Here is a 72,089-nt window from a genome sequence, read left to right as displayed (position 1 = left end):
AGGTGCTTAGAATCTAAGAAGAAGGTGCTTAGAATCTAAGAAGACAATCTCTCTCTCTCTTTCTCTCTCTCTCTCTCTCTCTCTCTCTCTCTCTCTCTCTCTCTCTCTCTCTCATGTGACTTATGAAGAGTAGCAGCCTACAAAACTGAACTACCTGGTATTCAAGATCATCAGATGCAAAATACAAGGGAGGTTGATGGCTGTACTCCCTTCCAGGAAGGCCCCCACATCTTAAGATATCACAAAGAACCTACATGAATTATCCATTATCAATGAACATAAATACTTCCCTTTCAGTCAAAAATTTATAAAGAACCGCGTCACATGTCCTACTACCAGAATATAGAGCAATGAATTCTGGCAAAACAAGGGTAATTCATTTATCCCACTTGTGGTTTGATAAACAATTACTCTCTTATTGATAAAACATCACTACCGTTTGTAACATATGAGATCCAACAGAAACGGAGACCTGAATATCCCTGCTCCAATCAACAGGATCGCTGACAATGAAAGCTGATTTGACTCTTTCAGAGTAGATATCCTCTTTAGAATATGTTCTCTCATTATCCAGTGTCATTTTAGTTACCCATTTCTTGTACGGTCCTAGGGGATCTATGTTGTCGAAGAATAAGGCATACTGATCTATTGAAATAACCTTTCTGCCATCAACCACTGAGTAGCATTATCATAAGCAACAAGATGCATACCATAAAATGTGTTAATAAGCACAAAAACAAATGCAGTGATTAGACTTAGATTTTAAACAAATCCAGTGATACACTTATACCCTAGAGCACACAAATAAGTCAATGTTCTCTCCGAAACGAAAAAGTATGGAACCATCAAATCCAGACGAAGAGGCTGACTCCTTACTTGAAACCATACTCAGACATCACAGCAGCTGGTTCACCTTTCCCCACAGCAACAATGAGATCATTTTCATATCTATGGAGATAAGAGAACAGATCAACACATTAACATTTCAGGAAGATAAATTCCTAGTAATTAAAAAAAGGATGGGCTTCTATGAGTCAGCCGACTCATACTGTGCAAATGCGGGTCCCCCACTTGAACCTATCTTAAAAATGAATTTTTAACTCAAAATTTTAGGGATTCCTAATCTATGTTAAGATGACCATGGATATTAAAATAAAATGAAATTGTAAATATTTAAAATGTCATTTTTAATAAAAAGAAATTCTACACCATCTAAATGCATTTTAGCCCCTTGGCTTTTTTACAACATCCATCTTAGAAGATGGATGTTGGTGAGTCAACCAGCTCTTGCATCCGCTGACCCAGGAATAACTTTCCTTAAAAAAAGGAGATATAGCAGTATAACTATGACAATTTCCTTGTCATTGAAGATATTTTTGGATTGTGCAAAATTAAAGTACACCATACATCAAGGGTGTGTGGTAGATGGTAGCCAAACTGCCATTCATCATTCAGTCCAATGATAAACAGTAGAGATTAACTATTACAGCGTAAATCTCCTAGTCAGCCCCATTAGGAAGCAGGGGCCTATTTGGTGCACCATGTAACACACACCAGTGTTGCATGACATACTTTACCTATGACCAAAAGCGCTCAACGGAGGTACCTATTCACAAGCTGTTTGAAAGGTGAATGGCCCTGTACGACCTGCATTGGCAATCTGATCAACAAATGTAGCTTATTGACCGCCACGAAAGAAATCTAATTAGAGTGGTATAGAAGAGCATACATTTACATCATGTAAAAAAATTAATTAATTAATTAAATGATATTGAACCAATAAACAAAAATAAATAACAATCTAAACCCTTTGCACACTCCTCTCCCTGTTTCTCACCCCAGCACAAGAAAAAAAAAAAAAAAAAAGGCCCAGAAAAGAAAAGTTTAAAGAGATAGAAGTTCCATTAATAACAAACGGATCATGTGCTTTGACTGACACAAGACTTGGCTGCAAAAAGACAACCTTTTGAAAGTTCAATGGCACCAATTTTAACACTGCAATACCAATTATCTTGAGCATTGTTGATGTAATCATCGATAAATGAGATTATCCATTGCCAATAAATGGATAAAATACATTGACAAATCTATAAGGTACCAAAAGAACATCAAAAACTCTTCATGAATTGAAAGAAATAAGTGATATATATGTTCTCAGAAGAATGTAGTCTGACAGAGGTCAAGAGATCCTTTGTCCATTTAGCGGCAAACAAATAAACCTTAAACAGAACATCAAGCATTCCAAAGACAAAATTGCATAATGTTGGGAATTCATGAAATTCTTAGCTCATTTAAAACTTCTTAACCAACAATCGATTTTATATTAGCATGAAATAGTGGATTAGTTTAAAATGATGAAAACCAAACCCAAGACACAAACATGTATGGCACAGCACACAACTCAGTGGGAACACATTAGCATTGCCCAATTAGTACCACATTCCAATCATAAAAATAATGCAAAAAGTTGACCATTTCCAGTAAAAAAGAATATGTCAAACAATTGTCAAAAGAGTAAAAATATATATTGATAAAAAAAACTTCAAAACTCAACTATTCAAGTAACAACAGACAAATAGAGGCAAATAAAGGGAATGAACATTGGTGGACACACAAATAAACAATCATGGCCTACCTGTAGAGGTTGAATATTCACTTCTAACATTTTACTCAACTCAATGGCACGTTTGGATTCTGGAACACCACCTCCTGTAAATATCAAATGAGCGTTGAGTTTTTTATGTTACACAACAGTCCATAACCACTTGCAAAATTTTCCTTTAACATGAGACTTGGAGGCTTGGGAATCTCAAGAAACAACAAATAATATAAAAGGCGATTTTAAAAGTTGTTGAAGAGAAGAATATGAAAAAAACTCAAAACTAAAATGAAAATGAAACATTATAAATGAAAATTCCTATAAACCAACTTTCTTGTTATCAAAGTAAGCGGCCCTGTCGCCGCAAAGAAATTGAAATCAACATAAAAATAAAATAAAATCCTAAACTTTATGGAACTAAAACCCCCTTTTATGATAAAACACTTGAATCATTCATTTAATGGAACGCATTAAAAAGTTTTCACTCATCATGAAAACGTTTTGAACTTACATAGGCATAAGGTGGCAGTTGTCTACATATCATTGTTTGATCAAACAATGTTGATCTGTCGACATGGATTTTAACGTCTAACAAGAGGAATAAATTATGTCCAAGTTTTAATAAACCACTGTAGGTGCTTTAGTTTGGAAAGCTGGAAACAAGGACTATCTAAAATCAACCTACAAAGCATGAGGAGTTGTCCAAGCATCAACACAAGAATTATGAGTGTGTCTATCATGCAAATAAATGAAGGAATCGAACGCACGAAAAAAACCTCACCATTTGTTAGGAAGATAAAAGGAAACTTCAATTTACCTGCACAAATGGAAACGTTAAACAAGTGAGACAAGTATAGCTTGATGGGCAGTGGGCAGATATTGCTCTTGAATCTATAAAATTATTTATCAATAAAAAGTGTAGAAAATAGGGGAAAAGTAAATTAACGAAAGTTTTTCGGCAGTTTTTTATTTTCCTTTTTCATATAATTAACTTTTTTAATGCTGAGATATAAAAGAGCATGACAAGTACATTGCATTAGAAAACCATGAAATTCATTTTATCATCGTTGTTGAATTAGAGCTTTTGTTTACCACAATCAGTGTAAAGCCTTTTGAGAGCCTGAGGAGAATTTCCTATGGGCTCGTTTCCGCGAAGAATTACCCCATCAATATCAAAAGCTATTCCAAATGAAGGCCTGAGAAAACAGGAAATTATCAGTATAATGATAATCAAATAGAAAAAAAAAAAACAAATTTTGTCCAGTTGCGACGCAATTTGAAGCATTTTGCAGTAAATGAATTATTCAAATTGAAAAAAAAAAAAGGACAATGTGCAGTGAATTATTCTGACCATCGAGAACCTGAGTGGAGCTGGGAGAAAGAGCGAGAATGTTTATAGGGCGCCTTGGCCCTGATGGACCTGTATACGTGGCGGAGTACCATTGGTCTTGGAATCAAGTGGCCATGGAAGTGAAACAGAGAGGTTCAGCCTGGTTCAGGAACCGCTGGGTTTTGAAGGAGAGAGAAGGCGAAAAGGATTGAAATCACATTTTCCATTGACAACACCGCACGGATGAATGTCAATAGTTTAGAGACCATTTGGATACGCAAATAGTCATATCAAAGAAATAGCCTTGAACCTTGATATAATCCTTACTACATGAAAGGGAAATTTATCAAAATTATTTAACATTTTGCCCATATTCAATACAATTTAAGAACTCGTGTTTTTTCATGAGTGCTTTGAATTTTTTTTAAAATATGGGTAAATTATTAATAGCTTATGTTAGGGTACTCTTAACATTTCATTAATTATCCAACTTAACATTTTTGACACTCATTACCTCTTGTTTCATAATACAAATCCCTTGTTTTATAATACAAATTCTTTTAGTAAAGGCTGTTGGTGCATTGAGTCCAAGGGTTCTCTGCCGGTCTAGAGAATGAGTTCTGGTATGTTGGTCAAGGTTCCCATTCTTTCTATACTTTTGGTCATTATTAAGGATAAAATATATCTTTTTATAAAAAATTAATAGCATGGTATAAATGATTAAAAATTAATTACGATGCATTTGGGTGATGTCATATTGTGGATGATATCATTCCATTAGATCAATGTTTTTCTTTCTATCAAAATTTATACTTTAATTTTAAGTAATTAAGTAAAAAGATTGTCTACAAAGACCATTTATGTCTTGTGCATGGATGTCACAATCATTTGTGTCCCTTAAATTTCAAAATAAATGGCTATGAAAGTGTCAATAGACACAAAGTTCCAAACAAAAAAATTTGAACTTCATGACTCATCCCAAGCCAACTAATTTGATATTTAATGAGTAAGCCATTTGATTTGATATTTAATGAGTAAGAATAATTGTGACCTCCATGTAGAAAAGATAAATCATCTTTTTGTAGTCAACCTTTACGTAAAATACCTCTCGACAAAAAGTTGGTATATTGTGAGGTAAATGTAATAAGTGTTAAAAATGTTTAATACATTAAAGATATAGTCTATAAGGCAGTTTGGTTACGTGGAAATCTATTACGTGACAATAGATTACAAATAAATATGACATTTATACTATTTGGTACATTTTAATAGTAAGAAAATGGAAATACATTAACCAAGATTTCTCCAAAAATCACGAAATCTATTACGTGTGTGAGAGGTAAAAAATCTATTGACGGATTAATCTTTGGAAATCTTTCGCGTACGTCTCTCTACTCTATTCCCTCTTAAAACTGCTTTAACCCCACTTAAAAAATATTTGCCTTTCTCAAGATATGTTGTACCTTATAATTATTAAGGTAAATAGAAAGTGAAAGTAGGGGATATGAAACGTTTCACCTTATAATTATTAAGGTAAATAGAAAGTGAAAGTAAGGGATGTGAAAAGGGGAATCTAAATTGATTTGGACTATTGTACAATGACTATGTTCTATTGCAATCATAATAAAAAAAATTTATATCTCTCTATCCCCAATTTAAAAATTTAACTTTCACTTACTTCCCAATTTTTGTTTTTAAATGGGTAAGTGAAAGTAAGGGGAAGTCTAAATTGATTTGAACAGTTGTAGAACTTGATGAGGACGATTTTCTACTGCAATCATAATAAAAAAATTTCTACCTCCGTTCATCCCTAATTTGGGCTGTAACCCTCCATCAGCTTTCGTATAAAAACATAAATAATAAAAATAATAATGGGTAATCGATGAGAAATTACACAACACAATCATAATAAAATATTTCATACAATATAATCCTCATAAGAGATTAGTAAAAGCTGAATTGAAATAAGATACCTCTTTAGTCTCCTCTAATGCTTCAAAATTTTATATTATAATTACCAAACCTTCTAGTTTACTAATCAAACTTCTTCTTATTTTTTAACTTGTACTATAAAGATTTTGATTTTGGTATCATAAATTTATTGCTTATTTGAAATTATATATAGATAGACATTTGAAATACTTCTATAATAAAATTAAGGTTTATCACAATAAAATCATGTTATTCCAATCATATTATTCCAATGACTTATCATGTTGAAACCAAAGTCTAATCATGTTAGCTGAACATAGCTATACTTTTCATATTTGGATTGTAATGCATTTATCATATTTCTTCCAGATATAATCAAATAGTAGCAATGTATTTCTCAAGATGCATCTAAATACTACCCAAACAATGACAATCTATTTGGAGGTAATTTATTACGCAGTAATGTATTACGCCCGTAATATATTTCCCAACATAAAATTGTAGTCTTAAGCGGTTCACAATCATATGAAAGAAGATATTCAATTATATGGGAATAGAGGAAAAAATATATTTTTCTAGGCCGTCTTAGAGTTTAGATGAGCAATTTTAAAAAGTTAATCGCTGAAACATATTTATAGTTAAAAAATATTTTCAATAGAATATGGTTTCATAGAATATTGAATTTATCATCATAATTAAATAAATTTATTAAATATTGAAGATTTTTTTAGAACCACAAAAGAAATAAATAATTCATATATATTATTTGTGACAAAATAAGATTACATGCAAACTAAAAAAAATTAAATGAAGGAATTTATTTTTAAAATTGAATATTATATTAAATAATTATAAATTTGATACATTATTTTAAAATATTTAATTAAAACATATCCATTTGGAAAAAATTAAAAAAATAAAAATAAAAATGAAGAAGAAATTATTATATTTTTTTAAATATATTTTTTTAGAAAAAATAATGTATTTACCATTATATTATAATTTTAATTATGTTATCTGCAAAAAAATATATGAAAGAAATAAGTTATTTGAATTATATTATTTTCAGATTCTATATAATAAATTATAATTATTTGTACTCTAAGGCAACAATCTTTTTGGCAAGAAATAATCTATTTACTAATATATTATAATTTATATTATATTAATTACAAAAATACTTTAAAAATGAACCTTATAATATAAATATGTGCAATGTATGTAATTTATACACCGAGAGGGCAATTATGCAATAAAAAAATACACATAGTACAAAAATAGCAACGGTGTTTCTAAATGTATACCCTTCAATTTATCTTTATGTCTATCAATGTTTTCTCTTGGACTTACCAATTGTGGGAACCTTATCTCTCTCATTCTATTTATCTCTCTCTATATCATTCTCTCAACAATTTTGGAAATCTTATCTCTCTTTCTATTTATCTCTATCTATATCATGTTTTTATAATCTCCACACACTAATTTTAGGAACCTTATGCCTTTCTTTTTATTTATCTATTTTAATAACCAATTTTAGGTAGATAATGGTTTTTTGTGTTGGGAAGAGGGAGCGAGAATGGACTTAAGAACATTGTGGGAAGAGGGAGAGAGAATGGATTTAAAAATATTAGGTTGTGGAAAGAGGGGGAGAGAATGGATTTAAGAACATTAGATTGTGGGAAGAGGGAGAGAGAATAGATTTAAAAACATTAGGTTGTGGGAAAAATGAGAGAGAATATGATATCGGTCGAGAAGAAGGGAAAGAGAGATTAGATTTTAAGAACTTTAGATGGTGGGAAGATGGAGAGAAAGGGCAATTATGAAATAAAAAATGATACATGGCATAAAAATAACGAGGGTAGAAGAACGAGAGAGATAATAGATTTAAAAACCTCAAAAGGTGAGAAGAGGGAGAGAGAGAATAGATATGTCGGTTGGGAAGAAGGAGAGAGAGAGATTGGATTTTAAGAACGGGAAGAGAGAGAGGGTAATTATGGAATAAAAAAAGATACATGATGCAAAAATAGCGAGGGTGCTTCTCTCGCTTAATATAGAGTAGATATAGTAAACCTTATAATAGCTCGGTAACTACAATGAATAGTAATATAGGTGAAATGAGAGCCATTAGATATTCATCATGTAGTTCAAAATGTATGTCATTATATAAATTTTAATATTTTTTTTCTAGAAATCGGATCATAATAAAAATTTAGAAGTATGTACTAAAAATTACGACGCACATTAAAAAATATATAAAAAATATTTCATTAAATATAAAATGACTGACATACCCTTAAAATTTGACGGGGTAATTTGGTCATTTTAAATGATTGAAAGTATTTTTTTATATTTTTATATGGTGTGCAATAGTGTTAGGTATATGCATTCAAAAATTTGTCTTAATTACAGCTATAATAAATAGTAATATAGGTAGAATCTCTGCCATCAGATCTGCATCATGTGGTTCAAGATGTATATCACTATATGAATTTCAATATTTTTTCTAGAAATCAAATCATAATGAAAATTTAGATGTGTGTATTAAAAATAGGGCGCACAATTAAAAAATATAAAAAATATTTTCTAAAATGTAAAATGATCGAAATATCCCTGAAAATTATAGGGGTAATTTGATCATTTTAAATTATTGAAAATAAAATTTTTATATTTTTATATGGTGCGCAATAGTGTTAGTCATCTTAATCAGATTTATAGAAAAAATTACATTTAAAATAGTGATATGTATTTTGAACCACTCGATGAAGAGTTGATGGGTGGGATTCCACCTATATTACTATTTATTATAGCTGTCCAGCTATTGTTAGCATATATATATATATATATATATATATATATATATATATATATATATATATATATATATATATATATATATATATATATATATATATATATATATATATATATATATATATATATATATATATATATATATATATATATATATAATGTGTTGCAAGATGCATTATTTATGAGACTCAAAATCTTTTTTTTTTATATATTAAATCAGCTTAATATAGAGATGATCAATTACAAGGCTTTTCAACATTAAAACCCCTTTCAAAATTAGATTTTTTTTTTTTTCACTTATTAAGGTTCCTCCTTTCTCGACCAAATCGGAGTTAATCCCGACAACGACTCTATAACTGTTCTAAAGTCAAAAGATTCTACAGTCTTGCATAAAGGACTCCACTGAATAAAACTCAATCAAGAGTAATTTTAGCACTCAAGTTTGAGGATGTAATCTCTTCAACCCAGGGACTAAATTCAAAAAAGAATTTCTCAAATCACTTTGTATTTGTTTGTTTTTTTTTAATAATGTTCAGGTTGATCAAAGTATGTTTAATTTTTAAAATATCTAAATTTTCAACAAAAGAAAAAAAATTGGGAAAAGAGAAAAAACTCCGAGAGTACTCTTTTGCCTTCGGGAGCATGATAAGGACGACTGGCAGCCGTCCAATGGCATTTTAGGAAACGTTTTCCGAGTTCCAGGATAAAGAACAAGCGCGAAACAATAAACGGCCATATTTGGCCCCTCCTTCACCCGCCATTTTAAACGCTATCAGAGATCCATCTCTTTCTCTCTCTAATCAGAGATCCTTCTCTCTCTCTCTAACGTATCTGAGAAGCCTCTCTGTCTTACGCTCCCACAGGATGGCCCTCAGTCTCACAGGGCGCCTCTGTTTTGTTCGTCCAAAGGAAAACCTCGTTTCTCTTTCTACTCCCATATTAAACCCACGATTCTCTCGCTCCCTCCCTCTTCTCTCTTGTTCCAATCATAATGTTCGAGGTTTACGACCTGCTTGGCCAAAATCTAGGGTTTCTGCAATCTCTGCTTCTACTGGTAAGGAACTTTAAGACTGCGTTCTTTTCATCTTCTATCTCCAGGCTTTATCATCTCATTACTGGTTTGGGAGCATTTTGATCCATATTTGTTTGTCAATTCAGTGGAAAGTTTTTCTGATGAATTTCAACTATAGCAAATTTCACATTTGAGGAAAAACTGCAGAAAATGTCGTAAATTTGGTCTAAATTTTGTGAAGTACCAAACAATCTGTTACTGTTAAACGAATAAATGAGAAATTTAGTAAAATTTTTCTTTTGATGAGAATTTTTATTAAACAATGTGATTTTATTTGCTATTTTTACTTCATCATGCGATAATAGGAGTGTTGAAGCTCAGTTTCCCACAACTGATGGGCGACTTTGCACGGTGTTACCTTGGGGATTGTTGATCACTTTTATATGTTTAGAGAATTGATGATACATGTGAATGTGCTATCCTTTTCTGCACTGTATTAATATTCTGGAAATCAGGGATATGTTAGGCTCATCATCTCGTTATTTATTGTTGCTTATACGGCTTAGTTAGTTTATAAGCAACTTTGAATTGGTCATTTGTTACACTATGGAAGCATGGCCATCCAAATGATGTGTTAATTTGATATTTAAAGTGAACAATCAATTACTGGCTATTGTGCTACTATGTCACTTTTTGTTGTATTGCTTTTGTATAGACGCTCTATCCCAATCTTGTTTAACCATGCTTTGTATCCACTGTCTTGACTTCTTTGGATTTGTCTTGTGCATATAGTGACATATATGTTCATGCTTTCCCTGGGAGAATTGTACACCATATGCGCATTGTCAATTGTAGATAAGGATTTAATGATTTGTGATAAATTCAGCTTCAGTAACAATTTCTTTATCTTCTATTGCACATTTCTTGATAATGTTCCAAACCTCAAACAAATCCCTGAAATTGCTAGTTTTATGATTGCATTGCACAAAGTTTTGCTAGTTTTATCAAATATTATATTAATGTTTTTGGGGCCAAATTGTGCACTGTTTTGTGCTTATGCTGTAGAGGGCTCATCTTCTACTGGGTCTGAAGATATTGCAACCTTGTTAGAAGGGGTGGAAGTTTATGATTTGAATGGAAATGCAGTTCCCATAACTAATTTGTGGAAAGAAAGAAAGGCCGTAATTGCTTTTGCCCGCCATTTTGGGTAATTTCATTTGATCTTCATTTTCCTTTTCTTTTTAAATTTTATTGTCTAAAATGTATGATATTGTTTTATCACTGATGACAGTTTTTTACTGCAGATGTGTTCTTTGTCGTAGACGTGCTGCTTTTCTTGCTTCCAAAAAGGTACTCATTCTTTTGCTTGAAAGAACTTGAAAGTTCATATACTCCAGTGCTGTTAGGTTGGTTTTTTTTTTTTTTTTTATGTTTTTTTTGTGCAGTTCAATGGGAAAGGGTCCCCTACCCTGGGTAGGAATGTAACTCAAGATGTCACCCTGCCACCTTGACCACCTAGCCTTGAGCCCAGTCCTGGTGCTGCTAGGTTGTTTGGAGCTGTTTACTTTCAAATTGTATTTGTGTTGCCTCTACGAGCATTATATGAGGGTTCGTCACTGTAGTGACATGGTAGAGTTTCTACTCCTCATGGTTCTTGTTGATTTTGGAGGGAGTAATGCTTGCCTGTGGAGAGATCAGTGGATCACGCAATCTCAATTTGTTTGTTTTGAAGTTCCCATATTTACTCATTAGAGCCTATATTTTTCTTGTCCGGTTAATTTTATTTTTTAGATATAAGCAACATTACTAGTCATTTGTTTATAATTTATTCTGCTTCTTTCTAATTATACTTGGAAGTTTGTGGTTTTCCTTTGCAGGAGATAATGGATGCTTCAAATGTGGCTCTTGTTCTGATAGGACCTGGGAGTGTTGATCAGGTAAGCAATGTCTAGTGATCTGTTGTAAGCCATTTCTGAAACATCTGGATTTTGAGTGCGTTGGTAAAAAAACATGCTATAAACTTCAACATCATTAACAATGGGTTATAACATCTGAATGCGAATTATGGCTGGTCACCATGGGATCTTCTTATGAAGTCTTTGTACCTTGACTTTTGTAGTGCCACTGTATTGTAATCCTCTAGTAGTAGAATTCATATTAGGAATGAATATCTATTTTCTTATTGAATTTGAGTTCGTTTAGGTCCTATTGTAGTTATACACCAAACAGCACAAGTTTCTGTGATCAGTATTCATTGCAAACCAACACAAAATTCTGGAGTTGTTCTCTGTGAGAAGACTGAACAGCATATCAATAATTTGCCATTATATCATTCAAACGGCATATCTTGCTGTGGGCCAAATTGGCTGCTTCCAATCTTTCACTTGAGTTATAATCACAATAAAATTCCTATTATCCTCTTGGTGTCTTAAGTTCCTCAGGGAATTGGGATTCCAAATATCAAAGGAAGTACTATGAATTGGAATAACACTGGTTCTGAACAAATTATGGTACCAAAGCTGAGAAGACGAAAATTTTTGATATATCAAAGGATCTACCATTGCAAGGGTTTTCTTTCCTTGGTCTTTACGTTCTGACAGTTATAGTTTGTAGTTCCTATTGTACATCCATCAAATGGATTTATTTTTTAGGTTACTTGGACTTTCTAGTGGCCTGTTTGAAGTCATTTTTGAGAAAAGATGAATCACAATTTATTCTTAGATGTCGACGAATAATTAAACTTGCAGTAAATGATTTGGCCTTTTTGCTAAAATCTTCTTCATTTTGCATATGTTTTGCATATTTTCATTTCTTCCATAAGGGATATGTAAGGGTTCAGTTCCTAAATAATCTGCTGAGACTGAAAACAACCTAACAATTATGTGAAAAGAGTCAGTAGTGATGCTTCTGAGAAAGCACCAATGTCTTTTGTCAACATAGCAGGCTTGCAAAATGTCATATTCTCAAAACTAGTCACAGTCGTGTCGATCTTGGTTAATATAGAAACTGGGTTTAAGTCTGAATTGGCTGCTGCTGAAATAGGAAAATGGTTTTGAGTAGCACATCAGTAGGGATTTCTTATAGAATTTTTGATGTTATTTATTTTGCATATGACCTTGTTTGTCGAGATCATAGTATTATTTTCAGTTCATGCAAGTCATTTGTTCTTTCCTACATCTTGGAGGTCTGCTAATTGCATAATCCACTGAGATCATGAAGTTCTTTGGCATTTGCAGCACGTGACTTCAATCTATATCTTTAGTGCAATGGTTTACAGTTTCATTGCTTTTGGCATTTCCTGAAGGTAGAATACACTATGCATCATGACTACTTTTATTTTCTTTGGTCCAGGCAAATGCGTTTGTTTTGCAAACACAGTTTAAAGGAGGTATGGTTTACAGGTCACAAATTCCACCAAGTTTCGTGTAAGCTGTAGTCACAATTGTTCTTGACATGCTTTTCAAGGTTGCTAAATCATTAACATGAAGAAAATGTGAGGTTGCCCTTCATCCAAAATGTTTCTAGTGAATAGGTGGTTGAAAAAGCTCCAAAACTTGATTCATGCAGGCAAATTATATAATCTTATCTATGAGGAGCTGTTTTTTATGTTTCCACATGATATCTAATTAACTGTGGAACATGTACCTTAAATCTCGACCATCGCACCTTTTCTGTATCTGCTCATTCCACAATATCATTCAAACGATCCTTGCAGCACTGAAGATGTGGTTTGCTTTCTCCATTGTCATGGATTCATAAACAAATCATTACTTGTCATTGTTATCCAGATGCTCCACAACTGCAATCAGCTGTTGTATACCCTCAACTGATATAGAAAGTTCTCCTGTTGTGCATTCATTGACAGCAGTTCCATGTAACATGTTTTTTTCTTTTTATAAATCATCTATGTTAGAAATAAAGGTAATGGAATTGCGTAAAAGAGTCAACGTAAATTATCCCCCAACACGAGAGGTTCTCTCCCCCTCCGGCAAGGGACTTGGTCTTTGTGTTGCCACTTCACAAGATGTCACTGTAAGAAATTCTAAGTGACCTGAGCATCTAGCTCCTCGAATTCTCTTACTTCACTGATATGCTATTCGCTGTCATGCCTACCTGATTAAAACAGATGAGTCACCTTCTGCCTCGTGGCCCAGAAATTAGAATAACAATTAGCACCTTAAGTCTTTTCAAGTGGGCCTTCTTTTTGCTGCTCTTTATTTGTGAAATGTTCTGTTAATAACTAATAGTTTCATCATTTCCCACATCAGCTCTAATTGATTAATGGAGTTTACTTGGCTCTTGTTCTTGGGGGTATAACCTCCTTTCTGATGAATTATTTATTTATGTGTTCAGTTTAAGATTGTCTTGTAATTTTTAATTTCCCCATTGTTAGATGGATTATATTGATTAAATAACATTCCTTTGGAGGTAAATCAAGACATTATTTATCTTTACTTTCTGAATTTCCTTTGTTAATACTAGCGATTTCGTCTTCAAGGACCTTGAGAAAACTTCTTGTTTTTGGGTAGTCCTTGATAGCTTATGGCATTTTTTTTCTCCTTCATCCTCAGATATGCTTGATTTGTTTGGACTGCTTTGTTGTCCTATTTGTTTATATCACTACGATATCTTTGTTTCATGCAGAGGTTTATGCTGATCCCACACATTCATCATTCAAGGCATTAAAATTTGTTTCTGGCGTATTAACCACATTCACTCCAGCGGTATAAAAAGTTTTAGTGAATGCTGAAATGGATCCTGCCCCCTTGGTGGCATTTCTAGAAAGTGTTCATCACAGATATTTTCCAGTGAAAGCGTTCATTTGTGATGACTGGTATTCCTTTTGATATTGTAGGCAGGAAAAAGTATAATTCAGTCATATCTTGAAGGTTTCAGGCAAGACTGGGGGCTTTCATTTGAAAAGGACACTGTGGCCAGAGGTGGTTGGTATGTGGCAGTTTTCCCTTGCACTAGTGCTCATACTCAGTCAACCTCTAAATAGTTTTACATGAAGAGTTCGAACTAGATATTGAAGCGGTATCTATGCAGTTTTATTAAATTTGAAAATTTTGAAATTCTTGAGAATTACACATATAGATTAACTTGAATATTATATGACTGGTAAAACTAAATTATGTAATTTTATCTAAGTTATTGTTGAAAGCAACCTAAAAGTAGGAAAGTGCTTATGAATATTAATAGTTCTTGATTTTGGGGTTTATTTATCTCTGAGTTTTGTATGTCAAATTCTTAGGTTTAGAAACCGTATTTTTTCTATGTTTCAGACATATTTTTACTAGGTTTCCTTAGATTTTTTTTTTTTTGGCTGGTATATATTCCTTAATGGTTGTGTCACTATTTTGAATTTAGATTAAGTGACAGCCAGATTACCAGCTATCAGCAGAATTATATTTTAAACATCACTATTGTCATTTCAGTATGAATAAATTAACCGTGCTTGTGTTGTTTCAGGCAGCAAGGAGGAATAGTAGTTGCTGGTCCTGGTAAAAGCAAAATTACATACATGCACAAGGTTAGACTTAAAAAGTAATTGGTGACAGTCAATGTGAATATTTGCACTTTGCAACCTGCAATCCATAGCCATAGGATAAGCCTCTGCTTTATATGCATCTAAGATAACATTAATTATTATTTCAAAAAGCCTAGGCAGTGCCTCAAGTGGGTGCCACAGTTGATGAAAATTTGAAATGAACAGAAAGGAATAGAAAAACTAATGTATTGGATGAGAAAAAAACAAATCCAGAAGCTAACAAGCCTAGCTTCAAGGGTTCCCTTGGATTCAACTCGAATTCTTAATTAACACAGTTATGAATAATAATCAACTCTGAATCAAAACCCTAATACAACCCTTCTTTATAGACTTATTTGGATGCACTTAATCCTAATTGTACTGTCAATAGAACTAATTAAATCTAAACTTGAAATGACAATTTTACACCTATACCAAAACAAGAAAGACTACTCTATCCCTCTAAACAGATATTACAACTTCTGACAGGCACAACTTTGTACTCCAATGTCAGAACCACTATTACTATCTATTTCCAGAAAATATTGTTCGAGCTCTATGATGCCAAAATCCGTGTACCAGCAAACTTGGCCAGAAAACACATCTAAAGCCCTAAAGGCTACCCCTAATGTTTACTGCCCAAAACTTGCCTACATCAATCTTCTTTGGTTAGAGGGAACTCATCCTTGAGTTATGTTTATCCTTAAACTTTCTCCTTTTGCTTCTTCAACAATTTGCTTCAGATCTTCCTCGAAAATCCACGAATAGTTGCCACATCTTTTCATGAATCCTGAACCTTCTGACCAAAAATAGTTGGGCCAAGGCTCGGATGATGATGATGATAGGATTGTCATCAGCAAGGATCCTTAGCAAATACCTCAAGCTTCTATTCATAACCTTTGACTGCCTATTAATTTGTGGATGGGAGGCACTACAATAGTGAAGTTTGGTGCCTCATTTCTTTCATAGGCTATCCAGAAGTGACTTACGAACCTTGTGTTGCGATTAGATATAATAGTCTTTGGAACCCCATGAAGCCAAACCACTTCTCTGAAAAACAAATCAGTTGCATGCGTGGCATCAAGGTTGTTCTTGAGAGAAATAAAATGCACCATCTTTGAGGAGCGACCAAGCATGACAAATGTAGAATCCAGGCTCTAGCAGTACAAGAAAGTTCCCCAACAAAAAAAATATCCTAAATTTAATCCAAGAGCTAGTGGGTATTGGAGAATGGGCCATTGGCTGAATGACAGACCCTACACCTTTCTATGAGTTGACTAACATCTCAATTGAGCCGAGGCCAATGATATCTTTCATCTACTAATGCACCTGTCTTCGTCTTACCCAAAATGCCCACCAAGGCCTCCATTGTGCAACTCGGCAATAATCTTGATCCATAGAGAACCTTCAGGAATTCATAATAAAGTAATAAACTTCCTTTAAAAAAGAAAACCATCCTGCAGCACAAAGTTAGAAGGAGCCTTGCTGCCCTATGCACGCTATCAAGAATTCTACAAAACTATGGGTGAGTAGCATATAAGTGTGGAAGGGTTTGAAATCCTCACATATATATAGGCTGTCACCTTACATAAACCACATCCAATGATAATTTTGGATATACAAGCAAGATAAACTCACCCATAGTTTTGTAGGATATATAAGTGTGGAAGGATTTCACACATTATATATATGTATAACATGTATATATAGGCTGTCATCTTACATAAACCACATCAATGATAATTTTGTCAAAAAAACTTATATATATATATATATATATATATGGGAGTGGATTCAGTACGCTCACTAGCTGACCGCTACAGTAAACGCCAATGGTCCATATTGTATCTGGGCCGATTTGACGGTCAAGACATCTTTTTGTATTTGAATTGTAATATTTTTTTTATAAATCCAAATCACTTGAAATTTTAGGTGTATGTTCTTCTCATCAAGGCACACCTAATAAAAATATCAAAAAATAAATTGACCAAAATACCCCCAAAACTTTACAGGGGCATTTTGGTCAAATTTTTCATGTAAAATATTATTTTTATATTTTTCAAAGATTCATCTATTGTTTATTTACACACGCTCCAAATTTTAGATCATTCTGATTTGTAGAAAAAAAAATTAAAATTTAAACACTACCGGACATTTAGGATCGTCAGATCGGCCCACATTCAATCTGGGCCATTGGTGTTTACTGTAGCAGTACGCCATAGGTCTGACAGGATCTTTTCCCTATATATATATATATATATATATAATGTAAGTATATAATGCGACCATTTACCTTTGGTATAAGGTGGTCACAATTAATCTTGACCATTGGATGTGAAATTAAGTGGCTGCATTTATTTCATTGACCAAGCTCAAAGTTCAAAAGAAATTTTTTCGAACTTTGTGACACATCCAAGCTATCAAATTTCGCATCGTATGGTTATAAGTAATTGTTACTTCCTTGTACCAAAGGTAAATAGTCTCATTATATACAATCCCATATATGTACATATACAAACATCCATATATGAGCGTATGTGTATGTCTTATATACATACATCTATGTGCATATATGTATGTTTTGGGGCACCTCAAGCTGAGGCACCCGCCTAGGCAGCTATTTTGCTCCAGGAGGCAGGTGTCACCTTGGCTGCCTTTGCGCCCTCTTGCGCTTTCTAAACATTGATATTTGAGTGTTTTCCTTTTCTTCTTCTCCTTTTTATTTTTTTATAATATATAAGCATGATCGCTGTATCCAAATCCTAATAATGCAATGCAATAGCTCCATGACACCAAGATTTGGGGCGTGATTATTAGTGTGGCTGAATCTGTTGTTATGCGAACTACAAATACAAAATGTATGTATTGGCCATGGTTGCCTTTGTTGAGGACATTATCCCGAGCAATCTTGAAGATCTGACGGGCATTTAATTGTTTGTGTTGTATATATCATAATAAACATTGAATTTGAAATGTTTGAAATTTGAATACTCTTAATCCTTATTGCCTTGACAGTTTGGTGGTTGCTTAAGGATTTTTGAAGAAAGATTGTCCTCCTTAACAATCTAAAGATTGAAATGTTCCAACCAATGCTTGCAAAGGGAATTCCTCATTTTTTAAAATTATTAAATTAAAAATGCTTCAGGCTGGGAATTGCCTGTTCAATAACGTTAAGTTACTACTATTTCAACATAAAAAAGGATGCCTCACTTCTTCTGCCTTGAAGATGTCACAAATAAATTCCACAATAAAATTAGTATTTTAAAAAATAAATGCTTGGACAAAGCTGAGTTTGTTTTTGGAAATTTTTTTATTTTAAACAGGATTGAGAATATCTTAGGGTATGATTATATGGCAGTTTCACACTATTTCCGCGTGGTTCATATTAGAACCTGTGACAGTCAATGATATGCAACCAAGCTTTTGCTTGAATGCTGCAGAATCTTGGCATAAAATAAATTCTTCTTTATTCCTGTCCATTAGCTCGAGATTCAAGAGTGTTGATAGATGCAGCATTAATATATGAACAATTGAATATTATCTAGTGGAAACATAGTCATTAGTAGCATGATAAGTTGCAATAAAAATTATCATCAGGACTTACGAAGAAAGTATATTTTATTATACCCATTTGTTGTCATTATCATGGTGATTATGAGTTCTTTGCTGAACATTTTGATCTTTTGCAAGACCTCCATTTTGTTGATATTATTCTTGTGCCCAAGGGTGCATTCATGAGGTCCGTTCCAAATTTTCTATTTCACTGGGTTGATGCTTGATAGCAAAGTGGGAGTTCATAAGATTTATTTAGAAGTGTTTCTTTAGTTTTTTGAAGGCTTGTCGACATTTGGCACGTCAATAAATTGCAGTTCCATTCAGAGCTTATCCTTAATGCTCTTTTGTGTCTTGCGTATATAGGACTTGATTTGTATAAGTTTAAGATGTGGTGATTTGAATCCTTCACTTGTATAATGTGAAATCTATCTAAATTTCACCATTTCTTAAGTGGACTGTGATTCAGTTCTTTTTTTCTGTTATCTCATGCTCTACTTATTTGAACAGGATAAAGAAGCTGGAGATGACCCACCTATTGAAGATATTCTAAAAGCATGCTGCATGCCACAGTTTGCACAATAATGTATCTGTTTCAATTAGGCATGGCGACGTACTGCTTTAAAGAATATTCTTATAGTTTATCCCACTTAAATTTATCTAATTTCACCATTTAGTGTCTATTTTAATGGTTTTCTTATCATTAAATTTGGAAACTTTCTTACATTGTGGCTTGTATCTTTTTATTTTTTACAATCAAATTTCCTCCGAAACACAATCTTAAATGTAATTGGAAAGTCATTTCAGGGTGTTTCCACGCTTGATTAAGTTATAGTTGAACAGATTCATGATAGTAATTATTGTAATGTATTCAGCAGGATAAACAAAGTTTCAGAGCTCCTGGCTTCAAGTAACAAAAGCTGCCTATCAATAGTACTACCCCTCATTACATGCTTTTATTCATCTTTCATTTATCTGTTATTTTTTTCTTCTCTCTCTGAAACTTGCAAACTAGATAACCATGTTAGCCACGTTGCTGTTATAGCTAGAAGTTCATGATAGATATGTGAGACTGGCTTGGATTTGGTTAGCCTGATGTGCTTAACCAACAGTGTTTCTGATTTTCTGGTGCTTGTTAATCCAGGAATTTTTGAGAACTTACATTAATTATAAAAAGAAGCCATATTATTCACCCATAAATCTCTCCAAGGAATAGTAACTAAGGTACCTCCAAGCATATGAAGAATGAAATACGTTTACATGCGAGTGTAAACTACAATGCTGCTGATACACATACCTTTATTAGAAATATGTGAACAGTACGGTCACCCTTCTGCATAGCTTTTACTCTGGTCCCATAAACTTCCATCTTCCCATTTTTCCTTCTGTTCTCTGTCTGATCAACTCTCCAGGTTCCTTGGCTCTTATCTCATCTTAGCTATCTTTAGTTTTCTGCTTGTTACTTGTACATTCCAGCTAAATAGGTCCTGCATGTACAATGTGGAATCTGATACTTGTTAGCCACTTGCTTATTTTGCTTGGTTTTATTGCTAAAATGCAGCTGATGTTGTGAATTCTTTCTTAGGGTTTGTTTTGTTGACTTTTGGATGGATTGAAATGCAAGCTAGCTGCTCAGTGAAAGAGAGTTGTTATTTATGGAACAGAAATTGATGTAGATATGATGCAGTAAGTTCCTTGGCCAAATTGTTGGAGCACTTGATTGCATTGTTTATGTGCCTTTGATATTGCATCTCTCTGTATATACTCCTAATATTTTGTATAGAATCCCGACTTTTATATGTAAAGAATGATCTTGTTATTGTTAAGTGCTTAGAGTTTTGCATGATAAATGAGAAAACTATAAGCTTTTGGTCTATTAAGTAGTGTTCCTTTTAGCGAGATAAATGAACTCTGATGATGTCAGAGTCCAAGCACTGTGCTCATCCCCTTTTAAAAAAATAACCATACCAAAATGATATGAACTTATGAAATATACCATACAAAAATAAGCCATATCACCAAAATTCACTCAAAGATTACTGCATCGAAATGATAGCAGATTCATATTATAAGGATCCTGGTACACATAGTGGTGGATAACAATGTAGACATGTTCGCACATTTCAGCTCAAGCCCCAATTATCATACCGAACTACAGATGTAATACTTCGTCAATAAAGAACTGTCTATATAGAGTCAAAGGCTAAAAGTGCATCAATGCAAGTCATACCTTTCTAAGTTGCTTTCTTATTTTTTTATTTTTTTGATGGGGTAGTTTAGGAGTGAGATTCAACTTGGGATTCAGTGTTGAAGTCTTCAATACCTTAACCAAACATGCCCAAGGCTGAATTCTCTTCTAAGGGTTTGAACGTCAATTGGCTTATGATGTGAGAAGTCTCGGTCTCAAGTTTCTATATGGGTTTCAATTTTGAGTGGTTCATCATGGAAACATCAGATATTAAGAGAGTTACATGAGACCCCAACTGTGGGGCATTATGGTTCCCTCAAAACATACAACTGAGTTGCCAGGTCTTTCTATTAGAAGAGGATCGAGCATGATATAAACCAGTGTTTAAAAAAATGGATTGGCGGAGTGGATCGTCTGCCCCCAATCTCAGTCCAAATCGGCTGGATTGCCGATCTGGATCATTCTCGAATCGTCTAGATCGGCGATCAATTTTTTTTAATAAATAAAATAAAACAATAATTAAAATAGAGGTTTATGGGGTAGGGATTTAGGCGGGGACCTCAGAAAAATTAGATAATCTTAAAGAAAGAAGGAAAAAAAATAAATGAAAAGGCGAGTTTTAGGGGTAACAGGGCCGAGACCTATGCCATTGCGGAACCATTTGGTCGCGATCGATTTGGCATTTGAATCGGTGACCCCAATCGGAAATCACTTTAAAAGACTGTATTAAACTATTTGTTGTTGAGTGTGAATTTTGCCAAAGCACAGAGGGGGAGTCGTAGGCTACCCAGTATAGTTGCAGCTCCTTACTGTACCCGTACCCTATGAAAATATGGCTTATATTTTAATGGACTTCATAAAAGGGCTATCCAACTCTCATGGAAAGTCCGTCATATTAGTGATGATCGGGCGGTCAAGTAAGTATTCTTGCTTTTGTCCTCTGGCACCTATTTACTGCTATTGTGATAACCAATTTTTTTTTTTTTTTTTATACTGTATTTAAGCTAGATGGAATCCCAAGCTCTATGGTGAGTGATCGTGATGCTATTTTCACTAGTAATTTTCGACACGATTTGTTTACGTGTAGATTACCTAATTAAAAATGGGTTCTGCATGCCATCCCCAAACTGATGGCAAACTGGGCAGCAAATGTTTGGATACCTACTTACAGTGTTCGCAACAAGCCATCCAAAAAATGGTTATGCTGGCTTCCATTAGCCGAATGGTGGTACAATACCACCCACCACCTTTCCACCAAAATGACACCATATGAAGTTGTTCATTTATCATGTCTTACATCTCTGGGATTGTTAAGTGTTCGAGCTATAGATTCAAGACTGCAAAGCTGAGATCATATCATACAAATTAGGACATTGCATGAACTAGGCAGATCAAATGCGCAATGAGTGAGAGTTCCATGTGGGTCATATGGTTTTTTTATGGTATAACTTAAGCTTCTGTGGTGGTCATGGACCCAAGAAACTTGCGCCTAAATTTTATGGGTCAAATAAGATATCGAACACACTGGACATGTTGCTCACAAGTTAGAGCTACTAAAATCATCTGGTTCAGCTTGTATTTCATGATCTTTCTCGAAGAAAGTAGTGGGACGAGGATCACAACGCAAACTGAGCTTCCTCCACAATCTGAAGAGGGGTTATCAGAGTTGGAACCTGTCGCCATCCTAGAATTTTGCATTGTAAATGATTTTAGAAAAATAAAAGTAGAAGGTACGATCAATTATGAGTTGTGATTTCTATATTTCCTTTTATTACATAATTGATAGTTATATAAAGGGATGGTCGGTGATGGGTAGAGCAGAGAAGGAATATATATTGAATTTCTTAAGGAGGTAACGTCCTTGAATTGGCACATTTATCTTAACGCGAGAGCCCCATCCAAGTGGTTGTCTATTAATTGAATTCTTAATTTCTAGCTCTTGTTTTACTATTTAATAATTATTTTATTTTCTTTTATCATTGTATTCTTTTCTTGGGTTCATTCAATATCATAGTGGCTTACAAGTTTGGAGAGGGAAAAAACTAACAAGCGGAAACGGAGGGAGAAAACAAAGAAAGGGAATGACGAGAGGAAGAGAGAAGAGAGGGATTTAGACACTGTTGTGATCTCAACAAATTCATGGGGAAATTTTTGGAGAAATAGAAAGGAAAAAGGACGCGGTGTGTGGAAGGGGTAGATGAAGTTTGTAGAGAAAATTAGATGCTATTTTAGATGAGTTATATATTGGTCAGTTTTTCAAAAGATGGACCGATGGGATCTGGATAGGCTCGATCCATGATCAAGACCCCAAAAAAAAAGAAGAATAATACGTAATAATATATAATAGGTAAGATTTACATCACTTTTGTTGTAAGGCTGACTGGTTAGGTTGAACATCCCATGTTTGAGCCCTCCTGCTAGCATTACCCATGATTTTAAACTCTTCCTGAAATGTCAAAGGAGCCAACCAAGTAGGTCATTTGGAATTTTGTTATGTAATAAATACCGTATAAGTTATCTAGATGTAAAACAGCTGAAAGACAAAGGTCCATGATTGCCGATGGCCTTTCAATATGAGGAACTGGGTCGGTGATAAAAGTCGTGATTGGGTTAAAAGCCCTAGATCGAAAGCTGGTCGTTCATGCATTTGGAAGAGTATTGATTATTGTAGGCCCATTTTTTTTTGGCATTGAAAGGCAGTGGGATGGGAAAATGGCAGCTCTTTCTGGTTTGATAAATGGCTGGGAGATACTGCCTTAAGGATCTCTTTCCCAAAAGTGTTTTCTAAAGTCTATGAACGGTTGGCTCATGTTGAAAATGTAGTGTCAGGGATGGGTTCAATGCTGTTTTTCGGAGTAATGTGGACCGTTATACACAAGAATCAATACGAAATCCAAAGAGGGGGTATTGGTGGTCTTGTTAGAGACCATAGGGACTCTATCATTCTTTCCTTTCAGGACCTCTTTCTCGAGATTTTCAATGCTTAAAGTCGTTAGTTTAGAAAAGCTAACATGGAGGCTGATTGTTTAGCCAAAAGTTGTGCTCGCCAACACTCGTTGGTTGTCCCCATTCTCTTTATAATATCTTTGTATTTCTTCCTTGTTGAAGTAATAAAATAAACCATGTTACTCTTCAAAAAAGAAAAAGAAAAAAAAGAATATGAAGAACAAGGTTGGTCTTGTTGATTTTCTATCCGAATCGGGTAAAAAAACAATGACTTTGGGTAAGGAATAATAAGATAATTCCCTTTTAAAAATATGCACAGGGTTCGAGAGAGCTAGATAGATGTGGCTATGAGTGAAAATGGCTGAGGGAAAACTATTTGGAGTACCCAAGGACTTTCGATCACTTGGAGAAAGGAATTCCAAACTCAGTCCCAGCTCACTCAAATGCAGAGGAATCCCTATTCTTGGAACCGGTGTTTGCAAATTCACTGATTTGGATTGGAATCTTCTGATCCAAATCAAGAATCGTCATGACCGTTTTGAATCCTGTAATATATCGGGATCTTGTCGTGTTTTTTTTTTAACCTGTCCGACCAGTCCATACCAGTTTTGTAACAGAATCGATCAATTCTGTCAAAGAAACAATTTAATTAAAATTTTAATCTATTTTTAATTTTTGAATTTTTTATTTGAATTTTTTTTTGCACCGGATAAGTCAACCGTAAAACATATTGAATTCGGTAGTGGGGGACGTACCAAACCCCGTAAAGAATTCGGTAGTCGGGGACGTACCGAGGAGTAATGTAAATGAACAAGGAATAATGTCATTAAAAAATATGGAAATGAGCAAATTGATTTCAAGATTAGGAACATACCGTAAAACATATTGTATTAATGTAGAAAAAGGAGTAATGTCACTAAAAATAATTGATAAATACTTCATTATATTATTGTAGAAAAAGATGTACTATTGTTAAAATGGTTCATAAATTGATAGTAAATTTGGAGGAAAACTCCATTCTAGGAGGAATGTAAGAAGGCCTCCTTAAAATTAAAAAAATACTCAAATATTTATTATTAAAATGCAAAATTAACCATATTCTTAATCTAGGTGAAATTCATTCCAAATTTTTTGAGGGACAAAAACTTATTATTGAAATCTCTCTATCTCTATATCTCTCGTTCATTGGTCTCTCTACTAACGACCTATTCCATTAAATTTGTTATATATAGCTTTCTTTCAAAAATCAAAATTTTTAAGTTAATACAAAGATAAAAAATAAATTGAGTTAGAGAGATTCATTTATTGTCACGAGTTGCATTTTAAATTTTATTTTGGCTACCAAATAAATTTAATAGACAACAAATACTCAAGATATAAAACAAGTTTACCGGATATAAATATTTATGATACAATAATGAAAAACTACTTGCAATTGCCAATATTTTTTTTAGAAACCTAAAAAATTAGATCTTTGATAAATTATAATGATGTTTTGAGGCAGAGACCGACCGATCCAACTAATTCTCCGATTTAGATTGGGGATCCACATGGACTTTGGAGTGTGTGATCCAGGTCACGGATATATTTTTTGTTAACGTAACTCAGAAGTCGGAACTGATCGTTTTGAACGTACCATTCCAGGACTGGAAACCTTTACTTGCTCCTCTGCGTCTCGTCTTCCTTTTCGTTTCTCTTACCTTTACCTTTGTCAAGGCAGGCAGCGTGTCACAACTCACAAGCCTCCTGCTTTGCATGCGCAAAGTACGTCATTTACCTTTCTCAACAGTGCCAACTGACAGTCTGAATTGACGACACCGATGTTTTTATTAACATTTCAGTTAGTTTTGGGCCAAACCCTAGCAGCATTAGCAAAACACGCAAGCTATGTCCAAACTGCCAAAACTAGCGCTAACGTTATTTTTATATGGCACGATTTCGGGCTCTTCTCTTCTTCAGTGCTCAACCATTTGAAACTCCTCTAAATTAGTAGAGTTGGGCTCGGCCGACAGTGTCCGAATTTGAACATGATTGGGTTTTGGAACTAAGTTGACGTCGATTTGGATGACAGAGGCAGCTTTTTGGAACTAAGTTGACGTCGATTTGGATGACAGAGGCAGCTTTTAAGGTTATGGATGGCGTGCACGGCATGGTTGGTCATGTCGATGCAGCTTTTGGTGCTCGGCATTTGTCTTTTCAGGCCTCTCTCTGTTTCTCTCATCTCACTTCCATTATGCGTCTGAGCAGTGCAGGAAAGAACGGACTGGGAACGGAATGTACCCCTGCCAAGCTAAACGGGTTATTTACTTTTTTTTTAAAAAGCATAAAAATTAAAAAATATGTTTAAAGTATAATTAACGAAAATACGTAAGTAGTGAAAAATGGATTTTGTAAAATTACTTTATTTTTAGAGGTATTTTAGAAATAATTAAAAAGTGTAAAAAAAAGTATTTAGGGCTAAAATGATTTTTAATTTTTTCCAAAACAATAGAAAATATTTAGAAACTTATTACAAACAAATTTCTGTTTTTCTAGATTTTTCATAGGTTTTTTAATTCCCTTTTAATTTTCTGGCTTGACCACCCTGAGCGGCCACTTCAAGGTAACCTAGCATCTGGGTCGACCCTGCCGGTGTTAGTAGTTGACCCTGCCGGTTTTACTAACACCGTGTATGAGAGAAATACAACAAGAGAGAGAAGGAAAAAAAAAAAAGAATAAGAAAAAATCGAAGAAAAGATACCAGAAGATGTGCTCCAGTGGGTAGGACAAAAGATGGGTTGGTGTAACCAATGTTTGCAAAATTGCCCGATCTAACTATTAATTGCTCGGTTAGATTGGAACCGGTCAGTGTCTAGCGGTTAGGGTGATCAACCGGTATATAAAAAAAACATTAAAAAAAATGTATATAAATTCTAAAAAATAATTAATTTGATTTGTAATACATTTTTAAATATTCTTTACATTATGGTAAAAATTTAAAATTGTTTTGGTCATTAATACTCGATTTTTATATTTTCCCATATTTTTTAGAAATTTTTTAAAATAGCCATTGAAAAATATAAAATGGGTTAAAATCCATTTTTTTCATTAATTTTCAACTTCAATTGAATGTATTTTGTTTTAATCATTCTTTATAGGGAAAAGTTTATATAAGGTTGCAACCTTAAAATGTATAACTACATATGCACCTAAAAAATTCATCGGAAAAGGTTGTTTTAATATTGAAAAACCCTCCAATTGATCATCTTGACATCTAGATGTATAAATATAAATATAAAAATAAAAATAAAAATAAAAAATGTTTTGAGTCTCAGAAATAGTGCATCTAACAACATCATAACTCTATAAGGTTGCAAGTCTAGACTATCTATTTTCATGATTTTTATATGTTTATAGATCTATTTGATTTTAACCATTTTTAGAGTTTAAAATTTTATAATTAGATATGAAAATAGATTTTCAGATAATCCTACATATTTTTAACACAAAAAATACATGTTATGATAAAGTTTGGAGGTGCACCTTAATTAGATTGTTTAAAGTTGCGACCTTACAGAAACCACACCCTTCTTTATATGCTTTTCATATTGTACTATATATATATATATATTATGGGTGCGGTTTGTATAGAGCCTAGGCTTGAACAATCAAATTAAAGCCAACTTTCAAATAGTTTTGAGAAATGTGATTTCAATACTGAAAATTTTTGTGATAGCCTTAAAATATATTTTTATCTTTATTTATAAAGTTTAAAGCTTAAAAATAGTGTAGATTAATAGATCTATGAAAACTTGAAAATCTTGAAAATTGATGGTCCAAAAATGCATTACAAAATACACTATTTTCAAAACTTCAAATCCATTTTTTTCTCACGTCTATCCATCTTGATGTTGAGATGATCAATTTGAGGACATTTGGGCATCGAAACAACCTCTTCTAATAAAAATTTTGAGGTTGGCTCAAATTCGATTGTTTAGAACGTTTGCTCTATATAAAATTTTCTCTATAAATATATATATATAGGAAGCCCATGCGCTAGCGTCAACTCTGTATAAACTTTTATATATATATATATATATAAATATAGAGCGAGGGAGGAAGCCCATGGGGTATAGAGAGAGAGAGCGAGAGAGGAAGCCCGTGGGGTAATGAAATTGGAATGTGAATTCTTGTAAGAGGGTGTTTGTGGGGAGCATGGGGTTTAACGTGTCCTACAAGTGACAAAAATTAGTGCATGCGTTAGTGGGGCCAACAAAGGGTTCATCTGTGCCAGCCTATCAGTAGACATCAGCGACAAAGTTGCTGATTTGACAGCTAACGCGGATCATCAGGGACTTACCACGTGGCATGTGTAACGCGCGCTCAACTCCGTTGGGTTGGGCCCACCTGCTCACGTTTATTGGTTTGAGCTACAGCATTTACCTATCCAACACATTGTCCATGGTCCACTTCCACCACCACCTCCACCTTCGCCTTTTCTTTCAACTCTCGCTCCTCCCTCCCTAAACCATCTCCCTCTTCCCCCCTCTCTCTCTATCTCTATCTCTATCTCTCAAATAGGGCTCAAATAGGGTCGTAGGTGGATTTGGATGGATCTTGTCCGGGACTTAAATTGTATTTGGACGAGTTGCATCTTTAATCTACCTTTTAGGTATTGAGTTTGATTGGATCCATTGTCCCCTCATGACTATAAGTTTTTTTTGTTTTTTTTAATTTTTTTTTACCATATTATATATATATATATATTTATATTATTATGGATAATGATCTTACGAGATTTTTTTATATCTATGTGTGTAGAACTTCAAAAGATCACCATTAAATTTAACAGAAATTTTAAAAAAATTTATCACGTGGGTGTAAGATTTTTTTAGATCGGTGCCAAATTTAATGATATTCTTTTGAGATCCTATATGCATGAATATGGAAGCGTCTCACAAAGGCATGTTTTTTTTTTTTATACCAATAATATTATAAATATTGACACAATTATAACAATATTTGATCCCACACCTAAAACCAAAACCAAAACCAAAACCCATTGGGTCCTAAAATCCAGTTGGGTCCATTGCCACCCAACTCTTCCTAGCGTCAGCCTCTTCCGATTCACTCTCTTTCTCTCTCCATACATCTTTTTGTCCCTACCCTCTCTCTCCATATATCATTCTCAATACCACCACATCACATCCCGCAATTTCTCCTAAGGGTGGCAACTGGCCATGCCAGCCTTAGCCTTGGGCTGGCCCTTGTCCCGATGGGCCCGGTTTTTTAGCCTTGTTAAGGCCGAGTGGAACCAAAAAGACAAATGAAAAAATAGAGGGCCCGGCCAGCGCTATCCCTAACCCAACCCTCGGGCCATAATTTGTTGCTCAGGTGCTACTTTTTTAGAGCACGTCGGCCCATTCCCAGCCCAACTCCCAATTCTCTCTCTCTCTCTCTCTCTCTCTCTCTCTCCTCTGCCGTGTGCTGTATCTATCTCTACTCCCTTTTGGCCAAGCATCCATCTGCTTCTAATCCCACTCGAAGGCATTTTGGTTATTTTAGAAGATCGTCGGCTGCGCCGCTTGTTCCCGCTGGGGGAACACGAAGCGCAGCATGGGTTTCTTAAAAGTTAAAACTAATAAATATTGCATAATTAAATACCATGGAAGCTTTTTGTCCCTAATTTTGTAGATAGAAACAAAATGAAACGGATGTTTATGCGATGTCATCATCGGTCTTGTAACTGCGGGACCACCAGGGTATTTTTCTGAGACAGAATTTTGCATGCCCGGCTGTTCCCTTCCTGGCTCCACTCACAGCCAGCCTATTTTCCACTTATTAAAAGAAAGATTTCGAGGAATTTTTTTTCATTTATTGTAAAAATATGGTCATATATTCTATCAATTCATATTTATTTCTAGCTCTTCAAAATCCCTAGACAGTTTTAATTTGAAAACATCCATAATGTTAAAAGAAAATATATATTGTCTATATAATTAGTATGGAATGTGTATTTTATAATCAATATGTATGAGAAAGGTACGTGTAATACCCTGAATTTTATGGTAAGTGTGGACGTGGTATGAGTGTCTATGATTCTTTTTATGCTTATCATCGGTTATTTGTCTATATAATGCATGTTTGAATATTCATATATTGATGGTCACATAGAGTTCTTTTTAAAGAAATATGTGAACAATAAGTCTGCCTTTTTATTTGTTACTCTAGTGCCAATGAATTATGAATATTTTCTTGCCTGTAGCCATTGGTCCTTGATTCCTACAGGATTTATAAAGATATTTTATGTATATGGATTATTCTTTTGGAGACTTACCAAGAGAATTTCCATTAGTCTTAACCCATAAATTAGTCACATTAGGGATGAAAATATCAATTTTATTTTCTTTTTAGTCTTTATGTATTTTTGTCTCCGACGAAGATTTATTAAGAGAGAGGTATCTTGTACTTTTTGGGACTGTAACAGTGAAAGCATCAATTCTTGCCCATAAATTAGTCACATCAGTGATGAAAACTGTTTTTTCTAATTTTTCTTTTTTGATACGTTTGCTTTGTGTTTTGTTGCTCTTTGTGGTTGATTGGCTCTCAATTTTCACATTTTCATTGAGCCATCTGGTTAGGCTTTTTCTTGGCACATTTCCATTCTATGTAAAGAAGAGGATGTATCCGAGCTTTATCCAAATTAATTGGGTTCAGCTAAAATTTTGTTGATATCTTTTCAAAAAACAAGAAATCACTAAAGCCCAATAAAAGGCACCAAGTTTTTTCTAATGTTATAAAAGAGATCACAATTTTTCATTACAAAGATTGAAGGACTCAATTTTCTGAGGACTTATGCTCCCGAAATGGGTCGGATTTAGTTATTTTGAATATTGATGGGGTTATTTGATTCCACAAAATGGGTTCCTCTTCATTGTCCAATGGAAATGACCGTGTCGTATTTTTCCTTTTTCATTGTTTACTTACTTTAAGGTATATAGGGTTTCGAATTCCAATAACTTTAACCTCAAGAGACGACCGACAACGTGTAAAAGAAGAATTCACAACAATTTATTTGATAGGCCATTCTCTCTGCCTATGTCTCTATTTTTGCCATCACACCCACCCATATTTTAAGCCATAAAATAGAGAAAAGAAAGTGGCATCAACATCTTGATAAATATAAATATATTATTATTATTATTATTATTTTTAATTAATTGAGATCAACTACATGAATCTGCCATTTTAGATAAGCAAACAACAATAAACTTTACCAAAACTTATCGTGAATCCTGTACCTTATTTGATATATATATATATATATATATATAAACACACACGCACACATCTCGATATTGCGATGATCAATTAGAGAGTTTTTCAACATTAAAATAAATTTTTTCGATGGATTTTTGAGGTGCATATGTAATTCTACATTTTAAAGTTGCAACCTTATATAAACATGTTCGTATATATATATGGGAAAGCTTTCTATGTTCCCTATACACCATAACATAGAAGTTCTATCCTGCCCCTTATCCAACTGTCTATTTTTTAATGGAGGGCTAAGATTGCCCCAATCATAATACCACGTCTCTACACTATTTTATTTTTAACTTTTTTTGTATAAACTATTTTGACACCAAATTTTGGATATTTATTCCTCTATTAAACTCGCACTAACGAAAAATATAAAAAGAATATTTTCAATAAAATAAAATAACCAAAATACCCTTGAAAATTTTAAGGGGTATTTTGGTCATTATATTTTATCGAAAAAATATTGTTAATACTTTTCATACGTGCGCCCCAATGAGAAGATGGCATATACCAAATTTTATATTCAAGAAATTTCTATTGAAAAAACTAAAAATAAAATACTTTGAGATGTCGGATCTAAGATTAAACAGTGAGTAGCTCTCTTGATAAATAATGGATGGCTGGATAGTAGCGAGAGGATAGAACTTCTATGTTGTAGGAGAAACATAGAAAGCTTTCCCTATATATATAGTCAGTTAGGTAGTTTAGGGATTAAATTTGAGATGCAGTGCTATTAACGTCGACTGCTAAGAACTCAATTGTTTAAAAGTTAAAAAAAAGACTCCTTTTTCTATAGTACTAGAACATCCTTTATACAATGGCTTAGCCCCCTTCTTTCTTAATTTCAAGGATGATTAACACATGGGACTAGATACTATACTTCGTTCGACTAGAGTCTCCATGCGCACTATTATCCAACTTCTATTGTCTATATTTTTGTGGATCGTATTGATTGTTTCTGCTGAAAAAAGTTGGGCGGTTACAAAAGTGGGGATTGTATAATATATGATCATGCATCTTTGAAATAGTGTCACAATCACCTTTGTTTGATGTGAAATTTGTGTTGTAAATTGGTTGGGTAAAATATGGGTAAAAATTAATATAAATCTAGTAAAGTGAAGCCATAAACTTTCTTGTTTTTTTGGCATGCAAGAGCGCTATCCCCTTTGGATACTGTATTTAGTGTGCATTAGAAGGGCAGCTTGTCCTCGGGATAGAGGAAAATAAAGAAATCTCTTTTGATATTCTGAAGCTCTATGCACCCAAGCTTGGAAACCACACACTAAACACTAGAGTCTTGTCACATCCCAAGAATTTACAATACTGATATTCCTGAGATGTGACAGTCAAAACAAAGCAACTTTAGATATCTACCATGCATTGAATCAAAATCAAAACTCCTTTTTATTTATTATTATTATTTTTTTGAAATTTTAGGATTATTACATTAAACTCTGTTCATAACTAATATTAACATAAAGGTCTAAACATATATACATCTCTTGACAGGACAATTTACAATGGTGAATTCTTACAAAGTAACACAAGAAAATTTAAGCACAACTATAATATCTTCCAAAGTTGATCCTGACGAGCACTCAAAATGAAACCGCAGTTATTCTGAAAAAATGTTTACCAAGTTTGATGAGTTTGGCTACTCAGTAAGTGATCATCATAATCCTAAAAATAATCATGGTTGAAAGATATCAATATTTTTAAAAAGGAGATTTTATTAACAGAAATGTATTAACAGTCTCAATTTCAAAAATACATAATTAAGTATAATTCGAATAATTGAAATGCGTAGAACATTTTAACGGCAGTGCGTAATTCAAAAGATTTCACAAAATACCCTACTGACGTCCCAAGTAGGTCACCTATATACCCCATCAGCGTCCTGATGGGTCCACTTAATCCCTATCGACGTCCCAGATAGGTCCACTTAATCCCTGCAGGTCCACTTATATCTTACTGACGTACTGGATGAGTCCACTTAATTCCTACCGGCGTACCGGATAGGTCAACTTATACCTCACCGGCGAACCGGATGAGTCCACTTGCATACTTAAAGTATTTCTAGATCTCTTTAAACATTCGAAAGCAGCAATATCATGTACTCAACATATCACTGCAATTATTAATATGAATTTCACTGAAACCATTAATAACAGTCACTTTCAATAACATTTCAAAAATGGCCAGTCAAATATTTTGGGCTCAAATTCAGAAAGGTAGCCGTTCGTAAAGATCTTCTAGCATAATTGCCAATCTAGAATGTATAGAAAAACTCTTATAGAAATCCAAGAATACGAAATTATCACAATTTATGGGATGTCAATTCGCAAATAAACATTTCACAGACAATACTATAATCAAATGCAAAAATATCAGTTTTCAAATAATAAGGCAGTCATTTGCACATGAATTTTGCAATGTTTAAATATTAAAAAACAGTAGAAAGAAATCTTACAATTTTACTAAAAGCAGAAATATCACATTTATTTCTAATAATTTACAGTATCTAAAATTCTCTAACAATAGATAAGAAAAATAAATTTATTTCTAAGAATTTACAGCATTTAAAATTTCTAACATAGATAAAATATAACAATTTTATTAAAAAGATTACTTTTCGAGACAATGAGGTCACTTACAGTTGCTCATCAGATTTGATTCATAGGAACCATATATAGGTCTGGACCTTAAAAACGGTCTAAGAGATTCCAGGTTTAGAGTCCCTAAGCTGTACTTTGTGCGGTTACTGCTCTCGCCTTTTCATTTTTTTTGGAGGAACTAACCCTTGTCGGATGGTCAAGCCCATTGAAATTACCGACTACATGGCAAAAGTAAAAATTATATAAGCGCAGGAAGACCTCATTACTAGGCTATTAAAAGGAATGGTCGGAGAAGGACTACTCCAAGAGAAACATCAAAGTGTGCTTTCCTGTTATCCTCAGAACTCATACGTATATAAGAGATATAAGGGAGAACTCTTTTTTTTTTTTTCTAATGATTTACAATATTTAAAATTCATAACAGTAACTAAAATTTCACAATTTTACTAAAAGTTTATTTTTTTTTCAAAATAATGAGGTCGCTTGCGCAAAAATTTATCACGCCTAAAATTCATGATAATAAGCAGAAGTAATTATTTAATTTCATTTTTAAAAAGTACGGATTATTTTTCATGATAATGAAGTCACTTACTGAAAATATTTGAGAGGGAGCTTCCGATAAAAATTCAGCTAGAGAGAGGCGCTCACTGTGTTTGTAAGAGGGAGAGCGAGAGTGGAGTTATGTAAGGCGACGCCTTACCCTTTACCCTACTTAAATCTTTTAAAACTCCTCTACCTCATGTATGAGGTGTAGCATAAATGTCCGCCTTTAACACATGAAAACCACGTCCACTAAGGGACGTGGCAATGCAACAAAGCTTAAACCAAATGGTAAAAGCTTTTGAAAGTAGTGATGGTCCCTAAGAACCATTATGCTCATATAGATCATCACTTATTAAAAGTTTCTTTTTCTTTTTCTTTTTTAAATAAATTTTAGGATTATTACAAGTCTTATGATGTTTTAAAAAGAGAATGAGAAAAAAAAGGGTAGAGAGAGAGAGAGAGATATGAATCCACTGTTACGCTCCCTGGATTTTCACATAGAAAAATGTGTTAAAGAAAGAATTGCAAAAGGCTTGTTCAAGTGTCTATCTCGTATGGCAAGGATGTTGTGTTAAGAAAGAGTTGGTCTATCTCGTATGGGAAGGATGTTGTGTTAATAAAGAGTTGCAAAAGGGTTGTTAAAGTATCTATCTCGTATGGGAAAGATGTTCCTTGTAAGGAGGCTGCACATAGGCTCCACATGAACCATGCGTGAGCTCGACCCGTTCACGGGCGAGGGGTGCCTCCCGTGCTAATGCGAGCATGCGAAGTACAAAATGTACCATCAAAGCGCTTTTGCACCCAAGCCCTCGCGCACACCCTTCTAGTGCTCCACACATGCATCATCATTCTCTCATTTGTATTCAAAGTATAAGAGATGAAAATGCGTACATTTAAATACATCTCAATTAGTTCTCTCCTCTTCAATGTGGGACAACAAACCTATAGCTTTCTCTCTCTACAAAATACAGTTTAAGATTGTGAAATACACACAAGTATTTTTCAAAACCAAAAACACTAACAATTTAACAACTAAGGGTATGCTTCAAAGTTCAAGAACAAAGTTTTTTGAATTTTGAGCGTGATCGAGGACACGTCTCTAGCGATCAAATTTTACATCCGACAATAAAAGTGATTGTGATCTTTTTATACAAATAGGAAATAAAGAACACATCTCATTTGTATAAACATGTTTAGATATTGGGTTTGAGTAACCCATTCTATGCTCCCTATGGGTAACAAATATTTTCCATTTAACATTAGGGCACACAGTAGTATTATAGAATAAGCACATGTCATTTTCTATCAATATTAACAATGATTATTAGGACAAACCTTATCAAAAGCGCAAATTAATGAGTAGTTTTATGTAATCTTTCTCTTTGGTCACCGCTAACTTCTCATTGTGGTGCATAAAATATTTGAAAGAAAAATGTAATATGATCCACAATGTCATTATAATTACATGACCAAGCAAAGGAAGGAGTCATAATTATGCATAATTTTTTCATGGGCAGGCTTTCTATGCTCTTTCTACAACATAGAAGTTCTATCCTTCATTTTATCCAACCGTCCATTCTGAATGGAGGGTTAAGATTGCTCCAATCACAATGTCATCTCTCGACACTATTTTATTTTTAATTTTTTTCTATAAACTATTTTGACACCAAATTTTGGACATATATTCCTCTATTAAACTTGCACTAGCAAAAAATATAAAAAAATTATTTTCAATAAAATAAAATGACCAAATACATCTGAAAGTTTCCAGAGGTATTTTGGTCATTATATTTTATCGAAAAATTATTTTAAATATTTTATAGGTGCATCCCAATGAGAAGATGACATGTACCAAATTTCATATTCATACAATTTATATAAAAAAACTAAAAATAAAATACTTTTAAACGTCGGATCTAAGATTAAACAGTGAGTGGCCCTGGACAGCTGGATAGTACGGAAAGATAGAACTTCTATACTGTAGGAGAAGCATAAAAACCTTTTCCCTTACTCATATTCACATTTAAGATCCATATAACCTTTGAAAAGCTATTGTCATAGCTGCTATTTGTTGTCCAATCAATGGATGGGACGGGGTATAGAGACAAGGGACCCACCTAAAGGTCATGCACTCTCCATCGCCCTGCATCCATTCACACTTATGACTACGGATTTTTTGGTCATATAGATTATAGTATATATGATCATATTAGTCCCAATAAAAAAATCAACAAAGAAATAAATAAAATCGATAAATAACTTACTCAGATCTGTCTTTAATCACACGAGGGACTTAAAGTTCTGTACCAAAACCTATAAACCAAAGCATCCGGTGATAGGCTACATTGAGAGTCATCTTTGGTGAATCATATTAACCTTGGATGTCTCTTTTTCATCCTTTTCTCTCTCTTTACTTGAGGGGTTAACCTCTTTTCATAGAGAACCATTTGGTTTGTAACTCTCACATTTATGGTCTATAAGAGTTGAGATTCAAGTATAACTCATCTTAATTTCCTTAATTGCAGTTAAGTTGGATCAACAAGTTGTCATAAAACCGTTAATCTTATATAATGAGCTAAACATGTTATTAATGACTCACAAGGATGTATCCAAGGATTTGTACAATTTGATAAAAGATATTTAGAAATTAAATAATTTTGTACATTTATAATATAGAAAAACAATTTTTACAAAGAATCCAAACACATTAGTATATTTTCATTCTAGTGCAACGTTCTATAAAAGCTCCAAAATGGATTATAGTATATGGCATTGCCTAACATAAACCACATGGGATTTTGCATATACTAAATAATATTACTTTTGTAACATTATTAAAAAATAAATTCTTGAGAGAAAAGGGCCTGATAGGCCACATTTCCAACTGATCCTTAAGGAAAATTATGGTGGAAGGTGGCAATGGACCTGGACCCAACCCGATATTTGCCAAGTAGACCCGACCCGGGTCTGGGTCCATGTAGACCCAACCCTAGTAGTTATGATATTTAAATAATATTTAATATACAATATTTATATGAATAAACCTATATATTTAGAGTCATAATATTTAAACAATACATATTTATATTTAACATATTTATGATATGTATTTAAAGATATAAATATTTTGAATTTTGTGTCAGGACCGGGTTCGGGTCTACATTATAATTTTAAGTCTGGGTCTGGGTTTGGGTCTGGCCAGACCTGACCCTTTGGCAACCCCAAATTTCCGACCCCAAAAAAAGGCATCCCAAGAAACCCCAATCTTTTTTGGCGGTATTAAACAATAATTATCATTGTCTTTCTCCTAAACAAACACCCCACGTGCTTTGTTAATGTATTTTTGGAGGAAAACAACCTTGCTCGCTAATTATGTTAGAAAAAGGAGAAGATATCTTAAGCCAAAAGATACTCTATTCTCTAGGAGTAAATTGTTCATTTATTGCCTTAGGTAAAACCCCACCTAAGATTAGTTTAAGGACCCCAAATTTTGGGAATATAACCTCTTTAAACATAGATCAGCCTCAATAAAAAAACATTTTCCTAATTGCACCCTTTAAGCACTTGAAAGTACTTGAAAAAAATAATGTCTCAAGATTGAATAGAAACCATCTAATTTTTAGAAGGTGAGATCCAAGAGTTAGAAAACCTTTTTTTTTTTTGTTAAATAATAATAGTCATCTAGTGGTATAAGGTGGTTACCAAAATTTCAGATTGAAAGAAATCTTCCCAAGTAGGCCATTTGACTGAGAGAGTAGAAGAAAATTATGCTCCCCAAGGAACATAGTATACGTGCTATTATCTTGAAACGCATTGAGATTCTCTCAATCTCTCTAAAAGCATTACTCTCTCTCTATTATGGTTCTGGTAGTGTATTTTTCCAGCCAAAAATGGCTTAATAATATAAAAAATTAGAGGATTTCATTTTTAGAAGGGTAGAAAATTCCTATAAAAGACTGGGTTTTAGGTATCATCATTTTTGACAAAGAATAATCCTATTCAATCATAGATTGAGCTAATTATTTGAACTTCCATTCCTATGTAAAGCCTCTAGCTCTAATCATGGCTTTATGAAACCTTTATTCACCTCCATGCACCCGTGTAGAAACCCCACGGTTTGAAAAAAAAAGAAGCACAAATCCTTTGAAAATCCCTTCGTATCAAACCCAATTCCAAACGAACAAATGTCAAGGGCACGTTTCATGAAATATTTTCACGTGTAAAATATTTCTCATGCAGTTAAATATGTGAATATTTTCGCACCTATTAAGTGTCAATTGGTGTGAAAATGTATAGTGCGACTATCTAATTGGTGTGAAAATATTTTCACATTTAACCGCATGAAAGAATTTTTTCAGGTGAAAATATTTTTCGATAAATGCTTTCACATGAAAAAACATGTCAAAGCACCATTCAATCATCTCTTTTTTACATATGAAATCTCAAAAAACTAAGATTTGGAATCAATGTCTCCCTATGCCAATACGAAGGTACAAGCTATTAACGACATATTCTGAATTAAGGAATTGGGCTTGGGCTTGGGCTTAGGCTTGGGCTTGAGCGCTTGATTTCAAACTATTTTTTGAACAAACCAAAGCCCAAACACTTGTAGCAAGAAGAAAACTTCCGACCTCCACCTTTTGTCCACAGGTAAAACTTCAAGCAAAAACAACCCGATCTTTCACCGTAGATAAGTTGTCCCTTATCAAGAATCAGGCTTGGGCTTGAATGGTTAGCAGCTAACGTATAACATTGATCTATCTTAAGTTCGATTCTTACTTCAGAACTACCTAAAAAAAGAAGAAGAGAAAAATAAGTAAGTTTTCACTTCTCAATGATGCATGTTCCCATGCCATAGATAAAATTTGATGACTTTTAACATGGTTTGAGTGAGCCTAAGGGTAACTTCAGAAATGTTCTATAAACGACCTTCGGCACTTTTGTCAATACTTTCTCCTAATCCTCACTTTCTGACCTAGAGCGAATGATCTCTCCTATATGTATACCAAATGATTTCTGATTGATAAATTTGGGAAAGGGGCCGAGGTTGTGGAGGGAGCACACCTTATATTTCAGTTGCACGTTGTGACTTTCATTTTCATTGAGGTATTAAAAAATCACTGATTAATTAAAAAACGGGGTATGGGACTTGTTGGTTCCAATAAAAAATAATAAATAAATAAAATCAATAAACAACTTATTAGGATATGTCTTTAAATCATACGAGGGATAATGTTCCATACTAAAACTATAAACCAAGCCATCCGGTGACAGGCTATCTTAAGAATCCTCTTTGGTGAATCTCATTCACCCTTTTTCTATCGTTTTTTTTTTTATATTTACTTGAGGGGTTAATATCTTTTTATAAAGAATCATTCAATTTTTAACTCTCACATTCATGGTCTATAAAAGTTGAGATCCAAGTATAACTTCTGTCTTAATTCCTTTAAGTGCAGCTAATTAAGATTAACAAGTCGTCACTAAACTATCAATTATATGTAATGAGTTAAACATGTCATTAGTGCACTAACGATTCACATAATAGGATGCCATCCAAGCATTTTTATAGTTTGATAAAAAATATATTTAGATTTTAAATAATTTTGTACAACTATGTTACATAAAAACAGTGCTTACAAGGATTCCAAATATATCACTGGGTTTTCCCTCAAGTGTAACATCCTATAAAAACTCTAAAGTGGATCTTAGTATATGGCATTGCTTCACGTCAACCACACGAGATTTTACATATACTATACACTATAGCGTTTGTACCATTATTGAAAAATAAATTCTCAAAAAAAAAAGGGTAAAAACCACGTTTCCAGCATGACTGTCATTTTCATTTGAATTACCCAAAAATAAATAAATATAATTTTATTTAAAAAAAAACTAAAAAATTTGAACTCCGCTAACCGGCGTGCAATCTTTGACCGCAGTTAGCAGAGTTTCGCAAGCTTTTACATTGATTCGTCAGTTTCCTTGGATAAAATTGGATTTAAATGTTTTGAGAACCAAAGCTGAATGATGGCAAGTCAACAGGATCCCAGTATTCCCGAAAAGGTGACCTTTAGGCTACGACTCAGATTTTTTTTTACTTCATGATTTTTTTTTTTTTTGCATATCTTCTCTAAAGGTTTTCTAAAAAAGAAAAAAAAACTTTATATAAGGTTACAAGTACAACCATATGCCGTTGAAATAATGTGTATCTTATAAAAAAATCAGAGTATTCCCACATTCCCTCAAATTGATTATCTCAACCTCTAGATGCGTGGATATGTAAAAAAAAAAAAAAAAAAAATTTTCAAATATTAAAAAATAATGTATCTTGTAACAAATTATCCATAGCATTTATTTTTGAGATTTTTGAATGTTTATAAATTTGTTTGATTTTTATTGTTTTTAAAATTTTAACTTTTATAATCGAAGACAAAAATAAATTTTCAAGCTATCATAAAGTTTCCAACATCAAACCTACATCACCAAGCAAATTTTAGAAATGCACCTTATTGCTAATGTAGAAAGAGGGTACCTTATTCAAACCTCACTTTTCTAAAAAATGCCCAAGTTACCCATATCTACGATTGAGAAGCCGAGGATCTAAACAATCAAATTAAAGCTCACCATCAAATAGTATCGTGAAATATAGTTTCAATATTGAAAATCTTTGTGATAGCCTTAAAATATATTTTCATCTTTAATTATAAAATTTAGAGCTTAAAAATAGTGTAGATCGAGCAGTTATAAAAAAACTTAAAAATCTTGAAAATTGATAGTCAAAAAATGGGTAACAAAATGCATTATTTGCAAATCATGAAATCCATTTTTTTCACATGTCCATACATTTTGATATTGAGATGATCAATTTATGGATATTTGGGAATCAAAACAACCATGTCCATACATTATGATATTGAGATGATCAATTTATGGATATTTGAGAATCAAAACAACCATATCCAGTTAAATTTTTGAGGTGGGTTTTAATTTGATTGGGTCTGTACAAACTCTTTCCTTTTGGAATTGGATCCATCCAAGCGTACCACTACCGTTGAAGGTGGGAAAAATAATCCATATCGCTTTAAGTATTCTTAAAGATACTTTTTGATGAGCAATTGAGTTAAATAAGGATTTGAAAAAGTAAATCGTCTAATGTAATTAAGATCTATTGACCCCTTAAAGGACCATTTAAAACTAAATGAGGGAAAGTTATTGCATCTCGTAGGTACCTTTTATAAATTTTTACCTTTATTTTATTGCAAGAACAGGGACTTCATTGAAGGCCGTGGGTCGCTTGGTCGTTCAACAAATGATTTTAAGGCATTTCAGTCCGTTATTTAATTTTCCCATTTAATGAATGCATGGAATTGCGTGCTTTTTTTATTTTTTATTTTATTTTATTTTCAAGTGCAACAACGGCGTTCATGGTTTTACCCCATAAATAAATGTAACGTCACAGCTTTTAATGATCTCTCGCCTCCCCCTCTTTCTGTCTCCACTCTTTAAAGGATTGCTCTCTCTCTCTCTATCTATCTATCTACCCTTTTAAGCAGAGCTCTCTTTCTTTCTCTCTCCTACCCTTTCAAGCAGGGTTGTTTAGCGTTTTTTTTTCAAGTTCTTAGACAAAGTGGGCAAATCCCTAATCCTTAAGTTGGAATCCGGTTGGTTTTGGGACGGAATCCGGTTCGTTTTCCGGCCAAAGAGGAGAAACATTTGGTGATAAGGAATCCTGCAAATCTAAGTCAAATATGATGAAGCTTTGGGTGAGGTATGGAAATTAGAAAGCTGATTTGTTTTTCTTGCTTTGTGTTCTTGATGAAATGGTGAAAGAAAGCTGTTGACTGTGATTTTCGGTTGTGTGTGTGTCGATTACAGGAGGTTGGGTTTGAGGAATTTGAGTAAGAGTGCCTGTGCTTTCTCCTTCAACCAGCTCAGATTCTCCTCAACTGAAACCAGAAGGTATGCTCTCTCTCTCTCTCTATATATATATATATATATATATATATATACAACATCTACAGTCATGCAGAGACTCTCTTGCTCTCTCTAAATATCTACCATGTTACATAAAAACTCATCATATAAAGACTCTTCCACAAAATACTTACCTACTTTCTCTCTCTACACACTCTCACATGCCATTTCTCTCTCTCTCTCTCTCTCTCCTGCTGTGGAATGGAGTAAAGGATCGAAACTCGAGTTTTAGTGAGCGTTAGAACCTGGACTGCCTCTCTCCCTTTCCCAGAGTGCCCAAAAGCTTACACCTTTCCAAACTTTACTGGTCTGCCCTCGCCTGGTTTTTGGTTAGTTTTTAACGGGGGCTTAGGTTTTATGAAAACAAAATTAAGCCTCACCTCAAATCCTCAAAGGCTTTTCGGCATCGAAAATCTCGACATGCCTCTAAAATCAATTTCCCAACCCAGACAATAAAATGTGAAACGAAATATGGTACAGATCTTGTGGATAAGTGAACACTTATTTTTAAGGCCAAATAAAAGGTCTCGAAAATTTGCTGCAATACACACTAATTTTTTTTTTAAATCTGAAATAGTGATTTTTTTCATAACCATTATTTTTTTTAAAATTTGAAATCATGATTTTTTTCACAAAACCATTATGTTCAAGCTGAGATGATTGATTTAAATGTTTTACAACATTTAAAATGTAATTTCGATAGGTTAGAGGTGATGGTTTATTTATTTTGATAGTGATGCAGCTCAATCAAACCATTGTCCTTTTGGTTGTCTTTTTTTTATGGACTACCAACCTCATTTTTCGTTGACTTCCATGGAACATTGTACCCTATTTCACCTTCTTGTGGTCTCGTGGGTGTTTAGGATATCTTTCATTTAAGGAAGACTTTGGTAATTGTAGAATAGTTAATGAACCTATTAGTTATTACGACTGTCATCTTCTAAAATGGGGTGAGTTTTTTCTTATTTCTCTTCATTTTGTAGTATTCTACAATATGCATGATTTAGCCTTGGACAGCGAGAGCTCATTAAGGGCGTAAATCTCTTTTTCTTTTAGAAAGGAGACAAGAGATTTTCTGCTCCCGCGGGAGCACTAAAAAATGCTATGTCTTAAAAGGTTCTCAATGGTGAGATGTACTTTTGGGGGCAAAAATTGTCTTTAAAAACCATAGGGTCAAAAGTCTCGTGAAATTTGCCGAAGCAGATAGAAAGTAGAACACCGGCAAGATATACACTTTATTATTATTTTTTTAAAAAATATCACTATATTTTTTACTTTTAAGTTTCATTTCTCGATAAATTAATATTTTTAAAAGATATCTGTCAGTCCCCGTCACTTTAAATTTATTTTTTAACCTAAACAAATGTATGCTATTTCTAAATCCAATCATTTCTCTCTCTTCACTTATATATTGAACTTCCATTCTCTTTTTCTCTTCCCATATTTTTTCAAACATCTCTCTCCTCCCGATAACCTCTCCTCCCTATAGAGCCCTTCTCTCTTTTTTAAAGTTTCGAAATATGACTTTTAGAAAAAGCATATCTTTTTAGATTTGTTTGGCTTAAAAAACATGTTTAAATTAGCTCAAGGGGTTAAAAAAAATAAAATTTACAATTTTTATACTTAGATCTGTTAAATGAAAACCTGAAAATAAAAGTTATGCAGCTTTTATTTTATTTTCCTCTTGTTAAAAGTAAAGGATATTTCATAAATGTGATCAATAATTTGACACAATCATGATAACAACCTGACCATGTGGATTCATGGTCGGAATTCGGGTTTGCGGGCGTATAAGTTCTATGATTAACCGTTTTTTGGTAAATTCCTAACAATCCATAGGTTCTATTAGGTATCATCAAAACCGGAGCCATCACCGAACTTGGGAGGGGTTTGTGCCGTCAAAATTGGTCCGAGCATTTGTGAAAATAATTGGACCCATTTTTTCAAAGAAACACAGAAAATTATAAATAATAATTTAGTAATATATTATATTAAATTTTTTTTTTTTTAAGTATTCTTTAGCATGACTTGTTGGTCCATTAGACTGAAATTGGTTAAACTTTAGTTTTGATATATTCATAATCAAACCGGCTCTGACTTTGAACCATACTAGCTAGGGCACCTGCGGTCAAGATTGGCCCTTCTAATCTGGTCTCGATAGCTCCCTCTATGAATATAGAGTTATTGTGGTAATTTTGTTTAACTAAGATCTTTCATTCATAGACACAGTTTCTATGAATTCATGCAAAAATGAGTCACCTCTTAAACATCTATTTTTGAGATGGATATTTGGACTTAATTTTTATGGACATGTAATCTCTAACATGGAGATTATGAATATGAAAAAATAAATAAATCTTGAAAATTCAAAATAATAATTCTATTAAGTAAACATGTGTAATGTTAATTTCAATTATTTTTAGATGGACCACATGTTTGCATCTATTTTTAAAATGGATGTTGTATACCTCGGGGAGCGTAAATTTAGAAATGTGATCCCCGATGAAACAATTTTCCTTCGTTCATTTTCCTTAACTATTCTAGGTTTACCACTCAAACTTTCAATCATTCCTAGCTTGAATAGTTGAAGGGCAAATCGTTCATTTTCCTTAACTATTCTAGCTGGGTTTCTGGTTTACCAACTCAAACTTTCAATCATTCTTAGCTTGAATAGTTGAAGGGCAAATTGTTAAAATGGATATAAGACCTCAATCTTAAACAAGCACACCTTTAAACCCTGCCGAAACTTGAAATATCCGAAAAAATAGTGCAAAACAAGTAGATTTGTACAAAATCTTGAAAATTGATGGTTTAAATAATATGCTACAAGATGCATTACTTTTACGATTTGAAATTTTTTCTTTTCTTTATATTCATGCATCTCGAGTTCAAGTGTTCAATTAGAGGGTTTTCAAGCTTCTGAACAATCTTTACTAGTAAGTTTTGAGGTGTGTCATACTTGTACAATATAAAGCTTTTTTTTTTTTTTGGGGTAAGTAGTATAGTATAATGTTTTTTTTTAGGTCACTCGGAGAAGGCCCCCTACTCTTGGTAGGAATTGAGCCTAGGACGTAGCGTTGCAAATTATCAAGCTCTAACAATTAAGCCCAAGCTCTTTTCCTTAATATAGTATAAAGTTGAGGTTTAATACATGGACAAAGTTTATATAGGTTGCAACCTTAAAATGTGGAATTACTAACACCTTAAAAATCCATAAGAAAAGGTTGTTTAATGTTGGAAAAACCTCTAATTGATCATCTCACCATCGAGATGTATGAATATGAATAGACTTTGAGTCCCAAAAATAGTGCATCTTGCAATTCATTATCTAAACCGTCCATTTTCAAGATTTTCATATGCTTATTATGCGTCTACTTGATTTTGACCATTTTTAAAGTTTAAAAATTTATAATCAATTATAAAAATAGATTTTGAGACAATCTTGAGAATTTTTTTCGCCAAAATTACATGTTAGGATTAAATTTGGAGAGGTGCGCCTTAATTGGATTGTTTAAAGTTGTAACCTTAGAAACCACACCCTTAATACATACTTTTTTCTATTAAAACATTTGTACTATAGGACTTTTGTACTTTGAGAAAATGACCACAATGCCCCCAATAAATCCCACCTCTAAAACCAGAAAACATTCATTTATGTATGGAAAAAGTTTACATAAGGTTGCAACCTTAAAATGTAGAACCCCAGATGAACGTCAAAAATCTATCGGAAAATGTTGTTTTAATGTTGAAAAACACTCTAATTGATCATCTCGACATCGAGTTATATGACTATGAAAAATAAAAAGAATTTTGAGTCTTAAAAATAGTCTTACAAGACTTTATCTACACCGTCAATTTTCAAGATTTCCATATGTTTATAGATCTACTTGATTTTAACCAGTTTTGGAGTTTAAAATTTTACAATTATATATGAAAATAGATTTTGAGATAATCCTAATAATATTTTACATCAAAATTATATGTTATAATAAAATTTGGAGGTGCATCTTAATTGGATCGTTTAAGTTCGCAACCTTATGGAAACCACACCCTTTATGTATTGCTCTAATAACATCATCATATTCATTTATGGATTTTTTCTATTCCTCTGAAAAATAGACACTTTTGACAAGCTCTCAATTGTGATACATCATCTTTTACGAGGGGTCTCTTCCACATTAACCAATCCCTGTCCTCCTCCAATGCCACAATCATGACCTTCCTAAATTGGAAAGCAAGTCATACACCACTTTTCTTGAGGTAAATCCTCTATCTCTCTCTCCCCAGCTTCTTATTAGAAAATTAATGGCATAAAAAAGTTAGGTCTAGGACTTGCAATGGGCTAGGCAGCCCGGCCTCTTCAGTTGGCCTAACTCTAAAAACTAATTATTTGTGGCCTGCGTGTAGGTCATGCATGGAAGTCTGCCCGACCCTATATCTAGGAGGCCCGGAATGGGCTAGGGGCTGGCTTGGGTAGTTGTCTTTCAACTCAGTCTAGGGTGTGCTTGGGCCAGGTCTAGCCCAACCTGTTGCTAGCCCTAGTTAGGTTGACCTCGACCTTGACCCGATACGGCCCAAATAGATATGGGAGACTAAGGGCTAGGTCCAAGGCCCCACCTTGGGTCCAACCTAGGGTGGGGACCAAAGGGTCCCGGACCCAAGTCGGGATGTATTATTTTGTAGTACTAATATATCTCCCTCTAAAAAGATATAATAATATTATATTATATCACGAAATTATATATTTATTATATATTTATATTATATATAATGATGCTTTTCTATTTAAGCCTAGTCAGTTCAATCTAGACCCAAACCCAACCAGACTTGACCTCCCAAGTCTAGAAGAGGACCCAAACTTGACTCAAACCGGGTGGACTGGGAAGGTTATTTACCCGACCCAATGCACAACCCTTGAGAAAATGAACCCAAAAACTAATATTTAGCCCAACTTGATTTGCCTAGCTTTGACTCAAAACTGTTTAAAACACCCCCTGTTTTTCAATCCAGGTTACCGATTCAGATGTGGAATCGGTCTGGGACCAAATCAGTTCTAGAATAGTATATGTCTCAACTAGGTACCCCCCTCCCCTCCAAAATCTCTCTTTTCATTTTTTTTTTTTTTTCTTTTTTAAGTTTATTTAATATTTTTTTGTGGTCCCCAACTAAATCCTTATCCCATAAATCTCTATTTTAATCTTTATTTTATTTTATTTATTTATTTAATACTTTTATATCACCGATCCAGACAAATTTGAGAACGATCCAGACTATCTGGACTAGGATTGGGGGCAGATGATCCGCTCTACTGATCTATTTTTTTTTAATAATGCATTGAAGAAAGATCGATAGATGTCATCAAATATCAGTGTCCTTGCGGCGCAGATAATAATGTCAACCTTGGTACGTAACCCTGCCATGGACCGAATCTGGGTAATCTGCACTTACCAAAGCACTTCCAGTCGGGCTAAAGAGGGCTTCAAAAAAACTTCAAAAATTAATTATTATTTTTTAAATATGAAAAGGATATTTAAGGGCCACTTTGGATGTCGAAGGAAGGAAAAAATATTCACAGCAAAAAAATATGCAAGTTTTTTTCACCTCAATTGAAAAGCATTCTCGTCTTATTTTATTATTGGTAAACCGTTTGGATGTCTAATTTCATTGATTTGTCAAAAAAAGAGACCCTCTACCCCATCTTGGTTCCCATCTTTGCTGTCGAGCTTCTGAAATCCTAATTTGAGAATGCTTTCTTGGAGGAATTCCCTTCTCAAGCTACGAAAAGCATGGCAACACTCATTTCGATAGCTGGAAGATACCCATCCTATTTGCAATTTCATGGAGCTTTGAGACCACTGGACCAAATATCAATGATAAAATTATAACCAGTCAAGCTCATATTGAGCCTTGCTCTCTCCCCCTCTCAAGCTCATTCTCAATCTCTCTCACTCTAACCCATGGAAATCATCTCTCTTTAACCCATTCAGACATTCTCTCTCTCGCTCTCTAAACTTGTGGAGGTGACAATGGTGACCATGATTGTTTCCAGATGACAATGGCCTAGACGATGCAGAGCTATGGGCCGTCATAGACTCAACAGTTGTTTCTCACTCCGCCTCTAAATCGAGCCAGAGCAAAACCCTGGCTCTGATGGGTAATCCCACCAATTACCATAATCTTACTCCCAAAACCCGTACTATACCTTCAATCCCATATCAATATCAAACGCCTGAGGCTAAAGGCTCAAGGAAATCTAGATTTAACTACACAGTGGAAGAAGACCGGAGAGAAGGTGAGGTGCTGCAGGAGCAGTCGATTCCTCATCGACCTCACAAGATGATAAGATCTGATGCCTATGGAGGGTTTCAGAGGCTCCATAGGGCTGGGTATTTCAATGGAGGAGCCCAAGCGATTTCACGGTGGCAAAGGCTCTGTGATCTATGTTTCTAGAGAGCTTAGGGTTACAAGGAGGGGGAGGAGAGAGCAAGGGTGGGCAAAAGGCTCGCGTTTTGAACGGGTCAGAGAAGGCCGCACTTTCATACAAAAAATTGTAATACTAAAATTAGTTTTGAGTCGTTTGGACAACCACTTAAAATTGTAAAAATTCAACCGCTTAAAATTGTAATATTTTTATATCGAAGAATTTTTTATTTCAATCTAAAAATATTACAATTTTAAGTGGTTGTCCAAACGGGTCAAAACTATTTTATAAGATTTTTGGGTTGCAATCCAAAAATATTACAATTTTATATACATTCAAACTGGCCTTAAAGTATAATTAAACTTTTGAAATGAAATTAAAAAATAAGTGAAAAAAATAGATTTTGAAAAATCAATTTGTACTAGGGGTATCTTAGAAATTATTCTAAAAAGGGTAAATATAAAAATAAATATTTATAACCAAAACACCTCCCAATCTTTTTCAATGAAAATAGAAAACATTAAAAAATCTATTGCAAACAAAGTTCTTATTTTTTATAAATTTTTTGAATTTTCTTTTAATATTTTTGAATTCTCTCTTTCTCACAAAAGGTCTCTGTCACTAAACTGCAGGCTAGAGGGCAAAGTCGCCCTCATAACTGGTGGCGCCAGCGGCATTGGACGCGCCACTGCTGAGGAGTTCATATGCAATGGCGCCAAAGTGGTCATAGCTGATTCCAACAAAGATGCAGGGCCTCGCGTGGCCGAAGAGTTGGGTTGTGCCGCCTCCTTCATCCACTGCAACGTGGCCCATGAGACCCAAGTCTCCGATGCAGTTGACTTCGCAATGGCCAACCACAAACGCCTTGACATCATGTATAACAATGCAGGCAAGGTTCCAGAAACCATGAAATGTATAATGGCTAGTTGAAACGGTTACAACAGCTACTGCCGTTACATCGTGTGACATTAATAATGGGCGTGTTTTGTTAATATCACAGTAAAAAATGAATGTAAAAAATTGGATGGGGAAAAGCGGGAATTATATCCATTGCAACCGTTTCTGTTATAACACAATTCCAAAAAAAAAAAAATTGGAATATGTGAAATAACATATATTTAAGAGTTAAAATCATTTTCATTATAACAGTAATAGCATTATGTAGCAGTAACAACCCCTGCCTGTTATGGTTCGTTCTAATGAATTTTGGTAACTTTGAATGCAGGGATTGCAGGCCCTGCACCGACAACCATAACTGACCTCGATCTCTCCGACTTCGACCATGTGATCAGTGTTAATCTCCGTGGCGCCCTGGCAGGTGCAAAACATGCAGCTCGAGTCATGATCCCACAAAAAAGTGGATGCATTTTGTGCACCGCAAGTATAAGTGGGCTCATGGGAGGGCTTGGGCCCCACCCCTATTCAGTCTCCAAGTTTGCAATCCCTGGGCTTGTCAAGTCACTAGCAAGCGAGCTCAGGGTCCATGGAATCAGAGTAAATTGCATTTCTCCCTTTGTTATACCCACCGCTATGGTGCTCAAGGAATTTTCAGGGTTTTATGCTAACTTGAGCACAGAGGACCTTGAAAGGGTTATTTATAGTTTGGGTCAGCTAGAGGGCGCGAATATAGAGGTGGTGGATGTGGCGAGAGCAGCTCTATATTTGGCTTCGGACGAAGCAAAATATGTTTCAGGCCATAATTTAGTTTTGGATGGGGGTTTCACTGCATTCAAGCACTTACAGTTCCCAAATATGGGCCCAGGGTAAGTCTCACAAGGCCCAATTGTGAGCCTGAACCCATCGTGAGGTCTGCTTTGGCTAGAGGTCTATTTCGGCCTATAGTAGGGCCGCACACCGGGGCTGAGGTTGATCCTGAGACCCATTTAGCCTGAGGACAAAGGAAATTAGTGTATTGATTGGCATGTTAGTAACTAAAAGATGCGCGAATTACTGGATTCTTATGTAAATCTTCACTCTTGAGCTGGTGGTGCTTGTTTTTGAAGGAATGGTATTTGAGGATAGAATGGCAGTGCACGTGAATGGAGTGAAACAAGCTAATAATACAATCCTGTTTCTGAAACTTAAAAATTTTCTGATGCTGGTAAAAGATGAGCATTTGCTCTAAGACAATCGAATCGGCACCATCACCACCATAGACCTTACTAATATTATTTCTCAGGGAATTCCCAAGACAGTAAAGAAGATTTTTTAGACTGAAAATTATTTGTTGTATCTTTCTCACTGATCTCCTTTATCCTTGGCCTTCCCACCCAAACACAACCAAGTCCAAACTCTTGCCAAGTCACAGAGAGAGCTGAAAATCCTCATTCTTAACAAATCATTAGAGAGACTCTCATTCGCATACTCCACAACTTCTTAGAAAAGGAGAGCTTTCATCCTTCACAGCCCCTTAAGAGTGAGAAAGTGCTCATCCTCCAGCTTGTAGTAGAGGGAGCCCTCATTCTCTAGAATCTAGGAATGTCCACAACCAATTTCAGAGAAAGGGGGAACCCGAGGTACCTGTAAACCCTGAAGCTCGCAGCAATGGAAGCAGTGTTCAAGTTCCAAAGTAAGCATCAATGTTTTTATTTCAGACTTGATAAGCTTCTCACAGAGTTTGATATCACTGCTAGCTCAGGTTGTAGTCGTGCAACTTTAGAGGAAATGTGTGAATTGGAGCACGAGCTGATAATCGGTTATGAAGAGAGAAAGGTTGTCGATAGTCGGTTAAAAGGACGAATGGAAGCTGCATGGTTTGCTGGAATCAGTGATGGATGACGCGAATGTGAATGATGTTGAGAGTTAATTTGGGGTAGTATCGGACAATTGGCTTTGATGAATGAGGGGGATGACTATAAAGAGCCGAGGATGGTGCATCTGCTGGTGGCTGCTGCCCAGGCGTTGACAGGAAGCTGCCAAGAGCAGGGACTTGGCGTGGCCACATGGGTGACATTGGCTTGGTCTTGAATCAAGGGCTTGGTCTTGGCCACCCAAGGCAGCAGCATTGAGTAGCTCGCCACCCACTTCATTAATGGAGATGAAGAGTTTATGGCGGCGTGAGCTTAAGAAAGAAATGAGGATGTAGCATTTTCACCCTCGAGGAGGGAAAAACAGAAATTCACAGGGAGAGTCCAATTGGGAGAAAAACACAAGGCAGAGTAGAGATAGAAAGTTGCTGGAGGATGTATGCAATGGAGAGAGAGAAAGGGTAGGCAGGTCAGTGGGCAAGGATATAAGTAGAGGCATTTTTGTCTGAAATAATCCTCATTCATCACATGGGGTAGGTTCCATGACAAAACTACTTTTAAGGTGGTCAGTGATTCCACTATTTCAAATGGGGGTTTGATCTAAATTAAGTTTTAAGGACGTTGTTAGCATGCGGCCAAGCCCACCCATGTAGAAATGCGGGACTCTTAATAAATTTATTTTTGAAATAGAATTCAATCCTATTTTTTAGAGAATATATAATCTTTGACATGGAGATTATGAATATGAATAAATAAATAAATTTTGAAAACTAAAAATAATAATTCTATTAAGATGTAGAAATGCGGGAACGTTAGTTTCAATTGTTTTTAGATGGGCCACCTATTTGTGTCCATCTTTAAGATGGATGCTTTATACCTTTGGATCGCATATTGTACAAATGTGGTCCAGCCCACATGAAACAATTATTTTAAATAGGCAAGATACTGTAATTTTCCTTAAGGGAAAAGGTGCATACCCCTTTTCTAAAATCTTAATTTCAAAAACCCCCCGGGTCCATAGAAAGCCCATAGACCCCCTCCAAGGATGTATAAGCCCCCTCTTTATATTTTTCATTATCCAAATTACAACATTTACTCCTTTTCTTTTTTTATAATAAACCCCCTCTTTATATTTTTTATTATCCAAATTACAATATTTATTCTTTTTCTTTTTTATAATAGCCCCATCATATAAATAGAATTTGAGATGCCTCTTTTAACCTACTTGTAAAGTTCACGAGATGAAAAAGAAGTATGAGGGTTCAAGGGAGATTGCGAGAGAAAGAGGGAGGAAGAGGTTCATGGGTGAGGAAGATAGAACAGGATAGGGGGAGCTTTTCTTAAGTTTCAATGAAGGGGTTGTTAGTTGTTAGAAAAAATAAAAAAAATAAATATTATAATTTGAAGAATAAAAAAGGTGCGACGGTCAAACATCTTTTCTGTTTTATCTTCGAGGGGATGGATGGGTTTTTCTATGGACCAAGGGGGTTATTTACGATTATGATTTTAGGGAGGGGGGTATTATGGCTTTTCCTTTTAATCTCTATGAAGTATGAATATGTAAATTGTCTGTTTTGCACTAACATTGTACTTTTATATGGTTCTGTCATAGAATGGGACATTAACGTAGCCTCTTAAAATAAAATAAGTTTAACAAGCTTCCTTCTGCCCAAAAATGGCGTAAGCCACGTGTACTTGATGTATGCGTGAGTTATCCAAGCCCTTTGCATACATTTTTAGGGCTGAGCTTGATTTGGGACTTCATCATATTCTGCTAAGACGATTCACCAAGCATTGAGCTTACTCGGAGAATGCCGTTTGATACTCAATTCCAGTTTAGATGGGCCACTGGGCACTAATTAACCATAGAAGTATTTTTTGTCCCAATGAAATAGTCATTAAACACTTCAGTGAGATGTTTGGTCTGCTTCAGCCTACTCATGAGCAGCCTCACTTTCTGAGCCCCTTTTGTTTGAAATCGTCAGAAAATGCCACAATTCACTATCTGAGTTACTAAAAAGACTGTTTTTTCTTCAATTTTATTTGAGGTGTTCAAGAATGCCCTTACTCAAGAGCAAGTGGTCCATCCAAACTGGGCCTAGTTTATCTGCAAAGGACGCAGAAAATACAAACACTGAAAGCGTATATGATATATGCATGTGATATCTAGAATGGCCAAAACCAGTGTTCATATCATACGACATTTGAACATTGATTGAACAAATTTGGGTTAATATCATGTGAAAAAGTATGATCAACTCACAGATAAATAGTGATGGTGAATTAAAGAGAAGATTCACATAGCTGACAACGTATAACATGCAGGTAATCTATATCAACTTGCAAAGAAAGAATGAAATATCACCAAATAACCAAATAATGATAACCAAACAAATGAAAGTCAATAGGAGATTCCCGTATTCAAAAGCTTAAGTATAAGATACCACAGGAGAACACACCGAAAATCATAGTAGGAAGAACCTCACACTTTTGAGAAGAAGAGGCAAAAGGCCAAATTTGCTCTCATTCAATGAGAGGACAGACTAGAAAGCTCTTCACATACACGCACTAAGCCACGATATATGATCTGACATAAGGCATAAGAAACAAGTAAATCAATTTTAAAATTCTTAACATTACAAGCATGCAAAATCATCAGCATGCATATCATGAATTAAAAAGATACTTACTCTACAATCAATTAATAGTACAATTATGAACGAAAAAAGATTCCAAAATAAGGGAAGGAACCACATGGCACCATACAACTTATGTGCTTGACATATAGATCAATGAAGTAACCTGTACAGAAGGGCGGCAGGCACCAAGTATGAGAGATCAATCATATTTCAATGGCTGCTAAACTGCAGCCAAACACCAGCTACATCATAGACCAATTTCATGAAGGCAATAGCACTTGGGAATCAAGAAAAATCCAAGTTTTTTTTTTACTTTTCAAAATTGCCCTCTCATGGTATCTATTCTTCTTTTTTTCTATTTACGTGGAATTCTTTCTTATCAACCAGTGCATATATGCCCTACCTCACCAATAGTCCTTACAAGAGCATTGCCCACCCTTAAAATGATGGAAACGACTCGAATCTCTGATAACAATCTCACGCCCCACAAAGCATGACGTTAGCTTTATGAAAATGTGACAATCGCTGCAAACACGAATGTTCTTGAACACATATATTGGGGCATTATTGGGTGTTGATACAAGTCCATATGCTATTGCCAACTTCTCACTATGGTCTAAAAGCTGGTTATTTCTTTCTTCTTTCAAATCTTGAATCTTATGCGTCTTTTGACAGATATAACCTGATTCACCTAGTGCAATTTTCAATTCTTCCAGCTTGGAATAAATCTCTTGTGTTAGAGGATGATGCCTATCACCCACTATAAACCTATGTACTTTATCCTTTATCACAACCCAACTACAACCAAGCTCCTTTCTCACTCCTCTCTCACTCATCATCTTTCTAATTTTTGCTGCCTCTTCCCATAATCCAGCCGAAGCATGCAAGTTAAATAAGAGGACATAGGCAGCATTATCGTCTGGCTCCAGTTCAAGGAGGCCTGCACCTGCTATCTTCCCAAGCCTGACATTACCATGGGCACTACAGCCACCCAACAAAATCCTCCATGTCATGGCCTCTGGTTCAAATGGCATCTCTTTGATTAAATGAAATGCATCATCTAAAAGACCAGCTCTGCAATATACATCCACCATACAATCATAGTGATCAATTGTGGGCTTTACACCATAGTCTTTCCTCATTGAGTCTAAATAGTTCCAAGCTTTTGATACAAACCCAGCATGGCTACAAGCAGTCAGGAGTCCTACAAATGTAATAGTATTTGGCCTTACACCTAAGAGCTTCATTCTCTCAAAGAGTTGTAAGGCTTTGGAAGCATGGCCATGGTAAGCACAACCAGCAATCATGGCAGTCCATGCTACAATATCAGGATCTTCTATTGATTCAAAGACACGACATGAATTTTCAAAGCATCCACACCTTGAATACATGGTAACCAGTGAGCTCTCTCCATATAAGTCAGAGATCAGCCCCATCTTGATTCCATCACCATGTAATTGGGTTCCCAAGTTAAGATCAGCTAACACTGCACAAGCCTGAAAAACACTGGAATATATAAATGAATTCATAGGCCCACCACTTCTCCTTAGAAGATTGAAAAGCCCAAGACTTTCTTCTACATCCCCAACTTGTGCATAGCCTGCAATTATAACACTCCAAGAGACTTCATTCGGCTGAGAAATTCTTTTGAAAACTTGGCGTCCATATTCGACCATTCCACACTTAAAATACATATCAACTAGTGGGGTTCCGACCGAAACCTCCTTTTCCATGCCCAATTTCAATATATGGGCATGAACCAATTTTCCAAATTTGAGGTTGTTTAAGCCTGCACAAGCCTTGAGGATAACTGAGAAAACAAACCCATCCGGTTCATTTCCTACCATTAACATTTTTTGATACAGAGCCAGAGCTGCTTCTTCTTTACCGGCTTGGGTATAACCAGACATGACTGCAGTCCAAGTTACTGCATTTTTCTCAGGCATATTATCAAAGATAAGCTTAGCACTATCTAACTCTCTACACTTTATGTACATATTACACAATGCGGTTTCAATTAGAAGATCAGGAATGAAACCCAATTTGATAATTTGAGAGTGTAGCTGCTTTCCTGGTTCTGGCCCTCTGGGTGAATTAGAACAAGCACGAAGGAGACTCACATATACAGACTGGTTCGAACTAATCCCAATGACATTCATATCAGAAAGCAAGCTTAAGGCCTCTGAGACAAACCCATTCTGAGAAAAAGCACTCACCATTATACTCCATGTGACTGAATTCTTACTGGGCATTTCATTAAACACTTGGAAAGCATCGACAATGCTTCCAAGCTTTGAATACATGGATAGAAGATGGTTTCCAAGGAATATTTCTGGTTCTTTTTCTACTCTTTTCATTCTTTCATGGAATATCTTTCCAAATGATAAGGACCCCATGTCACCACAAGCTTCAAATAAGGTTACATAAGTTTGTGGCATCACTGGAATATTTGAAGACTCCATTGAATGGAGAAAAGCTTGGGCTTCTTGAAATTTGCCCTGTTTAGAGAGAGAAATAAGATGGACATTTTCGACATTGCCTCCTCCTCCATGGTTTTTGTGGGTTTGAGAGGAAGCCTGTTTCACATTGAGAGAAGCCCAAGAGGGCAAATGGCCAAAGGACAATGGATTTACAGTCAGTGATTTCTTTGCTTGTGTTTTCTCTAAGGATTTTGCCTGTGGAAACTGAGGAAAACACATTGACAGGGCCATGGATCAAAATGAATTACTTGTTCAAGAGATTGTTAATTTCTACTCATTTTTAGAGAGAGAGAGAGAGAGAGAGAGAGAGAGAGAGAGGAAGGGAAGGCGGAGGGGGGGACGCTGCGGTTCAAGGAAAGAGTAACGAAACAAAGAACATGTAGGAAGATTGTTTCATGCGGCGGGAAAGCATTTCTACATTGCGGTCCTCGAAGTATAAGCATGCATCCATCTGGAAATAATTAAAACTAACGGTCCAAATGTTTTTATAATAGAATTATTATTTTTAATTCTTAAAATTTATTTATTTTTCATATTCAATATCTCCATGTTAGAGATTATATATCTTTGAAAATTAAGTAAAAAAATCCATCTCAAAAATAGATTTTTAAGATGTGACTCATTTCTAGATGTTTATTTTTAATATAGAAATGCGCCATTTACTTACCCAAAAAAATAGAAATACGTCATTTATTTTATCATAAAAAAGACATGATCGCTCTTATCCGTTAGATTTTTAATCAGAGTGTTTGAGTGTGTCATTGGCCGGTTCAAAGTTTGAAAAAAACTTAGAAATCGAATGATTAAGGATATTTGTGACCTCTTTGTAGTAAGTGTTATTGATCTCAAAGTGCATAAAGGAATCCTTTGGGCGTTACAAATGTAAATATTCTCAAAGCATACAATCCCTTTAGTCGAGGTTCATGCAAGCTTCCACGTTTATCCAAGGGCCTCTATCTTAATCATACATTACTTAAACTATCAAAGTAAGTTTCATCAAATAATCAAGGTGAGCTATACTTTTAAATTTCATCGGAAGATGCAGTTTTATTGCTAGAACCATAAGTTGATTTGAAATTTTTATAAAATTTAAAGTTAAAAAAAAATATATTATTGGGGGATTAAATTTATGAAGCTATGAAGCTGTGTGAGAGAGGTTGAACAACGACTAAAGCATGAAACAAGTACATTAAATATTATTTTAGTTTTATACCAGGGAAGTCAACTATTAAAGTCATTTTCGTACTTATGCAATTGATTGAGGTGAAGGAAAAAGACCTCGATGGTCTTCATTAATTTAGAAAGTACACGAGATTTAACTTGGTGGGTCTTGGAAAATAAGGAGTCTACTAAAGGCTATATTGACGAAGTGAGAGATATGCACAAAGGATGGTTAACCAGTGTGTCGGCAACTAGTAGAGAGACAAGTGAGTTCTGATTGACAATGGGCCTGCATTAGGAGTTAGCATTGAGCCTATCTCTTTGTATTGGTTATAGACGATTTAACCAAACACCTAAAAGATGAGGTAGTGTGGTACAAGTTGTATGCAGATAACATAGTTTTGATCGATGACACTAGAAGTAATATCAATACAAAGTTAGAACATTACAGGTATGCTCTAGAATCCAAAGGTTTTAAAATTAGCTAGACTAAGACAGAATATATGGAATGCAAGCTTACTAATAATAGAAGTAGAAACTAATAAGTAGTTAAGATTGATAGTAAGAAGTACCTAAAAGAGATTGTTTTCAATATCTAAGGTCGATAATCCAGGAGAGCAGATAGGTTGAGGAAAATGGCACACATAAAATTTGAGCTAGGTGCAAGAAGTGGAGATATACATCCAGAGTTTTATGTGATCGCTGCATACCATTGAGATTGAAGAGGAAGTTCTATAGGATAGCTATAAGACCCACCATTCTTTATGGGACAGAATGTTGGCGGTCAAAAAACAACATATTTGTAGAATAAGCGTAGCCGAAATGAGGATATTGAAATGGATGAGTGGCAAAACAAGAAATGATAGAATTTTGAATGAATACATACAAGAGAAGTTGGGTGTGGCTTCAATAGATGATAAAATAATGTAAACTAGACTTAGGTGGGTTGGCCATGTACAACATAAACCAAATATAGCACCAATTAGAAGGTACAATTTGGTTAAAGTGAAAGACTTTAAAAGGGCAAGGAGAACGCCCACAAAGACATTGATAGTAGTAAGAAAATATATGGTGACTTTTAGTCTTACCGAGGGTATGACCCTTGATAGAGAAGAATTGAGGAACAAGATTTACATAACTAAACCCCAAATAATTAGAATACGGCTTAAATAATGATAACAGTGCAAAAAATATTAAAAATTAAATATATCTATAAACACTTAAAAATCTTGAAATAAGTGATTCAAATACTACATAACAAGATACTATTTTTAAGACTTAAAATTGTTTTTTTCATATCCGTATATCTCAAGTTAGGGATGATCAATTAAAAGATTTTCCACACATTTTAAGCTTAGAGATGATCAATTGAAAAAAATTTCAACATTGAAACAACCTTTTCCGCTTTTCAAATGGCTTTTTAAAGTGCACTTTATTTCTATTGTATAATATCAATTATTTATATAATCTCTTAATTTTAAAACAAAGGTCAAGGTTTCAAACTTAATGTATCTACGTTAGATTGGGTAGGTACCCGAGCTGATTCTTTTTACAGAGTTGAGAATTGGCCGATTTAAATAGAATCACCTGATAAAGAACTAAGTTAGTCGCATTGGGAATCACCTATTCGCCTGCAATATTTCTCTCATTTTTCAATAATTAAATTTTGACCACAGTCAATATAGATTCGAATCACCAATCCCAATCGGCATAATTTTAAATTATCAAAATGTACCATATTGAAATTTTTAGAGAGAGAGGAACTCTAATGGTGCCCCACACCATTTTGTGGTGGTTCTTATATTGTATATATAATGATAATACAATTATGTAATACACATTTTCCTATCTTGTTGCATGCAATATACATTTTCCTATCTTGTTACATTCTTATCTCAAAAGGAAAGGACAATATTTATGTTGTGGCCTTTCCAAAAACTGAAATAGGATATTGTTTGTATTACTCTCCCTCAAACTCAGAAGAGGCATTTGACGCTCGAGTTTGAAGCAAATATCTCAAAAAACATCTCATGGCAAAGGCTTGGTGAAGATATCAGCTACTTGATAAATAATCCAAGAGCAATATTTTAACGCACAAAATGATAGTTTAATTCAATGTGCTTTGTTTGTGCACAAAAAACATGATTAATTGTCAAATAAAGAGCATTAATATTGTCACAAAAAAGTGTTGGCGGTTGAGGAAGAGGCAACCAAATATCCCGAAGAATAAAAGAAAGTCATGTCAATTCTGCAACAGTGGATGTCTTAGATCGATATTTCGCTTCACCACTAGAACGAACCACAATCGATTGTTTCTTAGCACTCTAAGATATGAAGTTAGAACCCAAATAGGTGCAGAAACCAATAGTTGAACGATGAGTGGTTGGACACCCAGCCCAATCTGCATTAGAGAAAGTATATAACTCAAGAGAACTGACAGATAATATTCTTAAACCTCAAGATTGTGTATCATTGAGATAATAAAGAAGCCCCTTAACTGACTGAAAATGTGCAATCGTAGGGGCATGCATAAATTGACACATTGTATTAACACTATAAAAAATGTCTGGCCGTTTTATGGTAATGTATTCGAGTGCACCAACAATGCTCTAATAAAGACAAGGATCAGGAAATGAATCAGAATTCTCAGGAAAATTATTCTTTATTGCCATTGGTGTTGTCGAGCATCTGAGCACGATCAAGAAGATCTTGAGCATTTTTACTTTCTGAGAGAAAAATCCCACCAAAAAAATAAGATACCTCTATGCCAAGAAAGTAGTGAAGAGGTCCAAGATCTTTCATTGTAAATCCCTTTCCAAATTGGGAAATGAACAATTTTAGAAGATTTGAATTATCACAAGTAACAATAATATCATCAACATAAAGAAGAAGGATAATAGTGCCTTGAGCGGTGCGAGAAACAAATAGAGATGAATCAGCTATGCTGTAATAAAACCCCAATGACAATAAATAGGCACTAAATCGATCAAATCAGGCCACATGTGTTTGCTTGAGATCATACAAAGCTATTTTTAATCGGTAAACATGATTTAGATATTTTGAGCTCACAAAATCTAGGAGGTTGTTCCATAAATACAAGTTCCTTAAGAAAGCCATACAGGAAAGTATTTTTCACATCAAGCTGTTTGATAAGTCAATGACGTACAGTAGTTATGGTGAGCACAATCTGAATACTAGTAGGCCTAATAACAAGACTGAATGTTTCAGAAAAATCAATTCCAGCACCCTGATTGTATCATTTAGCAACTAGCATGGCCTTAAGTCTTTCTAGACTTCCATTAGACTTTAATTTAGTCTTATAGACCCAACGTCAACTGACAACATTCATACCTGGAAGACATAAAACTAGCTTCCAAGTTGAATTAACAAGTGGGGTTTCAATTTATTCTTCCATCGCATGATGCCAACTTGGATGACCCAAGGAAGATTTAATAGTTTTAGGCTCTGAAATGATAGCTATCAAAGTAGGAGCACTTGAAATTGCTACCACAAAGAGGAGAATCTGAGGTCTTCGAGTACCATCTTGGGATATTGTAACCATGTGATGATGATGATGCTTAGAGGTTGGTAAAAAATTCGATTAGTTGATTTCATTTGAGGCAACATGTTAATCACCATGATTGCATGTTGCATCATCCTGGACATCTTGGATTGGTGTTGCAGTGGTCATATCTTCCTCTACGAGAGAAGTTGGAGGACTGTCATTAGTGGTGGGCAAAGTAGGACATGAAGAGCCACATACATCAATGACATCCTGTATAGGTGGTTTATGTGGAGGTGATGAATTAGAAGAGGAAGTAGTTTGTATGTCCGACTCATAACAATTTGACCATTCTACATAAGTGGATAGCTCCCCCTGAACCTGACCGTTATCAAACAAAAAATTAGGGTTAACAAAAGGATAGATATTTTTATAAAATACAATATGCTTAGAGATATAGACTCGGCCTGTGGGTGGACGTAGATATCTGTAGCCCTTATGTTGGATTCTATAGCCCAAGAATACACATAGAAGAGAGCGGAGACTAAATTTATTTGCAGCATAGTCTCGAAGATATGGAAAACATCGACAACCAAATACTTGAAAAGATGAGTAGTATGATAAACATTCAAACAATAATGAGCATAGTAAATCCATCTTTAAATTGATAGAGGGAATTCCATTGATAGCAAACACTACAATATACAAGGCTTTAACCTAAAAGCGTTTAGGAATTCTTACATGAAACATCATTGTAAGACCCAATTTGACAATATTTATATGTTTTCTTTCATCTATTCCATTTTTCTTAGAGGTTCTCGGACATGATAATTGTTGCATGATTCCATTGTCATTAAATTGAGCAATAAATTCTTTCTAAGCAAATTCACCACCTCCATCACATTAAAAAACTCAAATTCTTTTATCAAACCTCCTTTCAACCATGTGATGAAATTTCATAAATGCAACAAAAAATTCAAAATTTTCATTTCAAAAGATAAATCCAAATAAAATGAGTATAATCATCAACAAACACTAAAAAAAATCGATCGCTCTGATTAGATGAAATTAGAGTAGAACTCAATAAGTCTAAATGAATCTTAAAGAGAGGTTCAGTAGATGTTTTATCAACACCATTAAAAGGAAGCTTGCAACTTTTTCCCATCTAACAACTAGCACAAACAAAATGAGATTTATTCCATGCATCAACATTAATAAATTGTTTAGATTCTAAGTAACGAATAACTTTATTTTGAGGATGTCCAAGACGTTGATGCTATATATCTTTTGACGTTCTTTTATTCCGATTAGATAATAAAGCTTGTTTCACTTCTTCAAGTGCATACAATCCTCCCTTTCTACTCTCGATGGCCAGAGTTCTCCTTGTGCTCATTTTTTTAATTAAAAAATCATTTGATAAGAATTAAAAAATACAAGGAAATCTGTTGTAAATTGACTAACAGATAATAGGTTCGTTTTCATTTCAGGCACCAAGAGGACATTAAAAACATTGAATTTTTCCGAGCTAATAGCAATATTTGTATCACCAACGTGTGAAATAGTTAATTGTTCACCATTCCCAACCATGATTCTATCTGTACCTCTATAGGGACGAATATTTTGTAATATACCTGGATCTCATGTCATATGGGTGGAGCCACCTGTGTCTGGGAACCATTCTGAGTCTTGTAAATCAGCTATAGTCATTGCAGTAAGGGCCTAATGAAGATCTTCTACTTGGTTCGTGTGGTTCACTTCAATGCAGTATCTCCAAGTTTCCCACAAATATGACACTTTTTCGGACGTGTCTGAGCTGACTGTTGTATCTGAGAATCTTGTTGGAAGCCTTGATCCATGTGTCGCATAGGAAGTATACCACCGCTTTTTAAAATTTTCTAGGGCATCCCACGACCCCCATTACTAATCTGGCTAGTTTGAACAAACTCACGTGCTCGCTCGAGAGTTAAAGAAACGTTGACCAGCAAAGTTGTTCCTCCATCTACCTCTGTAATTTTGATTACCTCTGTTAGGTCCAAAAAAAATTTGTCCAACAAAGGCCATATTTCGATTTGGATCTGAGAGTTCTTCAAAGACATGAGGTTGATTTCTAATCTCATGGCTTTCAAGAAGAGGTATAATTTCATAATAAGAAGGAACTTGAGTGTCACACCTCAAGAATTTACAATACAGATATTCTTAAGATGTGACAGTCCAAAACATATATACATCTCTTGATAGGATAAATTTACAGTGGCGAGGTCTTACAAAGTAAATAAAGAAAGCTAGCACAACAACAATATCTTCCAAGGTTGATCTTGACTAGCACTCAAAATGAATCCGCAGTTATCTTGAAAACAATGTTTACCATAATTTGATGAGTTTGGCTACTCAGTAAGTGATCATCATAATCCTAAAAATAATCATGATTGAAAGATATCAATATTTTCAAAAAGGAGATCTATTAACAGGAATGCATTAACAATTTCACTTTAAAAAATGCATAATTAAGTATAATATGAATAATTGAAATACATATCACATTTTAACATCAACGCATAATTGAAATACATATCACATTTTAACATCAACGCATAATTGAAATACATATCACATTTCATAAAACACCCTACTAGCGTCCCAAGTAGGTCACCTATATACCCCATCAGCATCCTGATGGGTCCACTTAATCCCTATCGGCGTCCCAGATAGGTCCACTTAATCCCTGCAGATCCACTTATACCTCACCGGCGTACTGGATGAGTCCACTTAATCCCTACCGGCGTCCCGGATAGGTCCACTTATACCTCACCGGCGAACCGGATGAGTCCACTTGCATACTTAAAGTATTTCTAAATCTCTTTAAATATTCGAAAGTAGCAATATCATGTACTCAACATATCACTGAAATCATTAATATGAATGTCACTGAAACCATTAATAACATTCACTTTCAATAACATTTCAAAAATAACCAATCAAATATTTTGGGCTCAAATTTAGAAAGGTAGCAGTTCGTAAAGACATTCTAGCATAATTGCCAATTTAATATATATAGAAAAACTCTTATAGAAATTCAAGAATACGGAATTATCACAATTTATGGGATATCAATTGACAAATGAACATTTCACAGACAATGCTATAATCAAATGCAAAAATATCAGTTTTCAAATAATAAGGCAGTCATTTGCACATGAAATTTACAATGTCTAAATATTAAAAAATAGTAGAAAGAATTCTCACAATTTTACTAACAACAGAAATATTACATTTATTTTGAATAATTTTACAGTATCTAAAATTTTCTAACAATAGACAAGAAAAATAAATAAATTTATTTTTCTAAGAATTTACAGCTTTTAAAATTTCTAAGATAGATAAAATATCACAATTTTTATTAAAAAGATTATTTTTCAAGATAATGAAGTCGCGTGGGGATAAAATTTCTCGCGCCTAAAATTCATAATAATAAGTAGAAATAATTATTTCATTTTATTTTTAAAAAGAATGGATTATTTTTCGAGACAATAAGGTCACTTACACACAAAACTTATAAAATAAAGATCTTGGACGAAAATATCACTATTAATTAAAAACAGACTATTTTTCAGGAAGACGATGTCACTTACCTTAACTCCGAAACTGGGGAAGCAGATAGAACTAAGAAAACCAGTCTTCTGTTTTTTTTTTTTTTTTGAATGGGGCTTTTCTACGATTGTTCATATTTCAAATTCAGAAAAAAAGGAAAGAACCCAAATGTTTTTCTATCCACTTATTTCAATTTGTAGGATGGAACGCCATTAACGCTATTCACAGGTTCTTGCCGCCATCAATCACTATTGATCCTAGCCACCTTTTGTATTTAGTGAGAGGGTGGGAACAAATTTGTTAAAAGAGATGTTCATAGGAGAGAGAGAAAAAGACGTATAAAAAAGAAACACCTCAATGCAAGGTGTCATTTAAATGAGTGTTTTTATAAACCTTTAAGGTGGAGGACCTAAGGTCCACCGAAGTAAAATTGGACCCTCAAGTATACTAGCAATGATATCTTTTATTTATTGTTAATATAAAAGCAACAATATCCTAACGGTATAGTATCATTATCCTTATTATTATTATCATTACTAATATATGATTATTAATTTATTTATTTTTGTATTTATTTTAATTAATGTTATTACATTCTTCCCCCCTTAAAGAAATTTAATCCGCTAAATTTGTGTACCTGATTACTGAAAAAGATAGGGATATTTTTCTCTGATATCGTCTTCTCGTTCCCAAGTCGACTTTTCTCTCGAATGGTACCACCATAATACACGGACGAAAGGAATGTCCTGCTTGCGCAACATTTGCACCGTTCTATCCAGTATCAAAATTGGTTGCTCAATGAAGGATATGTCCTTCCTGATCGGTAAAGGTTCATATTTTAAGATATGGGATGGGTCGGGCTGATATTTTCGTAGTGATGATACATGGAAGACATTATGGACGTTTGTCAATTCGGGTGGTAAGGCAAGTCTATAAGCGACACATCTGATTCTTTTCAGGATTTCAAACGGTCCGATGTAACGTGGGCTCAACTTTCCTTTCTTGCTGAATCTCATAATGCCCTTTATTGGTGAGATTTTTAGGAAAACTCGATCATCTTCCTCAAATTCAAGATCTCTCCTTCGGTTATCGGCATAACTCTTTTGCCTACACTGAGCTGTCCTGAGCCTTTCATGAATTAATGCTATTTTATCTGTGGTTATCTGGACAATTTCTGGCCCCAAAAGCTTTTTTTCACCAACCTCGTCCCAACATATAGGTAACCTGTATTTCCTTCCATACAAGGCTTCATATGGTGCCATCTGAATACTGGCTTGGAAGCTATTATTATAAGCAAACTCAATCAGGGGTAAATGGTCATCCCAGCTTCTTGTGAAGTCAATAACACAGGCCCTCAGCATGTCTTCCAAGGTTTTGATGGTCCTCTCCGATTGTCCATCAGTTTGGGGGTGAAACGCAGTACTAAAAGTGAGTCTCGTCCCCATGGCTGACTGTAGTCTAGCCTAAAATTTAGAAGTAAACCGAGTATCCTTGTCGGATACAATACTGACAGGAACTCCATGCAACCGCACTATTTCCTTAATGTACAACTGGGCCAGTCGATCCAAAGTGTACGTCGTGCGAATCGATAGAAAGTGGGCAGCTTTGGTCAACAGGTCCACAATGTCCCAAATGCTATCATGTCCTGAATTTGTTCTAGGCAAGCCAGAGACAAAATCCATAGAGATGTGCTCCCACTTCCAATCTGGCACGGGTAAAGGCTGCAACAACCCAGCAGGCCTTTGATGTTCAGCTTTTACTTGCTGTCATGTTAGGCATTTAGACACAAATAGTGCTACCTTTTTTTTTCATATTATTCCACCAAAAGGTTTTCTTCAAGTCCTGATACATTTTAATACTTCCGAGATGTATCGTATAACGAGAATGATGTGCTTCTTCTAAGATAGCTTTCTTCACACTCATCATTCGGGACACAAACCCGACATTTGAATCTTAGCAAATCCTCACTACATATAGAGAATTCATCTCTCTTTCCTTGCTTCACATCTTCTATAATTGTTATAAGCTGAGGGTTTTTCTTTTGTGCCAATCGAATCTGTTGGATTAATTGGAGTTCCGCCTTAATGTTGGCAATCATACTTACCACACCATTAATGGACGGAGTTGGATGCCAATCCACTATTTCCTCTAACAATCTCATTTCTTGGATCATTAGATGAGCTAAGACTCCCATAGATTTTCTACTTAGAGCGTCGGCTACAACGTTAGCTTTTCTTGAATGATAATGGATTGTACAATCACAGTCTTTTAAGAAATCCATCCATCTTATCTGTCGCATATTTAAATCCTTCTGAGAGAAGAGGTATTTCAAACTCTTATGATCCGTGTATATTTCGAATTGCTCACCATATAGATAATGTCTCCATATTTTCAAAGCGAATACTATTGCTGCTAGCTCCAAATCATGAATTGGATAATTTTTCTCATATTCTTTCAACTGTCTGGATGCATATGCCACTACTTTCCCATATTGCATTAATACACAGTCCAAACCTTTATGTGAAACGTCACTATAAATTAGAAATCCCCCACTCCCCTCAGGAATAGTTAAAATAGGTGCTGAAGTTAATGGAACTTTTAGTTCTTGAAAACTCTCATCACATTCACTTGTCCACTCAAATTTGACATTTTTATGTGCAATCGAGTCAATGGGGTTGCGATTCGGGAAAATCCTTCTACAAATTTTCTGTAATATCCTGTCAATCCCAAAAAGCTTCGAACTTCAATCACATTACTTGGTTGTTTCCAATTAACACGGCTTCAACCTTTGAAGGATCAACTGATAGACCTTCCTTTGATATAACAAGTCCTAAAAATGTCACTTGTTCAAGCTAAAATTCACATTTACTAAGTTTGGCATACAATTTCTTTTCTCTTAATATTTGCAATACCATTCTTACATGCTACTCATGTTCCTTCTGATTCTTGGAATAAATTAAAATATCATCGATGAATACCACAATAAATTTATCCAAAAAGGGCCTAAAGATCCGATTCATCGAATCCATAAATGCAGCCGGTGCATTGGTTAATCCAAAAGGCATGACTAAAAATTCATAATGGTCATACCTTGTTCTAAAAGCTGTCTTGGGAACATCTTCACTTTTAATCTTAAGCTGATGGTATCCAGATCTAAGATCAATTTTTGAAAAAACTTGTGATCCTTGTGATTGATCAAATAAATCATCAATTCTAGGTAATGGATACTTATTTTACATTGTCACTTGGTTCAACTGTCTATAATCAATACACAATCTCATAGTCCCATCTTTCTTTTTGACAAACAGTACTGGAGCACCCGCACCCCAAGGTGACACACTGGGCCTGATAAAACCTTTATCTAATAATTCTTCTAATTGTTGTTTCAGTTCCTTAAGTTCTGCAGGAGCCATTCTGTAAGGTGCCTTAGAAATTGGTGCTACCCCTGGCAATAATTCAATGGAGAATTCAATTTCCCTGTCAGGCGGTAATTCTGGCAATTCTTCTGAAAAAACGTCGGGAAATTCTCGGATAACCGGAGTGGTATCCAAATTTATTTCTCCCTTCCTATCTTTTTTGATATAGGCAAGAAAGCCTTGACACCCTTTTCGAAGGAGGCGATTAGCTCGAATACAAGAGATTAAATATGATGGGGAGTCTTTTTTGACACCATTGAAGTAAAATACTGGTTGATTCGGAATACTAAAGATAACAATTTTCGTATAACAATCAATACTTGCATGGTATGCAGAAAGCCAATCCATACCTAAGATTACATTAAAATATTGAATTTCCAGGAGTATTAAATCAACTAACAGTTCCTTTTCTTCTATCTCTATTACACGTGATTTGTACACTATATTGGTGTTAATTGAATTTCTCATCGGTGTGGCAACTTCTAGAATGTATTTTAATTGTTCTGGTTCTACCTTTAAGTGGCATGCAAAGTGTTGTGACACAAATGAATGAGTAGATCCAGGATCAATCAAAACATGAGTTACTTTTTGGAAGATAGTAAGAGTACCTTGGATCACTGATTTTGAGGCCTGAGCGTCTTGCTCGGTAATCGCAAATACTTTTCCCTTCTCATCAGAGGCTTTGGAGCTATCTCTCCCTACTTTGGAAGTTGTTGTGTCTATAAGCTAGGACATTGTCTAATCTGGTGTCCCAATTTTCCACATTTAAAACAGGCTCTGATATTCCAATAACAAGGGCTTGATCCATGGTTTTTCCCACATTTTTTACATGGTTCTATTGAGCTTTGAAATGGCGAGGGCCTTGGCTTCTTGTTTGGCCTTTCAAACTGTTGTCGATTAGATGATGTAGGTCTAACATGACTTTTCTGATTTTTCGTCTTTTGGTAATCTTCAAAATCTTTTTCGACAATTTGGGCTCGATCCACTATTTCAGCATAAGTTTTTAATTTCAAAACTGATATTCTGCTTCTAATAGCTGGCTTGAGACCCCTTTCAAATTTCTTCACCTTTCTTACCTCATTGTTAATCATATGTGGTGCAAACCTGGCCAATTCAGTAAACTTGGCCTCGTACTGTGCTATTGTCCTATTTCCTTGGACTAATTCTAAAAATTTCATTTCTTTTTGGTCTCGAATAAAATCTGGGAAATACTTTTCATTAAATGCCTCTAGAAATACTTCCCAAGTCAAGGGTTTATTTTCTTTGACCAATACTCCTTTTGCCATTCGCCACCATTGTTGTGCCTCACCTTCTAACATAAAAACTGCCAAGGCCACCTTCTTATCATCAAGCATTCCATAACCTCGAATATTTTTTCCAATTGCATAATCCATCCCTCGGCTTCCAGTGGGTTTACAGCACCCTTAAAAGAATGGGGGTTTAATTTCTTAAATTGTTCAATATTACTCCCACCATTTCCTGTAACTGACTGCCTGGGTGGATTGTTGTTTTCCATCTGATGTTGCATTAGAGTAACCATATTTTCCAAGGCTTTGTGAATTCCTTCTATATTAGCCTCGGCTATTTTGGATCTTGACTTTGTCCCGGTCTGTACATACAATAAATGTGATTTTAAGTACATTCTTTTTAAATTTCCATTCTTAAGAATATTAAACCTATTGCTCTGATACCATAATTGTCACACCCCAAGAATCTATAATACAGATATTCTTAAGATGTGACAGTCCAAAACATATATACATCTCTTGATAGGACAAATTTACAGTGGCGATGTCTTACAAAGTAAATAAAGAAAGCTAGCACAACAACAATATCTTCCAAGGTTGATCTTGACTAGCACTCAAAATGAATCCGCAGTTATCCTGAAAAAAATGTTAACCATAGTTTGATGAGTTTGGCTACTCAGTAAGTGATCATCATAATCCTAAAAATAATCATGATTGAAAGATATCAATATTTTCAAAAAGGAGATCTATTAACAGGAATGCATTAACAACTTCACTTTCAAAAATGCATAATTAAGTATAATCCGAATAATTGAAATACATATCACATTTTAACATCAACGCATAATTAAAAAGATTTCACAAAATACCCTACTGGTGTCCCAAGTAGGTCACCTATATACCCCATCAGCGTCCTGATGGGTCCACTTAATCCCTATCGACGTCCCAGATAGGTCCACTTAATCCCTGCAGGTCCACTTATACTTAACCGGCGTACCGGATGAGTCCACTTAATCCCTACCGGTGTCCCGGATAGGTCCACTTATACCTCACCGGTGAACCGGATGAGTCCACTTGCATACTTAAAGTATTTCTAAATCTCTTTAAACATTCGAAAGCAGCAATATCATGTACTCAACATATCACTGAAATCATTAATATGAATCTCACTGAAACCATTAATAACATTCACTTTCAATAACATTTCAAAAATAACCAATCAAATATTTTGGGCTCAAATTTAGAAAGGTAGCAGTTCGTAAAGACATTCTAGCATAATTGCCAATTTAATATGTATAGAAAAACTCTTATAGAAATTCAAGAATACGGAATTATCACAATTTATGGGATATCAATTGACAAATGAACATTTCACAGACAATGCTATAATCAAATGCAAAAATATCAGTTTTCAATTAATAAGGCAGTCATTTGCACATGAAATTTACAATGTCTAAATATTCAAAAACAATAGAAAGAATTCTCACAATTTTACTAACAACAGAAATATTACATTTATTTTGAAAAATTTTACAGTATCTAAAATTTTCTAACAATAGACACGAAAAATAAATAAATTTATTTTTCTAAGAATTTACAGCTTTTAAAATTTATAAGATAGATAAAATATCACATTTTATATTAAAAAGATTATTTTTCAAGATAATGAGGTCGCGTGCGCATAAAATTTATGGCGCCTAAAATTCATGATAATAATTAGAAATAATTATTTCATTTTATTTTTAAAAAGAATGGATTATTTTTCGAGACAATAAGGTCACTTACACACAAAACTTATAAAATAAAGATCCTGGACGAAAATATCACTATTTATTAAAAACAGACTATTTTTCAGGAAGACGATGTCACTTACCTTAACTCCGAAACTGAGGAAGCAGATAGAACTAAGAAAACCATTCTTCTTTTTTTTTTTTTGAATGGGGCTTTTCTACGATTGATCATATTTCAAATTCAGAGAAAAAGGAAAAAACCCAAATGATTTTCTATCCACTTATTTCAATTTGTAGGATGGAACGCCATTAACACTATTCACATGTTCTTGCCGCCATCAATCACTATTGATCCTAGCCACTTTTTGTATTTAGTGAGAGGGTGGGAACAAATTTGTTAAAACAGATGTGCATAGGAGAGAGAGAAAAAGACGTATAAAAAAGAAACACCTCAATGCAAGGTGTCGTTTAAATGAGTGTTCTTATAAACTTTTAAGGTGATAGACTTAAGGTCCACCCAAGTAAAATTGGACCCTCAAGTATACTAGCAATGATATCTTTTATTTATTGTTAATATAAAAGCAACAATATCCTAACGGTATAGTATCATTATCCTTATTATTATTCTCATTACTAATATATGATTATTAATTTATTTATTTTTGTATTTATTTTAATTAATATTATTACATTGAGGCTTAAGCATAGTGGCAGCAAAACTCTCATTTTTTTACCAAGTCTTTTAATAAGCCAAAAAACCTTATTTTCATCTAGTATAAGTTTTTCAATAGCTGTCAAATCATCACATATACTCCTGAATTTGC

The 72,089-nt window shown here is 34.4% G+C and overlaps 4 protein-coding genes and 1 long non-coding RNA gene across 73 annotated transcripts in view; 2 read left to right on the top strand and 3 right to left on the bottom strand.

Moving 5' to 3' along the window:
* The window catches only part of LOC18434350 (hydrolase family protein / HAD-superfamily protein), a 7,740-nt gene extending 3,483 nt beyond the window's left edge, over positions 1–4,257 (bottom strand). For 4 of the 44 annotated variants that reach the window (XM_006844422.4, XM_088868779.1, XM_088868805.1 and 1 more), the window contains exons 1-8: positions 3,951–4,257; positions 3,692–3,795; positions 3,381–3,416; positions 2,636–2,709; positions 1,607–1,647; positions 877–948; positions 473–662; positions 155–250 (exon numbers count right to left, since the gene is read on the bottom strand). In XM_006844422.4, coding sequence (XP_006844485.2) covers positions 155–250; positions 473–662; positions 877–948; positions 1,607–1,647; positions 2,636–2,709; positions 3,381–3,416; positions 3,692–3,795; positions 3,951–4,042 — 705 coding nt within the window. In that variant the 5' untranslated portion in view covers positions 4,043–4,257. Of the gene's footprint in view, positions 1–154; positions 251–472; positions 676–876; positions 949–1,606; positions 1,678–2,635; positions 2,710–3,110; positions 3,281–3,380; positions 3,417–3,691; positions 3,906–3,950 lie in introns of those variants that run through there. The other 40 variants (XM_020667423.2, XM_020667425.2, XM_088868793.1 and 37 more) reach the window with 25 other exon arrangements.
* A 4,852-nt stretch (positions 4,258–9,109) lies between these two features.
* Positions 9,110–20,640, top strand: LOC18434351 (thioredoxin-like protein AAED1, chloroplastic). 25 transcript variants are annotated; one of them, XR_016056905.1, is made up of 12 exons: positions 9,429–9,726; positions 10,750–10,891; positions 10,989–11,034; positions 11,130–11,313; positions 11,562–11,621; positions 13,036–13,072; positions 14,329–14,408; positions 14,540–14,631; positions 15,157–15,217; positions 19,277–19,369; positions 19,645–19,699; positions 20,352–20,640. XR_016056905.1 is itself a non-coding variant. In XM_088868778.1 (10 exons), the coding sequence occupies exons 4-10, from the start codon at positions 11,176–11,178 to the stop codon at positions 19,349–19,351; spliced, it is 543 nt and encodes a 180-aa protein (XP_088724904.1). In that variant the 5' UTR covers positions 9,441–9,726; positions 10,750–10,891; positions 10,989–11,034; positions 11,130–11,175; the 3' UTR covers positions 19,352–19,685. The 25 variants fall into 25 exon arrangements, 3 of the variants coding, with proteins under 3 accessions (XP_020522949.1, XP_020522952.1, XP_088724904.1); XR_002280967.2 differs by lacking the exon at positions 11,130–11,313 and having other exon boundaries at positions 9,110–9,726; positions 19,277–19,352; XR_002280968.2 differs by lacking the exon at positions 11,130–11,313 and having other exon boundaries at positions 9,111–9,726; positions 19,277–19,352; positions 19,642–19,699.
* Positions 20,641–41,585: 20,945 nt separating this feature from the next.
* On the top strand, positions 41,586–50,776 carry LOC18434352 (secoisolariciresinol dehydrogenase). Of its 2 annotated transcripts, XM_088868777.1 has the most exons (5): positions 41,852–42,128; positions 42,236–42,319; positions 48,384–48,851; positions 49,388–49,644; positions 49,981–50,776. In XM_088868777.1, exons 3-5 carry the CDS (start codon positions 48,775–48,777, stop codon positions 50,520–50,522), a joined length of 876 nt encoding a protein of 291 aa, XP_088724903.1. In that variant the 5' UTR covers positions 41,852–42,128; positions 42,236–42,319; positions 48,384–48,774; the 3' UTR covers positions 50,523–50,776. The 2 variants fall into 2 exon arrangements, with proteins under 2 accessions (XP_020522900.1, XP_088724903.1); XM_020667241.2 differs by lacking the exon at positions 48,384–48,851 and having other exon boundaries at positions 41,586–42,128.
* Positions 50,777–53,970: 3,194 nt separating this feature from the next.
* Positions 53,971–57,074, bottom strand: RARE1 (Pentatricopeptide repeat (PPR) superfamily protein). The gene has a single exon (XM_011625223.3). It carries the CDS (start codon positions 56,850–56,852, stop codon positions 54,546–54,548), a length of 2,307 nt encoding a protein of 768 aa, XP_011623525.2. The 5' UTR covers positions 56,853–57,074; the 3' UTR covers positions 53,971–54,545.
* A 3,258-nt stretch (positions 57,075–60,332) lies between these two features.
* On the bottom strand, positions 60,333–63,985 carry LOC148781513 (uncharacterized). Its single transcript, XR_016056901.1, has 3 exons — positions 63,550–63,985; positions 62,916–63,289; positions 60,333–61,665 (listed from the first exon to the last, which is right to left on the bottom strand). It is a non-coding gene; the product is annotated as an uncharacterized LOC148781513 (long non-coding RNA).
* Between the last annotated feature and the right edge of the window lie 8,104 nt (positions 63,986–72,089).

Source organism: Amborella trichopoda, chromosome 6, assembly GCF_054954075.1.
Source record: "Amborella trichopoda isolate Santa Cruz 75 chromosome 6, AtrichopodaSantaCruz75HAP2 v2.0, whole genome shotgun sequence".
Lineage (NCBI taxonomy): Eukaryota > Viridiplantae > Streptophyta > Magnoliopsida > Amborellales > Amborellaceae > Amborella > Amborella trichopoda.
The sequence above is the reverse complement of the archived record's forward strand: the minus strand, read 5'-3'. Positions and strand labels throughout refer to the sequence as shown.

Bases quoted from the DNA above. Each gene is read 5' to 3' on its own strand.
- LOC18434351 (XM_020667290.2), top strand. From the start codon at position 9,537: ATGGCCCTCAGTCTCACAGGGCGCCTCTGTTTTGTTCGTCCAAAGGAA. The intron at 11,035-11,561 runs GTACTCATTCTT...TTTCCTTTGCAG, and splicing joins CTTTTCTTGCTTCCAAAAAG to GAGATAATGGATGCTTCAAA. The intron at 15,218-19,276 runs GTTAGACTTAAA...TTATTTGAACAG, and splicing joins AAATTACATACATGCACAAG to GATAAAGAAGCTGGAGATGA.
- LOC18434352 (XM_020667241.2), top strand. From the start codon at position 42,109: ATGATGAAGCTTTGGGTGAG. The intron at 42,129-42,235 runs GTATGGAAATTA...TGTCGATTACAG, and splicing joins ATGATGAAGCTTTGGGTGAG to GAGGTTGGGTTTGAGGAATT. The intron at 42,320-49,387 runs GTATGCTCTCTC...ACTAAACTGCAG, and splicing joins TCCTCAACTGAAACCAGAAG to GCTAGAGGGCAAAGTCGCCC.
- RARE1 (XM_011625223.3), bottom strand. From the start codon at position 56,852: ATGGCCCTGTCAATGTGTTTTCCTCAGTTTCCACAGGCAAAATCCTTA.